A 60,754-nucleotide genomic window follows, 5' to 3' on the forward strand; every position below is an offset into this window, starting at 1 on the left:
GTGGTTTGAAGCTACAGTATCTGCCTGTGTGCACTTACAGTGTCTGCCTGTGTGGGCTACAGGCAGATACTGCTCTCTGTGGGAGCAAACAATGCTCCTGCAAAAACCCATGTGATTGACAGGCTGGACATCCTCACACCAGAAGGCTTTTAAGTTTAATGTTGGCCAGAGCACTGTGGTGACACAGTGGATCCAGCTACACTCCCAGGATATGAAGGACAATCACAAGGCCTTCATGGATGAGGCTGGGAACCAACCCTGCCCAAGATTTCGGTTGGGTACCAGGATCACTGCACTACCCCTGGCTTCCTGAGACCATGGTGCAAATAGCTGAACTCTTTACTGATCTCCAAGTCCCTGCTGCCTCTCTGGTTGCTCCCAGCTGCTTTTGGGAGTGAGAAGTGTCAAATTAGGGATCACTTGGATCTACCCCTTGACAAGCCCACTCTCCGGTCTCCACAGGTGATGGAGGTAGGGTGTATCATCAGCCATGCTCACTCTTACCCATCTCCTGCTCGGCTGGGTCTCCTACTGAGAGAACACCTGGTAACTGAAGTCATCAGTTTGGATTCTGAGATTGTATTTCCCTCTCATTCTCTGGTAACGCAAGATCAGGAGGGCTGTAGCCCCTACCACCACAGTAAATGCAGAGACCGCAATGATGATGATGTAACTAGTCCTCAGGCCTGGCTTTGTATATGCAGGTCCACCTGTGGGTGAAGTTAGGCACAGGGTAAGAGAGGTGCCCATGTCAGGGGAAGCCGTGTCTGTGGCTGGCACCCAGTCCAGCAACTGTGGAGCTGGTGGGAGCCAAAAGAGGCAGAGACATGGATCTGAGGTGCTCAGTCACCACTTCTGAGCAGTGCACTCTGAATTTGATCTGAGGCCCTTCAAGGCAAAGCCCTATGTGTACCTGTGAGCCAGCAAGGGAGGCAGAGGCCCTCATCCCATGAGAGCAGCTCAGCCAGCAAGTGTGCAATGAGATGCTTCTGCCCACAAACAGGGCTGTGAAGAACCTCTGGGTTCCTTCACAGACACAGATAGGTCTATATACCACCTCCATCACAGAGCAGGGCCCACCCCAGGCCAGAGAGCAGCCCAGAGTCCAGGAGAGCATAGGCCCCAAATAATGGAGAAAGAATATTCTCTAATTAGTGCTTATACACCATGTTCATGTCAGCGTTGCTTATAATAGGTGAATGTGGGCGTGGCCCCAACTCCTGTCAACGTGTAAATGAATGGGCCGACTGACTAAGCCACACAATGCAGTTCTTTTGTTTGTATGATTTTAGGTTTTTTTTTTTTTTTTTTGCCTGCTTAGTTGGCTTTTGAGATACAGTCTCACATTGTATCATGAGCGGGTCTGGAAGTCACTGTGTAGGCTCATTCTCAGCAATCCTCCTGCCTCAGTCTTCTATGTGGACTATGGGTATGAGCCCCACTATGTCCAGTTTATATAATGGAATATTATCAAGCCACAGAAGATTCCCATGATGTCACATGCCACCTAGGAGACAGTGTGTAAGGGATCACAAAGGACCATGGTTAGTGCGACCCATTCATAAGGATCCTCTAGAACAGTCAAACCAGAGATGGAGAGAAGACATAGTTCTGGGGCCTAGGGGAGAGGCTGGTGTGGGGCAGGGAGGAGGCTGTTAAAGAGTCCAGACTGTTTCAGGGTGTAGATGTTCATTCAGACCGCAGAGATGAAGAAGCCATTCTCTCTGATTACTGTGCCACATACCACCCAATAACTTTTCACTGGGGCTGCCTGATGTTGGATAAACTTGACCTCAATCTTTAGATATCTATGCCATCAGAGTTGGGAGAGATGTCTCAGAAAGGAAGAGCCCTTGCTGTGCAAACATGAGGACCTGACTTCAAATCGCCAGAACCTACATAAAGGCTACAGACCTGAATCCTAATCCTAGTGCCATGGGCAGGAAGATGGCTGGGTTTGGCTGCCCTTAGAGCACTAGGATAAGTGAGCCACTTCGCCTCAAGAGACTAATGTGGAGGGAGAGTGAAGGATCAGGATGCTAATGTCCTCCTCTGGGGTCTCACACAGACATACACCTCACATCGTAGGATAAAGATCCCAGTCACCAACCAGGCCCTGGCCTGTGCCTCCAGTGGCTGGGCCCATAAGTGCTTTGTGTATGACTGTGACACATTGTCAAGGGCATCTATAGCAGAGATCATGGGTGTACTGCAGCCATGCTCATCCTCCATCCCCTCCAGTATTCCTGAAAGGTCTGGCTAGGAAGCACCTGGGTAGTCTGCATGACTCAAATCCCATTTCCCTTCGCCATGTGACTTCCAGGCCCCATAGTGAACACCAAACTGTCTTCTAGGATGTAGCCCAAGGGGTGTTGCTGTTAGCCCAGTGGCCCCACACTGGTCCTGGATTTTCCTCTTATCCACACAGACAAAAAGCTTCAACCAGACAACTTTGTTAGGTTCAACCAGACAACTGTGAAACTTCCCAGGAGTGTGGGTCCTCATGCCTGGTCAGGCATCTTCCCAGGGACACAGAAGAGCTGGCACCAGAACACAGCAGCCCCCAGGGGCCTCTTCCCAGCACAGCTGAGTGACCTGCATTGAGGATGCTGAAGCAGAGGCAGGAGACTGGCCCTGTTGGCATCATGGAACAGAGAGTGACAGTGACTGTCTGCCCCTGTGTCCTGATGCTGTCTATCCAGTCTGGTCTCTATTACCACTGGCCTTGTCACTAACTCCGCAAGGCTCAGAGTGGGGCCTGCAGGCCAGGCTGGCTGTTCCCTGACTGGGCCCACAGTAGGTACGCCTGAAATGGAGAGCAAACTCTCAGAATTCCTGCACAACTGGGCACACAGTGGTCCTTGGCACAGGGCCTCTGTTCATGTGAAACTCGGAACATCATAGTATGACCTGTGTGGGTATGACTTGTGTGGGTCTTACAGACAGACCCCGTCTGTCCATGAAGCAGGAAGAAATTTTATAAGCGAGGGGACACTGGGCATATAGAAGACCTAACCACGGAGGAGAAAGTGAAGATGACCAGCAAGCCCCTGGCACACACATGACCAAACCATACTGGCCTTCCCACCTGGCACATGTGCAGTTCTCAAACAATAGAAACAAACACCTCCCACCACATGCATGGCCGCCACACAGCAGAAGCAAGCCCTCGCAACACACACATGACCCACATAGAGTGGATACTTGGAATTCCAGCTGTGGCATTTTGAAAGAAAATGACCCCCAAAGAAGGTGGCACTATTGGGAGGCGTGGCCTTGTTGGAGGAAGTGTGTCACCGTGGGGGTGGGCTTTGAAGTTACTTCTCCTCAAGCTTCACTTGGTGTGATAGACAGTCCTTCCTGTTGCCTGCAAGATACAGGACTCTCAACTTTTCTCCAGCACCACATCTGCCTGCACGCTGCCATGCTCCCTGCCACTTCTGTAAGCTGCCACCCCAATTAAAAGTTTTCTTTGTAAGAGTTGCCATGGTCATGGTGTCTCTTCACAGCCACTGAAATCCTATCTAAGACACCAGCTCAGATACTTTAGAAGCACCCTGGCATTTGCACATCCCCCAGCCACCTCACACTAACCATGTTTTTGCCCAGCAATGCAAAATAAGCGGGTTGAATAGTTGAGTAGTGAAGCAATGGCCACAGGAGACTCCCAAACTGGGTTAAAAGCAGGCAGCACATATTCAGGATGAAGGCTGCATTCCCCTATGATCATCAACACATGAAAATGTGTGGAAGTTTGTCCTCTATGTAATGTAGTGTAGTGTAAAAGATACATTAAAGCCCAAATCTAGAAGCTTCAGGACTCATCTGGAAACAGGGCCACAGTGGAGAGGCTGGGCACTCACACAGTAGGGCTAGTATTCTTAGAAGATGGCTGCAGTGAGAGGTAGCTAGGCTACATGTAGCAGGGTGGGGAACCCCCAAATGGACCACAACACGTGGGACCTGAAGAGGCTAGAAAAACGCTTGGCTGCAAATCTCAAAAGGAGCAGGGCCTGCCCACACCAGTATCTCAGGCCTCTGGTTCTCATAGCTGTGAGAGACTACAACTCTGTGGTCCTAAGTCACCCAGCCCATAGTGTTTTGTCACCACAGCTCAGGTTCCTTATGCAGATTTGGGCTGCAGTGGTGATGGCAGTAGAGGAGCCCTTTCCTCAAAGTTAGTCAGTCCAACCCTTTGACAAAGACAAGCAGAGATTTATGAGCAGCCTGACTCTGCCTCTGAGGCTCAGTCCACCACAGTCCAGCTCCAGCCATGTAAACACATACATTCTCATTGATCTCAAGGTGAGTCTCATGCTTCCCTGAAGGAGTGATGATGACAGTGAGGATAGAGCCTGAAGGAATGTATCTGCTGACCTCTCCTTGTCCCCGCAGGCTCCCACAGTGCTTCTGCTAACACCACTCATGAAACATAGCAGCCCTTACAGGTGCTGGTGCCATATGCTGAGAGTGGCTTTATGTCCAGTTGTTTGAGAATGAGGTGGGAATAAAAGCTACATGACAACAGGAAAGTGTGATGAGCAGGAGGACAATAGAGCTTTGGCCACGATAGAGCTTTGGCCACAGATCAGTCACACCCTTGGTGCAATGCTGCCGGCACTGGCCTAGTGTAGGTCTCTGCTTGTTACAAAAGACAACAACCAGTTACCCAGAAGCCTCCATGAGCCATGGTTTATCTGAAGTAGGAAATGACATCTGCATTTCAGAATGGAAAAATGAGGAATGAGAGATAGTGTGCCCAATATCCCAAAAGTATTACCATCAGCCAGATTTTAAATTTAGGGAGCCTCACACATTAGGGGCTCTCAAAGGACCTGTATTCCACATGAGCTACAACCCTGGGAGGTATCCAGAGCAATCTGCTAGAACTACACTCTTACAAAGGAAAACCAGAGTTCCTGACACATAGTGGATGCAGGAGGAGAGGGATGTCTGCCTATCTGTCTGTCTGTATGTATGTATGTATACATGTATGGTGAACAGATGGTAGATAGATTGATGAATAGATAATTAATGAGTGAATAGATAGATGAGTGTGTGGATGAATATATTAGTGAAGATTAAGTGCATGAATGAATGGCACATAGATGGACACACTGATGAATGATAAGGGGTGATGGCTGGATGGATCAATGGAAGATGGATGATGAACAGAGTGCATGGATGGATAGATGGTAATAGAGTCAATAACATCACAAAGACCATACAACTAACACATCAGTCTACTAACTCCAAATCCAGTGCCTCTCACACTCTATTGACATTTCCTCTGACATCTACAAATAAATGGAGAGGTTCCATTTCCATTCATGAGAGCACATGATACACATATACTCTTTCTTCTTGGGGCCCCAGGTTGACCAGTTATCTACAGCAATTTAAGAGCATAACAAGAGGAGAAAAGATATGGTTCTAGAAACTGAGGACCCCTCCCCCTCACCTAGGTCTCAGAACCCAGGACAGCAATCATTTGTGGAGACCCACCTGGGTCTAGAACAACCTGAGTTAGCGGGCTGGGGATGTGCCCCAGCAATTGTGCCTAAGGCATTGTTTTCCCAATGTTTGGGACACACAAGCCAGGACCTGCCTGCTGATTCTCTTGCTCTTGTACCTGAAACCCAGCTTCCACCCTGAGCCTGAATGCCAGGAGCTGTTACTCAGGAAAGTACAGAGAAGCACAAGACCATCAAGGTCAGGAGGGAAATCTAACAAAAGGAAAACCAGCCAGGATTAGGCTGGGCAATGAGAAAAGTTTAAAGACATTTCTGGTACAATGATACGATGTCAAAAAGGACAAGGAAGAAGGAAGTAGCCAGGGGTGGCACTAGATGGCCCTGGAGCAGTGTCCCTTTGAGTTGTCAGTGCTTTCTTCCACTCTCACTGGCCAGAACTGACCCACCACCCAACCCCACCCTGCTTAGCCACACTCAGCTGCCAAGGGGAGCTGTGGTTTTTACTCTAGACAATCATATGTCAGCTAAAGCCTGAAAATTCTCATACTAGAAAGAGAAAGAAATTGAGACGTCTACAAACTTCTTTCTTAGTCCCCAAATCACACAAATTCCCTAATTTTTTCCCAAATAATTAGATCATGTGGAGGGACAGAAACATGTTTGGAAAATCAAACATGATACATGAATATAATCGTCTGGTAGTCATTTATACTCAGGGGGGGACTGAAGTGTCTTTCATGTTCATCTTCTGAATTAAACAGCTTTTCCATGTGGTTGTGCAATTATACATGTGTGCAGACATGAATATACACATGTATGTGTATGCATGCACACACACACACACTGCAGCTGTCTATGCACAGCTTGGTCTTTCCTCTTTGTATCCACCTGACCTTTACTCAGGGTCAAAGACAGTCTCAGCTTCCCAGGATACAGGTCAGAGCATCCCACAAACTCAATGTTCTGGACCCCTAGGAAATGGAACTCTTTCCCCACAGTACAGCCACAGAAGTAGATCCCACCACTCAGGGTGGCCAAAAGGAACAAATCCTGTCTCATATGTGAAGATCTATCTTAACCCCACAAAAGCACATGAGAATCTTGAGGAATATTTTAGCCACTGCTGTGAATCCTTTAGAAAAATCTTTAAAGCCCCATATTTCAAACAGGCACTTTACACACTGGGTGGACAGGATTGTTTCTTTGCCTTTGAAGCCCAGAGGACTCACCTTCAGACCGATGCAGGGGCCCCCAGGACATCTGGTGCTCGGCTTCACTCCTTCTCCGCAAACGAAAGTCATTGCAGCTCTGTTTTTTGATAAGAGAAACTGCACAGTTGTCCCAGGTGCTTACAGAGCATGAACTCACTGTCTAGAGCATTCCTCATCTAACCCTGACTGACAATCTGGTCCTCTAGAACAGGGTATAGAGCCATTGGATGGTGAAATCTACATGGGGATGTGGGAGCAGGGGAGACTTAGCTGGATTCTGGTGGGGCATCACTTGTCTTGGTTGGGGTTTCTAGTGCTGTGACGCCACAGGCAAGAGCAGCTTATGGAGGACTTATCTGCTTTACATATCCTGGGCCACAGTCTAGTGAGGGAAGCCAAGAATGAGGGCAGAAGCAGAACAGAGACCATAAAGGAAAGCTGCCTAGGCTTGCTCCCCATGGCTTGCTCCCCATGGCTTGCTCCCCATGGCTTGCTCCCCATGGCTTGCTCGGCCTGCTTTCTTATACAGACCCAGGGGTGGCACCACTCACAGTGGGCTGGGTCCTCCCACATCAATCATTAATCAAGAAAATGACCTACAGAGCTGCATTCAAGCCATCTGATAGAGGCATTTTCTTTTCTACATAACTCTAGCTTTTGTCGAGTTGACAAAAACAAACCACCCGAAGCATGAGAGGCATGGAGTGGGGTACACATGGAGGAAAGAGGGAGAGAACAAGAGCCTCTAATCCCTCCCTAGGACCATGTCCCATCCACACAACCCAGAGTTCCTTTTGTGTCCTCCAAGGGTTCAAGCAGGCCTTCACTCCTCCAGATACCTTTGCCCTTCAAAATCACTGCATGGCTCTTAAGATGCAATATGCTCTCTGTATACCATTATCCACCCTGGTCTTCCGAGAAAATGCTGGCATCCTGACCCCAGTCTTCTAACTCTGATGGTCTTTGTTAGTATCCAGGCACACCTGGCCTGCCCCTGCAGACTGGGCAGATTGCATTACCTCTACGTGCATGCCTTGCCAGGACTCTGAACTGCTGAAGGTCCTGACAACTCTTCAGCTACATTGCTACAGCTACGCTCCCTTTCGAGGGTGTGGGCAAAAACCTGCCAACTCTTCCTCTTCCTTTTCCTCCCCCATCCATGTCTCTCTCTCTCTGTTTCTCTCCCCCCACGAGGCCACTCTGCTCCCTTCACCTCCCCTGCCCCGGAAACAAACTCTTCACATGAGATGTGTCTGCACGGCTGTCTGTCTCTCATCCACTGTGGTTTGGATCCAACCTGCTGCCAAGGTCCCTCACACACTGAATCCTAACAGTCTATTAGTAAAGGTTTCTATTGCTGTGATGAAATGCCATAGCCAAAAGCAGCTTGGGGAGGAAAGGGTTTGTTTGGCTTACATGTCCAGAGTCACAGTCCACTGAGGGAGGTCAAAGCAGGAACTTAAACAGAATAGGACCTGGAGGCAGGAGCTGATGCAGACACCATGGAACGTGCTGCTTACTGGCTTGTTCAGCTTGCTTTCTTATAGAACCCAGGACCACCAGCCCAGGGATAGTACTACCCACAAAGGCTGGGTCCTTCCCCCATCAATCACTAATTAAGAAAATGCCCTACAGGCTTGCCCACAGCCTGATCCCTCAGAGGCATTGTCTCAATTGAGTTTCCCTGCTCTCAAGTTACTCTAGCTAGTGTCAAATTTACACAAAACTAACCAGTTGACCTTGTTTGGAAAGCTGGTCAAGTTGAGATGAGCTCTAACCCTGGAAGTGAAGCATAACATGAAGAGAGATGTGAACACACAGACAAACTTGAGGGAAAGGCGGTGCCACAAGAAACTGGGCAAGGCCACCTGGGACCCAGCTCATGACCCAGCCTGCCAACATTGTGGGTTCTCCACATGCTCAGCAGTGTGTTTCGAACATTTTAATGGCCCAGTCATATCTTGTCTGGCAGCCTTGGGAACTAATAGAAAGGCCACCATAAAGGAACTCAAGGTCAGGGTGGGGCTCAGGCTGCAAAGACCTAAGAAGCAGCAGCAGCCTCTGCAGAGGGGATGTTGCTGTAACTGCTAGCCTTATACTTCTGAGGGCTCTAAAGCTCCAGGCATGCCCCTCAGTGTTATAGGGAGTCAATTGTACCTGCGAGAAGACTTACTATGTGAGAAAGTGGAATGACTGAATTATCTGGCACTGTGTCTCTTATCCACATTCCAAGTGACCACAGGCTTGTCACTTGGAAAATTCCATAGTCTGCATCTCCCTTAGAGATGGGTACAATAGCAATCATTGTCTCCCAAAGGAGGAACACACTTAGTCTGAGTGAATGAGAATGTAAATTATTCATAAGCTCTGTGTAAAGCTGAGCGCAAGGAAAGAGAAAGCTGCTAGAGACGCTGATAGCTGATGATGTTCTATTCATATTGCTAATAAGATATTAAACTACGGTAATGTTTTACACCTAGCTTCAACATCATCTGAGGGGAATACTGTCACAGTTGATTAGGGTGGGGTGGGATAACATGACTGCTTAGTTTTGCTGTCAACTTGGCACACCTGGGAAGAGAGAAGCTCAACTAAAGACTTGCCTTGATTGGACTGACCTGTGGGCACATGTGTGAGACAGGAAGCCCAGGCCCACTGTGGGAGGTGCCATTTCTAGGTCTGAGCAAGCCAGTAAGAAGCATCCTCTATCGTTTCAAGCTCCTGAGTTGGCTTATCTTGACGATGAGCTATATAACTAAAGCCCTACAAGCTAAAATAAATCTTTTCCTCCCTAAGTTGCTGTTGGTTAAAGATTTTTATCAAAGCAATAGAAAACAAACTAGAACAGAAAACTCAGGTGTAGCTGCAAGAGGTCTGAAGAGAAGGAGACAAGAGAGGGTAATGGTGTGTGTGGTGTGTGTATGTATGTATGTGTGTGTGTGCATATATGTGTTGTTTGTACATATGTATGTGTGTGCTGTGTATATATATGTATGTATGTGTATATGCATGTATATGTATAAATGTGTGTATTGTGTGTTGAATGTATGTATATGTTTCTCTGTAAGAGTGTATATATATGTATGTGTGTGGTATATGTATGTATGCATGTTTGTGTGTATATGTATATGTATACTCTGTGTGTGGTATATGTGTGTATGTGTATATGTATGCATGTACATATGTATGTGGTATGTATATGTGGGGTGTGTGTGTGTGTGTGTGTGTGTGTGTTATGTAAGCAGAAAATTGGTCCATAGGAGGAAGGAGGGATGGAGATAAATAAGAGCAAAGTATAACTATGAATACATATGAAAATGTCACAATGTAACTCATTTCTAACCAAAACGTTAATAACAAAAACCCTGGAACAACGTGTTTGGCCTGAGGCAACACTCCCCACCCCTGTCCTGCATTCCTCTCTCTCTCTCTCTCTCTCTCTCTCTCTCTCTCTCTCTCTCTCTCTCTCTCTCTCTCTCTCCCTCTCTCTCTCTGTCTCTGCTGCATACTTCTGAGCCTTGTCCCCATGTTCTTCTGCACAGAGCAAGCCCTTCTACCATGCAGGGAAGTACAGCAACCCCCCTGCTCCCCACCCCAGAAGCAGAGGAAGGAGCCAGCACTTACTATCCTGCACGTGTTCCTGGGGTTCTCCACGCACACTCGCAGCCTGCAGTGCAGGTAGACGATGGAATTGTTGACGAAAGAGAAGATTCTCAGCTTGAACTGGGCCTTGCTGGAGTTGCCATTCTGGATTACACTGGTGTAGGTGTTGGGAACTGGGCAGCTGAGGGAGGGAACATGGCGCCTTAGGTGGGCTGCTACTCCCCTGGCTGCTACTCAGGCATGATTTTTGTGAACATCTATCTGCCCCTCCAGGTCCCCTGTAGTCCCCATGGAAGTCTCAGGAGCTGCTGCCTCACCTAGCCCCAAACCCAGGCCACAGCAGCATTTGCCTGGAAACTCCAAGGGGTTCAAAGTGAGCAACAGGGCGGGGCAAGATGATGTGGACTCTACCTGTTGTTGATGAAGCCAAAGGTGACAGGGTCCCTGGCATTGCTGGAGGGCGTGGCCCAGCACTCAGTGAGCACCACCTTAAGGCTGCTCTTCTGCCTGTGGAGCCCCACCTCAATTTTGATCTCATCACTGGCAGACACGCTGTAATTCTGAGGTATGGGAGAGTCTCCGATGAACAACTGCATTTCGGTGACAAAGTTTCCAGTGCCATGGAGGTCTTCAATGATGGTGTAGACCCTGTGGGGGAGGGGCTAGCTGATGCTTGCTTTATGGAGTCCTCTCTTCCATTTCCTCCCCACATAAAGTGATTCTGGGGAGGCAAAGAAGCCAAGCAAGAGCCCAGGTGAGGAGAGGCGATGCTTGCACAGCTGATGCAAGCAAGAAGCCGGACTCCTCTCTGTGTGGGCAGTTGCCCTGGAGAGAGGGTAGCCATGGCGGAGGCTGTGGTCTGAGGAGCTGCAGGCTGCTCTCTAGAAGCTGTCCCGCCTAGCTGATTGACCTCGGGGAAGGTATTTGGTTCCCTCTATTTATCCCATGAAGGACCAGGACAGGAATCGGGGAAGCTAGCAGTTAGCACAAGTTCCATCCGATTGTGTATGCAGACTCAAGAAAGCCCTGGAAGGATTGACAACCCAGAGATTCTTTAAGCGAAGGTGCTAGAGGGAGCCCACGCTGTGTGGAGGCAAGGCAGCCTCCCACTCACCCCCACTGTGGGGTGTAACCTGAGGAGGTCAGAAGGTCATTGCGGAAGGCACAGTGGATGGGACTGAGGATCTGCAGGTGGTGGATGACACCCTCTGGGGACAGGTCGTTCTTCAGTGTGGTCGTCACCACCGTGCTGGTCATGTTCTGAGCATAAACAGATGGGATGTAAGTGATCTCCTGGGTCTCAGTGTGCCCCAGCCCCAACTACAGCTATATTCCAGGTACTGGAGGGTTGTCCCCAGAAGTGTCCCCTGATGTCACCTGCTAGAGATTTTCATGTCAGGCATCAGTTCCTACCTCTAGCCCCCATCCTACCAACCAAAAGGAGCCCAGCCTACTAATAGTGTATATGCCATCATATGTGTGCAGCTGTGTCATTGATCCAACCTGTGTCTTACCATGTCATACCATATCTAATTGATGACATTCCTTTTTCTCTCAGCATTCCCAAACCCAGCTGGACTGAACTGTTAGGTTAGATATTTGGCTCAGAAAACAGAGGTGACCCTAACCCTCTATCTGCTGGCTCCTGCATCCTGTCCTTGCAAAGAGGTGTTGATACACTGGGAACAGCCTGGCATGCAGGGGAAACGAGCAGATGGTACAGCTGCTGGTTTTGCTGTTGGTATCCTAGCGGATGATCTTCTGACAAGGCAGCTCATGAGGAGCTGGAGATGCGCTGGGCCCCTCACAGTGGCTGCTAATCTGTGGGTAACTGGGAGGCCTTAGGAAGCGGAGCCTAGATGGAGTAAGTTAAGTCATGGCAGGGACAACTTTGAAGGAGCACTTGGATGTTAGCACATGTTGGTGTGCGAGCTCTCTCTCTCCTTTTCCGTTTTCTCTCCTCTCCCATCCTCATCTTCCTTCCCTTCTCTCCCCCCCTCATCCTCTCTTTGTCCCTCCCCTCACCCCTCATCTCTTTCTTCCCCCTTTCCTTCCCCATATCTTTCTCTCTTCTTGCCCTCTCTCCCCCTTTCTTTCCCCTCCCCCTTTTCTACCCGTCCATGAAGTGTGAAGCTTTGCTCCATCATGCTCTCCGGCCCAAAGCAGTGGAGCCAACCAAGCATGGGCTGAAACCTGAGTGTGAGCCAAAGTACACCTTTCCCTCCCTTGACTTAGCTCAGATATTTTGTCACAGTGACAGAGATCTGCCTAACCCACATGAATATTCATACATATACATACATGTGTATTCACACACATAAACATGCACGTTCATGCAAACAGGTATTCCCACGTGACTCCTTGGTTTTCCCACCTTTCCTATCTTCCCTTCTCATCTTGCATGGGCAGAGAGCACTCTTTAAACCTGGACACCAGCCAACTTCAGGCCTTTTGCACCAGAAGAATTCTGCAACGTGGGGCTTGCTTCTACTTCACGATTCCAGTGTGCCAACTGTGACAACATGGGCCTGTCTGACTTCCTCTTCCGGGTTCTCTCATTTAGAAGTGCCCTACCAGGTGCAAACCCTGCCCACACTACGGTCCCTCCAGGTGGCTCACAGCCACATGCACTCACGCTCTGCACGAGGGTCCCGCACTCGGCCCAGCCAGCCACCAGGAACACATGTGTGCTGTTGCTCTTGCTCACGTTGCAGGAGGGCTCCCCCAGGTACAGGGAGGCCTCTGGTATGGCCTCCTGCTGCAGAAACTGCTTCTGGATGGTGATGACCACCGTCTCAATCTCACAGGACACCCCAACCGCGTCTATCAGGTTCAGCCGCAGGGGTGGGTTCTGGGGCACATTGCTGGCATCCCACACAGGGGCACCTCTAGTTCCTACTGGGGTAGGAAGCCATTGTGGGCCTGGGGTCTGCACTACATTGCTGGAAGAAACTCCTGCAGGTTCCAAGGAAACAAAGGCTCAGGGTGAGTTTGTTTGTAACGTGGAGGCACAGGGTTCTGCCCTACTGTTCACTCACACAGGTGGCTGTCTCCTGCCACTGGACATATATGAAACAGGGAGAGCCAGGCATATACACATACCCTAGATGCACATGAGAGTACGTGCATGCACAAACACACATGCACATATGCACACACACACACACACACGTGCACATGCATGCATGCACACATGCACATATGGAAAACTTGCCCTTGTCATAAACAATGTGCTGACTTCATTTGGACAAAGGGCCCTTTCTTAAGAATAAGTGTTCCTTAAGAGAGGAGATGATAAGATAGCATTCCAGAAAAGGCTATATGGCTTACCATCACAGGACCTTCCAGAATATCTCACAGGTGAGTCAGGCCCTTCCCCATCACAGCTACATGTGAAAGACCCAAAGGTGTTTCTGCACATCCCAGGCTCACAGTCGTCCTCCCTCATCTCACACTCGTTGTAATCTGAAAAGCATGGAGAAGATGGCAGGAACCATGACAGCCCTGTGAGCGGCTCTGGGGTGGACAGTGCCATTGACCGCATGCACACACAGTCCTGGGACAGGGCATCTCAGGACGCAGGGTGGAAACACATCCAGAGAGCAGACCACTTGAATGTGGCAAGCTCAGGACAGTCCAGGAGACTCTTCGGTGTGGGTGGGAGCTGCCATGGGAGTGGGGAGCCAGGCCAATCTGGAAGGATACTGCTGAGACAGAAAAGGGGTTCCCACAGAGTTGCACCCCTCCAGCCAACTGCTAGTCAGGGTATGCACAGAACTGGAAACCTGAGCAGCAAAGCACTGAGCCCAGTGGGCCCTGCTACATCCCCTCCTCTGTACCTTCCATCTTCCTGCCCATTTACTCTGTCAGCCCTGCAGAACGGGGATAGGAACCAAACACAGAGCAAGGAGCACAGACCAAGGGGCTGCAGAGCCACAGGTTTCCTTCCAGTCTTTACAAAGCAGACTCCAGGCCAAGGCTATGGCTCAGTGGTAGCACATATACTTAACATGCACACACACACACACACACACACACACACACACACACACACACACACACGTACATACATACATGTGCCTGCTCAGCACATATACAAGCATGTAGACATACTTGCACATGACACCCCATTGTAACTCAGCATATGGCTTTCCAGCATCTTCCATCTCAACAAGCCCTGTTCATGGGTGACAATGGCCTACAGTGTGGATAGAACTTGGCATACTTTTTGCCCCTAGCTATTGGTTATTTTCAATTACTTTGCTTTTGAAAGTGCTCTGATGACAGCTCTCTTTGCATTAACTATTGTCTGAACTATGGTCCCTTCCTCAGGGGACAAAGTCCCAGAAACAACTGCCAAGCCAAAGAGAAAGAGATGCTGTAGATAGACTACTGACACCTCATCATCGCCTTGGCTCCCAAAAAGGATGAGAAAAGTCTACCCACCAGCCCTCTCCATAGTTCCTGCCCACTATGCTTTGTCAAGGTCCATGATAGTATCAGAGAGAATCTGGGAGTTGCTTTGTTTTTAACTTAGTTTTTATTAATAGTATTTTTTTTTCCTTTTGCAAGGACAAAGGGAGCCATGTCCTTGGTGATCATGTGTCAAAGACACACTTCTTTTGGGTTTTCCCTGCTACACATACTTTGCACACTGACATATCAGGCTTGGTATTCATCAGCTCTGTGTGAACTCGCTCTGCATGCGGTCTGTTAATTCTTCACTAGCTTATTAGAGGTTTTCTTTTATCGTTTCTACAAGAGCGGCTTTATTCTGTTTGTCAGGAAGATTGGTCTCTTTAGGTAATTCACATCTTACAGTCCTTTCCTCTGAAACCCTGACTTTGCTTGGGGAATTCTTCTCACTTCTCACCTTCAAATTAAAAAAGACATTCAACTTTAACGTCTGCATTAAAAAAAAAAAAAGCAAAGCAAAGCATAAAACCATTTAGGGCTAGGCACAGTGGCTCACTTTGGAGGCAGAGGCAGGCAGATCTCTATGAATGTGAGGCCAGCCTGGTCTACATAGTGAGTTCCAGGATAGCCAAGGCTATACAGCGAGGCCCCCACCAAATAAAAGATCTATCCATGAGCCAAGGAGGGAAGAGTCCAAATTTCTGCCTTCTCCCTGCTTTCTTCACTGGTACTTTTGCTAGTGTCTCCATGGAAACTTCCTGGACAGTCTGGCTGCCCAGAAGGACCCATTTGTCCTCAGCCCATCAAAGCACAAGTGACAGGGGAGGGACATCTCTGAGTCTTTTGAAGGCCCAACCCTTCCATTTCTAACAATACTCATGGTAGCAATAAGAAGACAAGGAAGCCCCCATTCATTTCTTGCTTCAGACAGCTCCTGGGAAACCCCACGAGGAGGCCCAGAGCACATCTTCCTAACCAAGAGTCACAGCTGACTTCATGCTGCCTCTGCTTTCAGAACTGGGGGCAGGTCAGCCCAGCCCCTGCATACCTTGTATAAAGGTTTGGCCTTTGACCACCTCCAGCACTGATGTGTTCTGTAGGGCCGTGAGAAAGGCGGCAGACACCTCCCTGACGTCAAGGTCTGCCATTATTAGCAAGTTAAACTCCACCACGACGCTGCCATTTCTGATGTTGATAATGTCCACCCGGATCCTGCCCGAGTCCATATGCTGACGCATCGTGGCTGGTATGGAGTCCCGCACCTTTGAGAAACAGGCTTCGTGAGGAGAGCTGCCTGCTGAGGTCACAGGCCATTTGTCCTGGTACTCTGCCTGGCACCAGGACAGGTTTGTAGCAAGAAGATTCAAGCCCCAGATCAGTTCTTGATCCTTTAAGTCCAGGGCAAATGCCTGCAGGCATTGATGATGCTGAGAGAAGTCCACACCCCACCCCACCCCTACCCTTGCCAACCCCTACCTGCAGCAGACAGCTGTAGAGAGCTATCTTTCCATTGAACAGGAGCAGTGCTAGCAGAACCCCACCCTCACAGGCCTGTGACACAAAAGCCCCCAACGGCAGTTAACAGTTGGCTGCTCTCAGATCAGGGGTAGGGGCAGCAGTGAGTGGTCCTAAGGAAGACCAGCTACTCATTAATTTTTCTAGAACGTTCCTTTGCCTCTAATGCTTCAGAACATTCCCCCTCCCTACATCTTCTCCACCTATTCACAGGCCACTTCTGAATGAACTTCTCCAGGAGCCCTAACAGGACACACACTTTCTGCCTCTGAAGGATTTGCTCTTGTCCTCTGTCCTTTGGAGCAGAGTCACGTGTCACAGACTACATCATTCCGAGCTAGCCCAACATAGTTAAAGATGCATGCTCATATAATGAGCCTCACCGGTCCATGTGATCCAAATTACCCCTGGAAAGGGCATTTCCAAGGATTGTCAGAGAAACCCATGAAGGGCTGGCAGTATCCAAAGGTATGAGCTCCTCACCCCACTTCCCCTCCCCTAGGCCACCCAAGGCAGAGAGATCTATCATAACCCACCACAGGCTGAGTACCACCAATCCCCCCAGCTGCCGTTTGTGGCTCAGTCAGACAGCTGCTGTGCTTATAGACTCATGCTTCTTACCCCCATCCCAATTCCCTTAGGCAGATCTGCCACAGCACTGAGTCACTATTACCATTTCAAAGTGGTCTCCAGGCAAAGCTCAGACCCTTCTAGGAAACAATAAGCCATTAGCCCACCACCTCCAAAGCTGGTCTTGCTAGCTTACTATGTATAGGGCTACACAATTATTTTCTATTGGGAGACACTGGATAAATAAAGCAACTATATCCAAAAAAGGGGGGGGCAAGGAGGAAATGGTTTTAAAAGGATAGACTGATCTAGAAACTTGGGGTGGAGCTTCTGTACTTGGTCACCAGAGTGGGGGAAGGGCTCAACATCTGTTGCTTGATGTCACATAAAACCATCATTTGCCAAAGAGGAGAGATGTGCCACATAACTCAGACCATGAAGGACTCTAGTCCAGGCACTGGGAGAGTTGGGAATTGCAGAATATGGAAGGCAGGGCTTCAGATTCTATGCAGCAAACAGGTCCACTTTAATGGAAAGAAAGTCCATGGACTGGTCCATGGTCCCAAGGCTGTTTGGTCCAATGTAATGGTGAGTAGCATCCATTGGCTTCAAGACATACCAGCCTGTTATCACAACTACCACTAGGTGGCAACGTCCAACCCTTAACTCAGTAAATAAGATCAAGATTATGGTAAAAGCATTCTCCATCTTTAAAAAGTGATGTAACCTAGGGCTGGGGCTTTAGCTGGGTGAGTAGAGTGTTGCCTTGCCTATGTGAAGCCTGAGTTTCATCCCAAGTACCACATAATCCAGGCCTGGAGGTGCACATCGGGATCCCAGCACTCAGGAGGCAGAAGCAGGAGGACCAGGAATTCACCATTGTCCTCAGTTACATACAGAGTCTCAGGCCAACCTGGGACACATGAGACCCTGTCTGAGTAATAACTAATATCATAGCACCAAAACATGCCGAGATTGCTACCCATACTACTCTGTAACAATAAACGTTCCCCAAGACCACTGGAGGGACAGTAGGGAAGACACACACAGGATCAGAGAGCATCTTTGTTCTGAACAAAGAGCAGAAAGATCACGGCTATCCAACAATGAGTGAATGGACAAATGAAACAATGGAGCAGTATCCACCCATCAAAGGAATGGGGTGCAGATGCACATGGCAATGTGGATGGACCTGGATCACTTTAACTGAGTGACAGAAGCAACATGTCACTTAATCTTGTCCATGTTCACGAGCACCCAGTTGGCAGGTCCAAAGAAGCAATGTAGCTACCAGGGGCTGGGTCGGGGCAGAGGGAGAATAACTTGGAGTACAGAGTTTCCACACGGAGGGTATTTGAAATGGAGCTCAGTTTTTAAATTAGTCGTGTGTGTATGTGTGTGTGTGTGTGTGTGTGTGTGTGTGTGTTGCACACATATTACTGAACCTAGGGCCTGGTGCAGTCTAGGAAAACATTGCAACACCCTTAGCTTTCTACTTTTTAAATTTTGAAGCAGGGTCTCACTAAGTCATCCAGACTGGCCTTGAGCTCCATCTGTAGCCTATACAAGCTTTGTACTTACAATCCCCCTGCCTCACTTCCTGAGTTGCCAGGATTATAAGTCTGCACCACCAAAGTCCTGCTTAAGCACTTTGTTTGATAAATATTGTTAGAGTCTTCTGCTCCATGGGGAGTGTAAGGCAAGATGAAGCAAGGCACCTGGGGAAGGTTTGGATTCTGTCTCCAGCCAGGCTTCTACCACACAGTTCAGGACGCTCAAGCCTGCTGGACTCAAACCTGCTGCTCAGCTTCCTTCGGAAACAGGAGTCCACAAGACCCAGGAGTGTTATTGGAAGCAAAGCAACCCCACACACACATCCTCCCCCACCCCACCCACCAGGACTGTCCCAACTTACCGTCCTGAAGAATAACTGTACAAACTCTCGGTGCTCACTGCTGCTGGCATTTCGGAAAGATTCTGAATACCGGATGTTTGCTATCCGGACTTCACCAGTAAGTTTCTGGGCCACTGAAGGATATAGCATGCATTAGGCCACAGACTGTCATTTTAATGTCCCTGTTGACTACATGAGTAGCAAGACTGACCTGACTCCAAAGAATGAATAGCAACTGCTGCCCACAGACATGAACCACCAGGCTCCAAAGGGAGTGAGACAGCATGCAGCAGGCCTCCCTTGAGGCTTCACTGCAAGTCATGCCGCTGACTAGCAAACCAGGACAGTTTGAGAGGGAACAGGCACCAAGAGACCATCAGGGCAACAATGGGAACCACTGTACCTGGACATCACAGCCTCCGCTCAGAGGGATCCCATGCTCAGAGGGATCTTGATCAGGCAGCTCCTTTCCTTCCCCATGGAAGGAAAGGAGCTGTGGTCTAAGAATGACATTCTTCCCCTGATGACTTCAAGCCCACCTCCCCAGATAATTTCACTCAGTCCTAAGACAAACCATAATGCCATCCCATTATACATTCCTGATAAGCCTCAAACTCCATGTCCTTGAGAGACATTGTGCCCAGAGGCCAGAACCATGGCCAGTGGCACTTGCAATCTGATGTAAGAGGCACAGGGTAGGCAGGAGCAAACACAGGGCTTGTCTTAAGGTGCAGGGCCACACATCCATATACAACCCCTTCCTTCCAGAGTGAGGGAGACCTTCAGAGGTCGCCTGGCTTGACTCAGACTCAGGGATTTATATGCTGGATCATCCAAACACCACCAAACTCCTTCTCCTGCTGGCCATGAGCTATTCTTACTGCACCCCAATTAGTCATCCTAGGCAATACCCAAGGAATGTACCCCCAACTTGGGAGACACCTCTCCCCCTGCGATGTAAAGACACTCTAGAGCATCACACACATAGGAAGTCACGTACTGGGAACAGATGTCAGAAGTAATGAGGAGGAAAGGGGGGACTTCTATCTGACGATGTCGCTGTGGGGAGGACTGTCTCCCATGTAATGGGGTCCCTGTGCCATTATTCCATTCTGCCACCATCCCCTCACAAGGTGAGCCAGGTGAGATGGGAATGGTCACCCAGCAGCCCCCAGGCAGGCCTTTCTCTGCTCAGCCTTTCCTACTTGTCTGTTTGTCCCCTTGTGTGTAATTGGTGACACAGGTTCCCAGAGATCCTTACCTGTCCTCACTCTCAGCTGTGTTCTGGCACCTTCTTTCCCACACATCTTGGCCACAATCTCTACCAGATGCAAGGCTCCGGGCTCCAGGCCTGACAATGTCACATTACTGTCCTGGGTCTCCATAGTTATGGCGGGTCCCCGAGGAGGGACCAAAGTGAGGTAGAAGGTAGGGGAGAAGCTGACGTCTGTTGACCACTCCAGGGAGAAGCCAGTACTGGTCACATTGGAGACCGTGACCTTTCCAATGGGTCCAGGGACTGGGAAGTGGAACATAAACGCTAACATGAAAATCGATCTGAATACCATGAGGGACAGGAAAAGAGCTTCCCAAAGTCCAATACTTAACAACGGAGGGGAGGTGATACCAGCCAAGGATGCAGATTGTGGTGACCCCTCACAGAAATAGTGCCCCTGTGTGCAGGACCTTGTAGGGCCCTTAGGTTGACTTCTTAGCAGAAGCCATGCACCTTAGACAAGAGAAATTGGTCCCTGGGTGTTTTCTTCCAAAGGGTGGTTCAGACTCAACCCTAGGGGCCTACAAACCACTCCTCCTCTGCTGGTTTCAGGCAGTTCCTCCACAAGGTGGTCAACCCTAACCCTATGCTGATGTCCCAGACAGCAGTCATTGGCATTGCCGGCTCGAGTCCCGCTCAGAGACAAGTCCCTGGCTCCTGTGGGGCAATCCTGGCTTGTGTGGGTTGGCACAGAGGGAACAGTGGAGGAATTCACCCTTGACAGTGGCTCAGTCTGGGAAAAATCCACAGTGGAACCAGCTCTGAACGCTGGTTAAACAGGGCTGTCAGCTAGGCCTCTTTGAGCCCCAGCCCATTTGCTGGTTGGAAGGGTCACTCATTCCCATGTGTCCCTAAGACTTGGTGACAAGCTAAACCCTTTGTATATGGTGTGGATCAGCTGGGGGTTCAACCACAGCTGTGAGGTGGAGACAGCTGATGTGCAGGCATGTGGGTATAAAGGGTAGAAGGACAGACTTCCAGAGTGCATGACTACTGGAAGTCCTGTGTGGTTGGGGTGCGGAACTGAGGGTTCCACAGGGTCAGCAGGAAAGCTGGGGTTTGGGAAGCTGAGATGGTGTAACACCAGTGAGGGCTGAGGATGCAGTGCTACTGGGGATTATGGGACTGTTGGGGTGTCCAACCTGCAAGGGATGACCCCAGTGCCAGATGGGACACATACCCCCTCTAGTCTCTTCCCTCCCCTGGCCATGTTATGCCCCAGCTGCTAAAAGCCAAGGGACCTTAGGAAGCAAGTGGGAGGAGAGGGAGATTGTCCCTCTCTAACTAGACCAGGCACCTGCTGTAGAGGGCCACACTGTTCTGTGCCTGGGTCCACATACATCGGAGATGAGAAGGGACACTATATTTCTGGCAAGCCTGACATCAGCCCTGATGTCAGCCTCAGGAAACAGGCTGAGGTTTCCACTGGGGTCCAAGTCCCCTGATGACTCACCACAGACCGGGGGCTCTGGAGCCGCAGGGGTTGAGGCCGATGGCAGGCCTGGGAAGGAGGAGGGTTGAGGATCTTCATTCTGCTGTCTTGTAGAGTTTGGAGGAGGTGTCTTCCAAATGGGACTGGGGTGCCATACAACATAGCCCGTGGGTGAAGCAGCCACGAAGGGTGGGTCTGTGGTGAAGTTTTCCTGTGGCTCTACAGTGGCCTGCAGTGGGACATCTGTGGTCTTCTGAGGGGAACCATGGGTTGGCTCTGGAGCCCTGGGAAAGGACCTTGTCACCCCGCTGGAACTTCCATGGCTCGTTCCCAGGCTCGGGACTACGGTGGACACCTCCACACCTTGCCCTGTGCTATTCCTATCCTGCCTGGCTGTGCTGCTACTGCCTCTCTTAGATGGAGGCCCCGGGGTCCAGGCTTGGCTTCTTGTTGGGGTGCTCCTCGGGTGCCTGGGACTTGGTGACAAGGTGAGGGTCTCCGGGCCAAAGGCTGTTATTTCCAGGCTGACAGCTGGGGCTGTGACCTTTGTTGTTACAGACAGTCCACCTCCTGTGGGGGTCACCATGTCACCTGCAGAATACACCCACTGTCAGATGCCAAAAACAGCTAGCAAGGCCATCAGAGTCCCCACAGCAAGAGCTTTCCCCAGAGAAAGACAGTGCATTGCAAAAGATGGCCTGCTTGGGAAGCCTGGAGAAATGACTTAGCAGGGAAGAGCACTTACTCCTCTTCCAGGCGACACAAGTTCAGTTCTCAGATCCAACAGGCACCTCACAATGCCCTGTAACTCCACCTCTAGGGAATCTGACGCCCTCTTTTGGCCTCTTCAGCAACTGCACTAGTGCACACCCACCCACACAGGCAAGCATGCAGACATATAATTAAAAGTAAACTTTAAAAAATGCTATAATCCCAGCCCTGGGGAAGCAGAGGCAGGAGGATTCCTAGGGCTCAGTCTAATCTTATCTGTGAGTTTCAGATCCCCGTGAGAGACCCTGTAGTAGTGCACACACCTTTAATCCTAGGACAAGGTGTGTGGTTCCTGATCGACATTCAAGATCAACGTTCAGCCTCCACAAGTACATTCACTTTCATGTGTAACTAACCACCCCTATACACATGCACACATGAGAGAGTCAGAGACAGACAAAGATAGAGAAGTAGAGGAAGAGGAGGAGAAAAAGGAGAATACATCCTCTGCCCCAGCATGCTCCCAATGCAGACATGACTAATCAGACAAAGTATGTGATACCTGTAAGGGCAGACATGACTAATCAGACACAGCATTGGAGATCTGCAAGTAGCTGCGCCCTGATTCTTAGCTCAGTCCCACCCCTGAGGACATTTCAAGACTTCCTTGGACCTGGGGTACTCTGCCTGCATGGACTCTTTCACCCCTTCATAAAAATCTACCCCGATTATATTTTACAGCTACCGTGGGATAAAGGGAACCCACACTGCATTTGCTCTTAGGTACATTTACCATCACACTAATTTCTCTGGAAAAGAAAACAAACAAAACAAAAACAGAAACACTAGTGTGGCCCTTAGTACTATGGCTGGCAAAGCAGGTCTCGGAGCACTGCTGGGGACACACACCCTCGCAGACCCGGCCAGCCCGGGAAGGGTTGGCATCCCTGGCTGTGAGGCACTGGCACGTGTAGGAGCCCTCCAGGTTGATGCAGCGGGCGGCTGGGTGGCAGTCATGCTCTGAGCTATGTGTGCACTCATCCCAGTCTGTAGGGAGAAGAGGCAGAGTCTGTGAGTAAAGGGTCAGACTGGTTAGAAAACAAATGGATGGACACTAGACGGAAGACCTCCCGCCCTTCCTTTAGAGAACTGTTGGGCACTGACGAACCTCCCAAGGCCCAAGTCTGTTAACACTCTGAAAATTCACTCTTTGGCAGGATGAATTAATACCAAGGCTAATGAAGCAGATCCACAGATGAGCTGCTGGCTGACAGACACTGTAGTACTGTGCCTGGACCACCAGACATGGGGATTCCCATCTTTCCCGGCCCCTGCACACCCCCATGGACCCCTAGTCTCCTTTCTCTCTGTGCTGGACCAGCGATTGCAAAAGACAACATGCAGAGGGAATGAGTCCTCTCCAGGGGGGAGATTCTGGCCCTGGCCCTCAGTTTTTCTCATAGAAGAGCCCAGGAGACAGTTTACACTTTTATTTTATTAGCCTTTCAGGTAAAGGGAAGATTGGCTCAAACTGTGGCTGCAGGGGTATTTGTGAGCTGGAAGTAAGCCCTGCTGCCCGCTGAGAAGAGGCGTACCTTGCACTAGCGTCCCCTGCTGGTCAACCTGGAACACAGCGCTTGCAGACAGCTGCTGGAGCATGGGCCTTAGTGTGGAGACACCCACTGGAAACTCAGGATCTTGTAGGGTGAGTCTAAGAGTCACCACCAGGCTCCCTGCCTGCAGGGACACGATCTGCAGCCTCAGCTTCCCTCGTCTGTACATGTCAAAAATGACTCGCGGGAAGGACTTTTCCACCTAACCAGGAGACACACAAGCAGCTAAGCCGGTTAGCAGTCATGCCTTCCCAGCCATGGGGCCCACCCAGCTCTCCCTGGAACAGCCAAGGGAAACCCGCAGGCCCTGGGTATATATGGACAGCCCACCCAACTGCCCTGGAAGTAAGTGTGCAGGGAATGTGTGCCTGTGGGCGAAATGCAGACTGTCATCTTGACTGATGCACTGACTGACAAGAAGGGGCAACCAATAAACAGTACCCGGGGCTGTGTCCTCCTTCATGCGGAGACGCCAGCCTCTCCCACACTGGGATTAGCTATTTTTTTTTTTTTGAGGGTGAACCAGAAACAAAACAAAACAACAACAAAACAAAAAATCTAGCTCCCTAAGAACCTTCAAGAGCTGCTCCTGGAGACTAGACAAGAGGATCACTTCAAATTAAAGGTCAGCCTGAGATATACAGTGAATGCTCAGCCAGCTTAGGATACAGGGTGAGACCCTGTCTTCCACAAACAAAACAAAAAAGAACTGGCTTCCCTAGAGGTGGATATCAAGGGCACACCCACCACCACCAGCAGCAGTCTGGTCACCCTGCAAATAAAAGACCCAAGATCCTTTGATTCTAGACTCTTTCCAGGGGGGTTGGTATGCAGAGTAGCCTGGGGACCTCAGGAGATAGCTCTCTCCAGAACAAAAGATAGCCCCTACTACAACTCAACAGTGAATGAACAGAACCTTCCCTTCTGGAACACAATTTAGGGTCTAAAAGATCTGTTCCCAAAGACAGGGTTGCTCAGCTCAGGCATGTCCCCTTCATGAACACAGATCTTTCATGGGCATCATGCTGGTACTTTGGGGGAAGGGGCAAGATGGGGAACCAGCCTTACATGATTCTCAGGCCACCTGCTGTGCTATAATAGGCACTCTATTGCTGACCCAGGAACCTCATGTCTTCTGCCAGCATCTGCAAAGCTCTGTCAAGCTAGCCTATGATTTTCCAAAGGGATAAAATCCCAGACCCTGGACAGCTGGAAAAATCAGCTTTCTCCCCAGCCCAGAACCTGTTAGATGGCAAATACTGGCTCTGCATCAGGTTTTGTCAGTGCCTCCCACAGGGGGCAGCAGATGCTAAGATTAGTGTCAGAGCCTACCCTCAGGAAGCTACTATGAAGCCACATGGGGTAACAACATCCCAAGGAAAGGTCTTACACAGCAAGTCCAGCCATATGATCAAGGTACTTATTTGACCAAGGATTGCTGTCCCATGAGGGTCTGTGGTTGGCAGGTGTGACCCTCCTCAGACCGTTACAAGACTATGACTTTGCTCAACTGCAGGGGGAACCAGGTTGTGCATGTGTGTACATGCATGTGCGTGGATGTGCACATGTGAGTGCATACGTGTGTGTGTGTGTGTGTGTGTGTGCCTCTGTACACATTTGTGCACCCTAGTGCCAAGGACTTGAGGGCAGGCCAGTGGCTTGCTCTCCTGCTACCTCATGAAACAGCTGTTGAGAAAAGTTCCAGAATTCCTCGCTGTTGCAGTTGAGAAGCTGCTCTGTCAGGTTATGGTTCATGATCCGTATTGTGACTTGAAAAACCCGGGCATCTGAGACAGAAGTGACACAGATTAGCCAAGCCCTGAAAAGGGAAGTCACATGCTGGGGCTAAGGTATACCTAGGTGGTAGAATGCTTGCCTAGCATGCACACAACCTGGTTCAATCGTCACCACCATGCACACAAAAACATCAGTCATGCTTTTCTGTTCACATTTTCCTTAAAGCCTCTTATTCAATTGGTACACAAAATAAATCGAGACATCAGTTTTAAACAGAGACGATCAAACCGGAGAAATTGGTACAACAGTAATGTTGACACCTGTGCTGGAGTGAAAAGCTCAATCAGTATCAGGTGCCCTCTGTCATCTGGAACAGGGACACTGAATTGCAGAGTCCATACTTGTACAACCTGAAACCCAGCTTCTACAAGTGGTTCCACCAGGGGTGGAGAGCCTGGGCTCACAGGCCAGGATCAACCCAACAGATCACATGTGCATGTCACACTGAAGCCACCAAAGTGTTGTCAAGGCTGTAGGGAGGCTGTTATCCCCTGGGAGGCATTCCTCCCAGGAGATACCCGGAACCAGGCTTATCCTGTGATAAGCCTGAATCACTGTTAGAAGGAGCAGCTTCTGCAGTACCCCAGCCTGTAGCTATCGTCTGTGCTAGGGGAGGGACTCAATCTAAGAACTCAAGGTCTCAGAGCCACTTCCTCTTCACACCACAGCCACAGAACTAAGGGAGCCATCCCATCGCCATGCCCAGTCTGGTGAGGTCTGTATATTACCATTACCAGGCAGACCCAGGTGAGCCATCTGTAAAAACTGGATGACCACATCAGCTGCCACCCAGTGCCAGAGGTCTAAGCATATGCATGTGTCCTGTAGATTTGGAAGACTCTGTTCCTACTGGCACCGGTGGATGCTATGAGCCACAGGAAATAGGATGTGTTCCCACCTCATCTAGACAACACTGAGCTACGAAGCCCTGATGGCAGGAGGCTATTTAGACAGTCCTGTATGAGTCTGTGTGACTAAATGCCTGTGGTGTGCCATCTGTGAGCACATCCCCTATCTGACAATATCAGACTACTAACAGGCAGGTCTCCACGGGGCCTGTGAGTCAACAAGCAAGGAACCCATGTAAGCACCATGCAGCATCCAGTCCAGTGTGAGCCATTCAGAGAGTCAGAGAACACACACAGCAGGGGGCAGTTATACCCCACACTCTGGATGCAGGAAGACTCATGTGGCATGCTGGTCCCCAGAACCTTGGGACAGAAAGACCCACTCAAAGAAGCATGGCTTTCAGACTCATGCCTTACCTGTCTTGACAACCAGTGAGGCAGAGACATTAGCCCCACACCCCTGGTAGCTGACCCTCACTCCATACAGGATGCCGGCCTCCAACCCAGGCACAGCCAGAGTCCAGCTCCCTGTCCAGATGCTTCTGAGAAGTTCTTGGCCTTTGTACACTTGAACGTGGAAAGTGTGGTTCTGAGAGGAATTCAGGCTCCAGGATAGGTAAAAGCTGCTGCTGGTGACAGCAAGTGCCATGAAGTCTCGGATTGGAGGGCAATCTAGGGAGAAATGCACCTGGGCCTCAGACAGGAAGCAGCCCAGCGGTGTCAGTCCCATCTGCTTACCCATCAAGGAGACCAATGTGCACAGAAACACTGGCTCATCTTCCAATAATTAACTTAGTTCAGAAGTTAAGGTGGAGGGCTAGGAAGATGGCTCAGTAGATGAACTGATCGTCTCAAAAGTATGGGGACCAGGTCCCCAGAACTCATGCAAATGCCTGTAATTTCAGCATTTTCTGTGTGCTTTGAAGTCTCAGCTATAGGTCAAATGTGTTCCTAGTTGCTCATTTGATGATTGTTTGGGCTGGGTTTTGTCAGCTTGTTCCAAGTTGGAGTCGTCTGCCCAGAGGGACCTTAGCTGGGAAAAGGCCTCTGTCAGATTGTCCTATGGGCAACTGTACGGGTATTCTCTCAATTACTGTTTGATGTGGGAGGGCAGTGCCATGCCAGGCAGAGTGGCCTTGGTTGGACTAAGAAAGCAGGCTGAGCAAGCCATGGGGAGCAAGCCAGTAAGCAGTGTTCTTCCATGGACTCTGCTTCCATTCCTGTCCCAACTTCCCTTCATTATGGACTATGAGCTGTATGCTAAAACACACCCTCTCCTCCCCAGGTTGCTTTTGGTCATAATGTTTATCACAGCAACCGAAACCTAGGACAATGATTTTTTTTCCTCAGTGGCAGGCCAGGCATGTACTGGCCAAGCAGCAGCTGCAGCCCAGGCCTAACTATGGTTCTCACCCCCCAGCTCCAGTCACTGGAACCCTGAAGCGGAAAGTTCCACTGCAGACTTCTAGTCACTGCACAGCTCAATGGTCTGTGCTTGGTAGCAGATGGTCATGAAAGAGAGAGGGAGGGAGGGAAGGAGGGAGTAATGGAAGGAAGAAGGGAGGGAGGAAGGGAGGGAGGACTGTACTCATCTCTCAGAAACTTGCTGAAACCTTGGCTGTGCTGTTTCTGTTGTCGAGACTCTCAAGGCCAGACATTGCTGAGTCCACAGCCATGGAAGACAGCAATGCAGCAATAGGTCAATAGGTCAATAGGAGAGTGGGGTCTGGGAGCTCACCCGGAAGCCAGCAAGCAGCATACAGCCTCCTGGGCTGTGAAAGGTTAAATTTCCATGATTGACGTCATGTTGTCTGTGATGCTTTGTTACAGCAGCTACAGGATGGTTATACATTCTCAGGTTTGTTCAGTGAGCTTCTGGGAAGCCTTCCCACATGGGACAGAGAAATGTGAGGGGTCGTGTGTGGTTAAACAGACAACTCCAGCATCCCAAGGCCAACCTGCCTCTGTAGGGCCTCCCGGAGGTGTTTTAAAAATTAAAACTATTCCTTCCACCCCACCCTCTCTTTCCCTGAGACTTGGTTTCATCCTCTATCAACCAGGATGCCCTTCTCTGGTCACTCTGAGGCTTAACTTGGCCCTAAGAAACAAGGGACCTCTGTCCTCCAACTTAGAAGACAACACCGCCACCGTGAGAGCACTATGGCCACCTGAAAGGGACTCGGAAGATCTGGCCTGATGACTGTCCTTCCTGGAAGGTCATTAGACCCTGAGATTCGAGCCACACCCTCCTCCAGTCCTGCCCCCAGCTGCATGTGGTCCCAACAGGTGCTAGAGAGTAGGAGGCTAACTAAACAAAGGATTACATCTAAGCGGGTATCAGGGAGGCATCATCCACGCTGGTATGAGACTTGTCATTGATGTGGCTATTTGGGAGCAACCCATGCTACTGTAGGTAAACCATGCTAGGCTTGGATGGAACCATCTGTCTGGTCTCTTGTTGGAGTCTTCTCTCCGGTGGCAGATACCTGTTCATACAGCAAAGGGCGACAGAGACCCTGATCCTCTGAAGTCTGGGCCAAAGATCTTGCTCTATGGCTCTTCTCATCCTATGGCTGGGTGGTCCTTTTGGAGATGTTCATCAGTGTCACCAGGGCTGTGAGCCTGGGCTCTTGTTCCTTCCAGGCAACCCCGAACCATCTCCTCTGATCAAAAGGAATTGTGGGACACCAGTCTTTGTGAGAGCTGTCAAACTTGTCCCCTTTTTCTTGAATCCAGCAGCTGGGGCCCCAAGTCTTGTGCAGTGGGAAGCATGGTTGACAAATTCAAAGACTCTTGAGTATTGAAATCAAACTCCAATTGAAACCACAAGCATTGCCTTGGGGAACAAGACCTTTCAGTCCAGGCCAGCTGTGCTCACCTCTGCAGCTGGTACCCCTGTTCTACCAGACCACAAATCTAGGTGACAGCTAAGAGGCTGGCAGGTGTCAGTTGAGCATGAAGATGGAATGGGAAGGAAGGATGCAGGTCTTCCCTGAAGAGGGATGCATTCCTGGAATTGCAAGGGCAAATCATGCACAATTTCGTTCAGCTGCTGTCTTGTGTGAAAATCCAGCTGCCCCAAGAACCATCTGTTGGGTGACTATTTCCACAAGAAATGTATCTGAAATTTGTGATGTATTTTCCAGCAACTCGTGTAGCTGAGCCGGCCCAGCAGATTGCTCATTTGTATTAGCTTCTAAATTTAAAATGCATGTGCTGCTTGTAGCAATATGCAGCCAAAATTGGCTCTGACTCTCCAGTTTGGAAACACACACATGTGCCTGTTCCACCCTTGGAGAAGTGTGACTACAGATGGGCAGCCTTCCCTGGTCATGTTCCCCATCCATTCTCAACCTTTAATCTGAAAGGCTACTAGAGGCTTGCTGTGACTAAGGGCAGAGCCCAATTTATCTGGCAGCAAAACTAACTGCAGAGAGAGCCTAGCATCTTACAAAAACCTTTGACCAGAGTCAATGTATCTGTGCCATAGCCTGCCTTCCCACTGCAGGGGACAGGGTTCTTAGTCTCAGTCCACAGACCAGAAAATCTCTTACACAGGGTCACACACCAAGCTCCCTGGAATGATGGTGTGTGAGGTAGTCTTACAATTCTGTAGACCCTCGAGGTCATATGCTCCCCAGGGAGAGGAGGGCTTTGTAGGCAGAATTGGTGGAGCAGATGTCTGTCTTCATTTTCAATGCAAGGTCCTTATATTACAGACATGTACAATGTGGCCTTGCTATGTCTGGCATTTTCTCAAGAGATCCATAACTTGTGAGCCTTGGGGCATGCTCCACTACCTGTCTATTACTAGAGTTGAGTGGCATGACCTGTCACCTTCAAGGGAAAAAGGGACATAAGGCTGTTTTAGCTAAGCTCATGCACACAAAAATCCATGGATTTCCTCCCCGGAGCAGGGAGGTGGTGGTATGGGGTCTTGATCTAGATTTATAATCTTTCCCCACCTGACACCAGGATGGACCTGAGATAAGAATTTCATGCCTGGACTTGAGAGACCTGGGGAGAAACACCAGGAGAGAAGGTGACCACCACCAGAGGCCACAAGAAACCAGGAGATAGATAACACGACACATCGCACCTGGAAAAGTTAGGGGCTGGGTGTACCCAGAATCCAGCCTAAATATCTTTGGGAAGTGACACGGTGCTTCCATTGTGCAGGGAGCATCAGGGGAACCATATGTAAGGGGCAGAGTCAGAGCTGCCTTCACTTTGGTTATGAAGTCCACACTGTTGTCTATGTGTATATACACTGGGACCGTTCTCTGACTCTTAAGCCCCACTAGGCACTAATGGCAGCTGGGGCCAATGCGCAGGGGGGGGTCTCCACTCAAAAGTTGAGTGTCCAACACAGGTACCCACAGATGTTCCAGGGAAGTAGTCACAAAGTCCAGCCCATAGGATGGCATGAGGTCTCTGTCTATGTCTCTAATCTGTTCCCACTCAGCACCAGGATGCACCTGAGATAATGGACCTTCTGGGCTAAGAGGCCAGAATGTCTGTAATGACAAAGGGCAAAAGCAGAGGCCCCAGAGCTGTCAAAGATGAGAGGTGACCACACCTGAAATATAAGTAAGACTTTAAGGAGTAATGATAATGAAGAGAACATCACATTTCAGAGACTGGATCTAAGGAGAAGTTACCTTGGCTACAGAGGGACAATGACAGGATTACTTTAGGTATTAGCATCTCTTGTCTCTTAGAGATACACTGTAGTGTATAACTATGACAGAATAAGACCATGAAGGTTCGATGTTTATGGGAGGTAGGAGGAAAGGCAGGCTGGCCCAGCAGGGGTGGGAATGCTGTTGTTAATCACACACTCGTGTGTGTGTGTGTGTGTGTGTGTGTCTGTGTGTGTGTGTGTGTGCATTTTCAAAGCCCCCCCATAGCCTCCTAGCCCCCACCCAACCTTGTCTTTATGTCACCCACACAAAGCCAGAAATTAACCCAGATCTTCCCTTTGGAAGACATTCTTTGAGTCTCTTTCTCTCTTCAGCACCTTACAAAATTAGTAACTGTCCTATTCATGTGCCAGCCATGACCGCTCTTCAGGGAGTATCTGAGAGCAGGGTTCTGATCTGGCCATGGCATTTCCAATACAGGCTGTGCATTAGCCAGACAGCTGCCATATTAAAGAATGAATGCAAGAGTTACCAGCTAGAAGAGCAGCCATGGTTGCAGGGACACAGTAGCCATTCTACATCAGGGAGCAGAGGAAACAGGAGGTTGTACAAGCCAGTTTATGTTTAGGCAACACGGCACTGGAGGATCTCCAGGCCCAGATGCCTAATGCTGAACATCTGGGGTGGGGAGCATGAATCTTCACAACATGGCCGATACAGATACACAGTCGGGGAATACAACTATTCCTGGGAGAATGACACTTTTGTGTGATTGTACATAAATATCGTCTTGAGATCAGAGTTTTGTGCCTTCACCAGCCTGTCTATGTGTGTCTGCCTGTAGGCCTGTGCACTGGCCTGTCTTTGTGCCTGTATCCACCTATATGTGGCTTATGTGTGCCTAAATGCCTGCCCCTGTCTTCCTGTCCAGTGGCCAGAGCATCAATTAATAAAGTATGTCTTATCTGCTCAAATTCTCTTCAACCTCCCAGCCTGAAACCCTCCTCTACTTCAGGCTTGGGGGCCTAGACCTCCCACCCTCATAGGAGGCCAACAGGGGTAGCTGAGGTCTGTGGACCATCTACCCTAGGCCTCTGTCACTGTCATGCCATAGGAGGAGTCCAGCATTACCTTCTTCTGTGTGGTGCAGCTGCTGGGTAGGGACGCACTGGTAGGAGCCCTCTGTGTTCAGACAGTGCTCTCCATCAGAGCAGGCATGGAGCTCACTGTACAAGCACTCGTCCACATCTGTGGAAAGGGGCACAGGTGAGAGAACATTGCAGCTACTCCCTCATTCTCCATGGTGCGCTGGGGCTGGCCCGACTCTGCGTCAGAGCATGATGGGCCCAAGAATAACCCAAGAGATCCAGAAGTTTCCCGAGCTAAGAAGAATCTGAAACATCGCCAACATTTCCAGCTGACCAGACCCTCACTCTTGAGTCTGTCATCCTCCCATCCAAGGCCCCAGGACACCTGCCTCTCATAAAGCCACTCTTCCTACAATGAGGAGAGCAAAGCTAGGTCACCTCATAGCTAGGTATGTTTAAGCACAAACAGGAAAGCTGATGGTCACTCACAAAGAACCGACCTCGTCTCCTGGGGGAAAATGAGTGTGTGATTATTAGATATACATCTCCATGCATCTTCTACTTTCTATGCATGCAATTTAGGGAGATAACTAAATGCACCATGATCACATCTAATGACAGCCTCCAATCTAGAACCAAACCTCATTAATGCAGATCTCCACAAACCACTCAGTGAAAGCCCACCTAGAACAGGTTCTGGCTAAGCATGTTCACTGGCCTCCAGGAGTGGGCCTGTGACCAGTGGCGGAGGGACACTTTCAGAAGGACAAAATGACAAGATGAGTTCTTCGGCCACGGGCTCCACCCCCTAACGTGACGGACACCAGGGACAAGGCTGCCCAGGAGCCTAGCTGCACCTGTCCCCAACTTCAGCAGGAGGAGGTTGTCAGTTCCCAGCCCTTTGCTCATACACTAGTGACTGCTACATGCCAACAACAGGCCTCTGGAAACTGAGACAGACTATCCAATGTTTTAAAAAACCTTTGCCAATCCCTGACATAGTTGTTTGTGTGTTTGTTTTTGTTTCGTTTGTGCCATGGATATCAGAATTTCTTTCTGAAACAAGGCCACATTTAGATTTTGAGTTTTTCATGTGTGGTTTGCAGTATGGTGTACCATGGGCAGGTGATGGGCTTGCTAGGGAAGAGAATAGAAGAAACATTTCGTGTGTGTGTGTGTGTGTGTGTGTGTGTGTGTGTGTGTGTGTGTGTGCGCGAGTGTGCGTGCGCGCGCGTGCGCGTGTGTATGTCTGTCTGTCTGTTTGTCTGTGTAGGGGGATGGAGCACTGTGTTGGGGGCGGGTATGAATGGAGAAAAATAAATTCCCCAAATCCACACATGGGAACTTGAGTTTAAACTTGGTTTGTGTCAGAATGAGCAGAAGGTGAGCAAAACACACCCATGCTCAGCAGACAATACACCAGGACCAGATCTCCCACACCTGAGCTTAGCCTGCTTTAACAGTGCATTTACAACCAGGTTGCACAGTCAGCTTGGCAGTGTCCCCACAGAGCAGGCCCACCTTGCACCTGGATGCTGATCACTTCATAGACTCGATTCACCATGTCATCCAACATGGCAGAGACATTGGCCACCATCAAGAGCCGTGGAAGGCCCAGCAGCAGCCATGACTCCGTGGTGAATGTGTCCCTGCCACCAGTTGAGTTCAGGTAGTGCACAGCTGGATTCAGAGGCTGCAAGGCACTGGTGACCTGGGAAGCAGAAACAGAGGATAGATGGTATAAGGGCACCCTGTGTAGGGGGAAGGATCCAGAAACACGAGAAACTGACACAAATTGTACACAGGTATACACACACACACACACATCCATACACACCACTCTCCTGAACAATAAAGAACTGTTATAGGGTTGTAACTCAGTTGGCAGAGTGTTGGCCTAGCATGCAGGAAGCCCAGGACCACACAAACTAGACACCTGTAATTCTAGCACTAGGAGAACCAAGTTCAAGGTCATCCTTGGCTACCTAGTGAGTTCAAGGCTAGCCTGGGCTACATGAGGTTGTCAAAAGAGATGAGGGAGAAGAGCAGGAGGGGCAGAGCAGGGGGAGGCAGGCTGCTGCACTATCTTTCCTGTCTGTGACCTCCACAGAAAACCAGAGTGGCCTGGGATTCTACAACCCCCACTGCTGCTGATAGATCTGTCCCCACCCAAACTCAGATGTGAAGCCCTGACCCCCAACCCCAGACATGGCCTCTGTTGGACATAGGTGTGACTGGCTAAGCTGAGGGTGGACCTTGATGTTGTCCTTATCAAAAGAGGGAAATCTGAGCTGGGTGTCATGGCACGTGCCTATATACTAGCCACTTGAGACATGAAGGCAGCAACTCACCAAAACCCTGGAGTCTGAGAGCCATAGTAACATAGTGAGACCCCCATCTCCATCAATTAGAAGGAGAAACATGGGCACACAGCTGAACACACTCAGAGAAAGGACAACATAAAGAGGACCAGGGGACAGATGGCCACACAAGCCAAGAGGAAGGGCTTTGGGCCTTTGGGGGCTTTTGGCCTCTAGAAGGAACACACTGCTGATACCCTGACACAGACTTCCCAGCCCACAGGGCTATAGAGAACCCTTTCTGCTAAGCTATCTATGGTTAGTGACTCCTTGCTGGGGCATCCCTAGGTGCCTACAAAGCTGTGGCCTCAGGACCCAAGTCCCTTCCCCTATAGGAACTACACCTAATGGCAGGAGCAGGGGAATCTAGAGTTAAGAAGCAGACACTAGAATGGGAGGCCTCCTGTTGTCCTGTCTGATTATTGTTTTAGATTGACCGTTCTTTTTGCTTATCTCGTAGGATTCTTGCCATTTAGCCTGTATCTCAGCATCTCAACCCCAGGGAAAGCAGGCAAGTTGGCACTGCACATTCTGACTGGTGTCTCCAAAGCAGGTTTGTAAACAGACCTGCCTCTGTGGGAGCCGAGACCTGGAGCCCTTCCCAGGAGACCAACTGCAACTAACTCAGGAGGCAAGCCAAGACCCACCTACCCCCACTGGAACCCTTTAGTTGGGAGCCCAGGAGCCAGCACCTGCTGCAGCCAGGAGCCTGCCTGGGCAAGCTGGCTCCCTCAGGAGGGAGGCAACTGCAGGGCTAGAGAAACAATGGATGCCAGTGACACCGTCTCAGGACCAAGTGTGTCAGGGACCGCTGCAAACAAAGTCCTTACAGGCCAGGCCATGCTTGCTAATTCTGTTCACCTGGTAGGATCTAGTCACCCAGGGGTCAAGCCTCGGGGTGTCTGTGAGCAAGTTTCTCAGCTAGACTAGCTAAGGTAGGAAGGCCCACTCTGAATCTGCCATGGACGGCACCCTCCAACTGTGAGCCCAAAGAAACCTTGAGTTGCTCTGTCAGCCTCTCAGTCACAGATAGTGTTTAAACCCCAGCTGCCGCCTCACACAGAGTTATGACTGTATTGAATGAATGAGTATCTGCGGCTTAGAGAGGTGAAATAATTTATCCAAGCTCACTCGGCAGGTGCCAGGCTGGGGTTTGTATCCTGGTGGCTTGGCTGCAGAGCTATGTTCCTAGTGGTCAGTTGGCCAGCCCCTTAACAAACTAAGAGCAAACAGGGATCCCTCCAGTAGAGGACATTAGGGAGCTCGGGGCAGAAGACCTCTAGGGCAGCATCACTTCTTAGTGTCTAGGGCAAGGTAAGCATGCCCCATCTGTTCTGTCTGCCTGGCTGGTTGGTGTAGTGACTAAGGAGGGATCTCATTCTCATTTTTGTACCCATGGGGCATTATCTGTGGGGCCTAGGGGAGCAGAATGGAAATCACCACCCCTTGCTGGTGAGCCAGCAGCAGGTGGGCCCTCCTTGTGCACAGGCTCCTATCCATAGTTGGCTATAAAAGCAGGCTGCAGTTTGGGAGCACAGCGTGGGGGGGAGGATGGATTGCCCTGCTATCCTAGCATTCCTAAGTCTGGGACAATGCTGGCATCAGAGAGATCCTGACAGGAAGTAGCTAAGTAGGCGTGGGTGCAACACAGGGACCTCTAAAGAGGGTGGCTTTGACTCCAGAGGACAGTCAACACTGACTGGAGATGCATTTGGTTTTCACACTGGGGGATGCTCCTGACCCAAACAGGACAGCCCATGATTCCACAAAATAAGAATGAGGACTTCAGGGTTTGGAGACTGAGGGGCTAAGGTCATACTGACAAGGACACCTTTTTTATCTTCTCAACCATCTCAAGAAGAAGGGTTCCCCATCCTATATACCAGGTTTGGCTTCAGATACACATGCCAGAACTCACGAAATCACATCCTGATTTCGTGCAACCATTCCACTGTGTGTCTCTCGGGCTTTGTTTGTTTTTCTGAGATAGTCTCAAGCAGCCTAGGGTGATCTTGAACTTGCTACATGGTTGTGGGTGGCCTTGAACTCCTGATTTTCCTGTCTGCATGCCCCATGGGTTGGGGTTACAGGTGAAGTTGATTTATGCTAGCTAAGAATTCAAGTTTGTCTCAGAGTCAATCAATCATTCGGGACGCTGTGGGATGTCACCCCATCCTATCTGCCCAGGAAGAAGTATGACTTCATGACGGTTACACTCACCAGAGAGTACAGCAGGCGTGTGTGGTTCCGGAAGCCAGGGTCCTCTCGTCCAAGGTCCTCAAAGCCCATCTTCACCAGCACAGTAACATTGTACCAGCTCACCAGGATTCTCTGTGTACCTAGAAGGCAGACACCAGTGAGCTATAATCCTGGGGACAGGGCAGGGCCACAAGAAGCCACGGGTGGTGAGCAGGCCTGGAAGGCAGACTACCTTTCCCCATGAAATGCCTGCAGGGAGCTTCCAGTGGCTTGCCCTCACTGCTCTTTTTCCTGTTGCTGCAAAGACCACTGGCTCCCACCAGTGAAGAGTCAAAGGCCTCCCTTGAAGAGAGACCCTTGGGACACAGTTGAGTCTATAGCCTTCGTTACAATGTAATCTAATATCACTCCAGTCTGCCTTTGTTTTCTTATACTGATAGCAAATAACATGGCATGTAATAGTCTATGTAATACACGCTGTCACAGGTAGTGCATATAGCACTCATTTATAGTCTATTTAGTTACCCTCAGCAATGGTAAATGCGGGTTCCAAGACTTCCAGGGGTCATCAAAGTCTACAGATGTTCAAGTCCTCTACATAAATGAACAAGCCTGATAGAGAGATGGCTCAGTGGTTAAGAGCTCTGGCTGCTCTTCTAGAGGACCTGGGTTTGGTTTCCAGCATTCACATGGCTGCTCACAACCATCTGTAACTCCAGTACTAGGGGATTCAACGCCCTCTTCTGGCCTTTGTGGGTACCATACATGCACAAACTACTCATAGACACAAAAAACTAAACAAATACAATCGTAAAAATACTTAAAGTGGACATGTGCTTGCATATAAGCAAATTCCCTCCCAGACATTCTAACCATCTCTAGATCATCTAGGGAATGTGATTTTTTATTAATGTCCTTATAGGTCTAGTACCAATGTCTACTTGTACAGGACACTTCGGCAACAAAACATTTTTTCAGACATTTTAAATAATTTGGATACAGAACCCTTGGCTATGGAGGGCCAGTTGCAAATCAAGAGTATAATTGACATATAGAAGAATTATAATATATTAATCCTTGAAATTATATATGCTAACTTTATGACTATATGCTAATAGGACAATACAATATATGTGGTGTGTGTGCATGTATATATTTGTTTTCTGTATTTCTTTAGCTATTAACTTTGATCCAACTTTGCCCATAGTTACAGCCTGTGGGAAGAGAGGACTTTCTTGAAGAGTGGACACCTGTGCCAGATCACCAGCAGCTGCCCTGGGCTGTGAGATGTGTGCAGAACAACCTGGCCTGCGTTTCTTCAGGAGACACAGCTCCAACAAACCCATTTGCAGTTGCTGAGCCTTGCCCAGCCTGACAAAGGTCCATGACTCTGCCCACCACCCTGCCTTCCCACTCATTTAACTCTCTGGAGGCTCTAGGACCAGCCATGGGGACCCCTGCCCTAGTCCCAGCTACAGACTCCCCAGGGAACTGTGGCTGCTAAGACCCCTGCACCTTCCCCTAGTCAATGTCTTCCTGAGACCCTGCTCGATGCAGCCCTACCTGTGGGTGCAGGGGACACACAACGGCTGCCCCCTGACCAAGAGCAGCACTTCTGAAGTCCAGAGCAGTCGATGTCCAGGCTGCACGATGGGCTAGATGACTCTGGCTCTGCTGTGGGGCAGACCCCGGGTCTTGATGAAAACTCCTGGGACCGGTTCACAGCTGGCAGAATGATCCAAGTTAACCATATTAGCACTAAAAGCAGGCACAGCAGGCAGAGTGTTTTGCTAGCAGGAGAACTGGGCTCAGTCCCCAACACCTGTTAAAGCAGGATGTGGTGGCACATGCCTGCAATCCCAGTGCTCAAGGGAATCAGAAGTTCAAGGTCACCCTCAACTGCATAGCAAGCCAAAAGTCACACTGGGATGCATGGGACTCTGCCTCAAATTCAGCAACTGGGGTTGGAGAGGTGGTTCAACTGTCCAGAGTCCTTGCTGCTTTTTGCAGAAGACCAAGGTTCAGTTCCTGGCACCCTCATGGTGGCTCACAGTCACCTGTAACTCCAGCTCCAGGGAATCTGACATTCTCTTCTGGCTTCCATAGGCAACCCACTTGTGTGGCATATTCACACAGACACAGAAATAACAACAGACACAAAAAACAACTACAGAAACACATGAAGGCAGCACCCTGGATGAGCTGAGAGGGCTGCACACACCCGTACTTGATTCTATGTTCAGTTTCAGAGGCTCCCCGTGTCCTGGTCAGGAGTTTCTTCGGTGGGGCAGAGACCCCCCTGGTTGGCGTTATTGGAGGCTTGGTTACACTGGCCCTGCCATCATTGTCCTTATTTCCTATCAAGGTGGGTTAGGGGAGGTCCCAAGAATTCCTGGCCCTTCAAGCCTAATGAGTCACTTTGCAGGGCCTTCCACCCTCTTCTAGGACCAGTGCTGCTTCAGCTCCTAACAGCTTACTCGGGAAAGTGACACCCATACACACTCACACCCCCTCACTCATACTCTCTCACACACCACACACACACACACACACACACACACACACACACACACACACACTCATGTTTACTGAGTACTTACTAAAAGCCAGACAACCTGCTCTGTGCCTGGGCCACAACCATGGCTATGCCCCACCTCCAGGAAATGAATTCCAAAGGAAACAGGCTAGCAAACCCTTAGAAGGTGAGCAGGGGTCAGAGCCTCAAGTGTTGGGAGGGGCCAGGTGGGCTCAGAGAAAGCTGCCCTTTGGAAAGGATTACGCCAGAGTCAAGGGACACTCCTAATGGCCCTGTAGGTCTCAGCTCTGAGGTATGGCCTGCTGGTCAAGGACCTCGGGGAGCTGGCACACCACCATGGGTGGAGTGGAGACAGAAGGGTTACCACCCATGCCCTTCCTGTGAGAATAGCCTGGAGGCTTGGGTTTGGGATGACAGAGACATTTTTGATGTCTCCAAGCTTTCAGCTACATTGACAGCTCCGTTCCCCCTCCCTTGTGCTCCTTGGGCTATTGTGAGCACTGGAGTGGCTGGACTCCCCAAAACTGGCTTCCCAGCAGGAATCAATGCCACGACCTCAGCATTTGCTCCTTTCCTTTGCTGTCTTGCTCCCTGGGGACAACTAGCAGAGTGACTCTTGTTGTAGTGGCTTCTGATATCTGGGGAGTAATCTGTGGGTATGGTGAAGGAAGGGACAGGACACTGTGGGGACAGCAGCCTTGGAAAGGTCCAGTCCAGTCTTGCATGTCATCTGACAAGGGGTCAACTGAAGTCAGCTGGCCAACCTGTAGCTATACAGGAACATTCACACTCATTCTGTGTGAATGAAGCATTAACGAAGCTTCAGGCAGAAATGGGGTCAACCAGGAATGCAGTGAGGACAATGAGTCAAGAAGCCAGACAGCCAGAACCATGTGCAGGACACCAAGTCCCAGTGACAAGAACCTGTGGAGTGTCACAGTGGGGTTTCCGGGAAAATTGCTTTTGGATCTCTTAGAAAGGCTGCCACTATTTGAGAGTCCATAGGATCCACAGGGAACTGGCCAGGGTTCCAGGGAGTGTGCACTCTTCAAGTGTAGAAAGCACAAGCGGTGAAACTGGAACCCAAGGGACATGCTCTGGGGACACACTCTGTTGGGGGACAGTGGAACATTCTGGCCAGAGGCAGAACCCAGAGACACTCACAAACAGCACAGCAGACTGTCCAGGACAGCCAAGAAGGAACAGCTGTCTTGGATGAGCAAAAGTCTCATTCCCCAGGAAAAGGGGACTGAGATGTGAGCATAAGGGCAGAGGCCAGTGGAGAGAGGAGCAGAAGGAAAATGCCATCTCCAGGAAGGCTGAAGACTTGGCAGCATATATGCCCAGCATCTGGCAATAGGCACATGCCTCCCTGGGTTTCATTCAAACCTGTTATGTGCCTACTCAGACACATTCAAAGGTTCACATACCTACCAGCATTCCACAGAGTGTCCAAGGGAGCTTTTCCAGGACCCTCAAGGGTCAGGAACACTAGACGATGCTAACCAAGATACCTATGGTGGTTTGAGTGCGAATGGTCCCCATAGGTTCAGATCTTTGAATACTTGGGCCCCAGTTGGTGAAACTGGGAAGAATTAGGAGGTGTGGCCTTGAAGAAGGTATATTGCAGGTTGTACCACTTCTGAGATTTCAAAAGCCCACACCATTCCCAGTTATGCTGTCTCTGCCATGTGCTTGTGGATCAAGAAGTAAGCTCGCAGCTACTGCTCCAGCAATGCCTGCCTGCCTTCTTCCCTGCTCCCCATCATGATGGTCACAACTGGGCATGTATGCTAAGTGTTTGAAACAGCAAGCCCCAAATAAATACTTTCTTTTGTAAGTGTCCTTGGTCATGGCGTCTGATCCCAGCAACAGAAAAGTAACTAAGACAGTACCCCATGAGGGTGGAGAAAGGTTAGTGGGGCCCTGGAGGGGTAGAAAGGCAGCCTGGAGATGCTACAGTCTCAGGGATAATCCTCTTGGGTCTCCCAGGCTCTATGGAACTTTCTGTAGTTAATGAAGAGAATTGTGGCCACATTTCTGTTGGGAACAAGTCCCAAGGCAGGTGCTCAGCCAAAGCAATCTTAGAACACAAGGTAGCATGGACCCTGCTCAGGAATCCAGAGCCTTGCATCTTGCTGTTGGGCACATATGGCTGAAGGTCATGATTAGTGACTGTCATTTCCAAGCTATGGGCTTGTCCTTCTTTTCCTCAGCATTTGGTGGCTATACAATGTGTCCGGGTCCCAGAGAAAGGATTGAGCTGAGTCAAGTTATGAGAGGCTGGAGTCCAAGGAAAGGATGAGGAGACCCTGTGCAGCCTACATGTGAAGAGTGGAACATTTGCCCATCTGACATTGTTAACACCAAGGACCTCGGGCCAAGCAGACAAGACAAGGGAAAGGCAACAGCGGGCCGGCAAAGTCCAAATTCAGCCCCAGGTTTGACATCAGCCCCACTCCAAGCTCCTGGGCTGCAAAGCATACCCTAGTGAGAACAGATGTTGACAGTGGAGGACATGATCTGCAGGATGTAGGCACATTTTCTATAGACCTAAGACAATTCTAAAGCACCCCCAAAAAAAAACACACAAAACAACAACAACAGCAAAAAGATTTGCTGAAATAAAGGAGAAAATAGAGGTGACCCCATAAAAACTGGCTCCAGGCTGGAGAGATGGATAACATGCTTACCATACAAGTGCCAGGGCCTGAGACAAAGTCCCAGGACCCAGGTTAAAAACAGCCTTGTGTAGTGAGACACACTTATGATCCCAGCACTTGGGAGTCACAGACAGCTAGATCCCTGGCTCACTGGCCTGTCAGCATGGCAGTGAGAGACCCTGGCTCAATAAAAGATGGATAGTACTCAAGTGTGACCACTGAGGTTGTTGTTTGGCTACACACACACACACACACACACACACACACACACACACACACACACAGAGGGGGGGAGGGAGAAAGAGAGGAAGGCAGGGGTAGGAAAAGAGAAACAGGCTCTAACAATGGTTGCCCAACAGCAGTGTTCTGGAACCCAAGTTCTTCCCCTCAACCTGTCTGCTGCAGGGAATTCCCCTTCCCAATTGGGGCTGGTAACTAACCCTATGTCCTAAAGAAAAAGCCAGTCAACTTGATAGAAAGTAAAAAATCTCTCCTTTCTCAACTCTTTCTACAGACGTCTCAAAAATGACGAATAAAGCATGCTTACTTAGGGACAAGATGGCCCATAACCTATTGTTGACTCTGATACTGGTGCATCCTGGAATCCTTTTCCAAAAGGAAACCACAGATCCTGGTTTCTCCTGAATGATGGTCTCTAAGAGGGGAGAGAAGCAGTGAAGCTTCTGAGGGTGACAGAGGAGCCTCTGTTTCCATGATTACAGATGTCCTCCGTGTCCTGAAATGCCTTCTCTGCTACCCTCACTGGGACTACTAGCCTCAAATTTCAGACTCTCTTATAGCAGGCTGTACTGAGTGAACAGAAAAATGTCCTCAATGGGGGACAGGAAGGAAGACCTCACACTTTTTTTTGAATATTGTCGAAGTTTGCACGCTATTAATAACCTAGAACAACACGTTTTTTGTTCTGAGTTAACGAGTTAACCCATGCCCCATCCCTAATCTAGACTAATCTAGACAAATACACACAAGGTTGATACAGGGACATCCTTTGGTGGATTGACACTGTCTCTAGGACAACACTATACTACAGGTGTGGACCAACAATTTTCCCCATGCCTCTGAAGTCCCTTAAGAAAGAAAACAGTGTGTACACCCAAATGTCTACAGAATGAAGGAGGGATGGCAGAACGGTGGAGGAGGGAGGCACTAACACCTGCATCTCAGGGACAAGCCTGACTGCCTGGCAGAGGACAAGGCCACTCAGGACAACTGGCTTGCCTTTCACCCATCCTTATAAAGTTTGCTGGATGGGGTGATAGGGAGGCAGCTCTTAGGGCTGTAACCACCCTCCATCCCAGATCTCTGGCTTTCTGAATACAATACAATGTAAAACTTCTACTCCCGTCTTCCTTCTTCCTGCCTTTGTGGTGACAGACCCAACTGTCCCCGTTATCATGTCACTGGGGTCACACAGCCCAGGGCCGAGCCCCAGTTTGACCTCAGTTGCATTGCCTGCCAGGCCACTGTTGTCTACCACACTGTGTTCCTGCCGGCAGACATGGGAGGCCCTATCCATAGCCACCCGGGAAGACCTGTTAGGAGATCATGGTCAATGCCATGTCTTCCCCTCTTCCAATCTCTCTGGACTTCTTTCTAGCCACCTATCACACCATTTCAGTGGGCCTTCTAAGATCTAAGGGACAACGCACTGTTCTACCCTGTAGGACCACTCACTCCCATGCATCCCATAACTACCATCCCACCTGCCCTGCCCCTGCCACAGCATCCCTTGGCTCTGCTGTCTCCCAGAGCAAGGGCTTCACCAGAGTGGACCTCTCTTCCTTCCCTGGCGGCCCTAACTAGGGTTCTAACTGGGGTCAACTTACCCATGATCTCCCCAACTAAAGACAGTAACAATTTAAAGGTGGGATTCAAATTCCACAACAGACATTTCCCCAGGAACAGTTTGGTGATGGGGAGAGGATGAGGCAGGGAAATGGTAGGGAGGGACCCCAGAGTCACTCAGTGTTTAGTACAGCAGTGAGGTGGGTTGGGGCTGCTGTGGCTGGCACAGGAAGGGGGCAGGGAAGAGGGAGCTGAGAATCAGCCTTTGCAACTGCCTCCTCCCTGACCTTTGGCTGTGTGGACCTTCATAACCCCAGCTAGGAGACAATATGGCTAGCACTGGCAAATGAGAGTGGACCACGCCACACCCAGCCATCCACTGCCAGACTCCACCAGAGCAACCACTATCTGAGTCACAGGGTCAGGGCCTTTTCAGGTCCACAATGACACCTATTGGAAGCCAGTGCCGAACCTAGGAGCTAGAGTCACATCAAGAGTGCTGTAGTTGGTAGTTGGTGCCCGTGAGCCTTGGAGTGGGAACAGAGAATGTGGGAAGGGAGCAGGTATCAGGGTAGGGACTTAGACCAGCACCTGACAGGATAGCCTCTCAGTGTCCCTGTAGGGAGACAGCCGGAATGTGGAATGGCTGCTGGTCCTGACCTGTTCCTACTGGAGATGGCGTTACCCTTTAACTCCTTCATTAGCAGGCCCTGGCCCTTGGAATTGAACAGTGGGAAGTCTCATGACTTCCACACTAGAGGGGGGGTGTTAAATAGTAAGCACTGAAGGGTTCAGCAAATTGAGCCAAGATGGCCTTCCATTTGTTTCCACTCTGCAGACTGCATGCAAACTCTGATCCAGGGAAGAGTCAGGGGGAGGAGGGAAGGGCTGGGTGGGAGGGTCCACACATAGCCTTAACTTGCTAGAGTAGTACCAGGCTATAGGGATAGGTCATGTCAGATCCCCTTTGGGGTACTCAAAGTAGCGCCTCTTGCATGCTGGGACAGCAACTCTCACATCTCAGGGTGGCTTTGGTTGACATGTTATCTATTTTGAGCCAGAGACAGGGCCTTCTGACTGCACAAAAGCCCATTCTAATAGACACTGATTCAGAACAAGTAAGCACTACCTAAACACACACACACACACACACACACACACACACACACACACACACACACACCTTTTCTAGAAGAGGTACTCAGTGCACCCCTTGCAAGTTAGGAGCTGCACCCCCCCACCATCCCCATCTCCAGCTGTGACATGGGTCATGGGCAGCCAGCCTGTACATCCTACAAGCCTGCACCTGGGCAGGGAGGCTACAGGGCCCCTCTGGATAGTGAGGCTGAACACCCAGCCTCTCCATTTCATTCCAGTGGAGTCTAGATTAGGATTTCAGCTGAGACAAAAGTTTCACAGTAGCCTTGGGAAAGGGGAGGCCTCCACTGTTGGAGAGGTTGGGTCTCAAATGCCACCGTGATAGAACCATTCAATATTATAAAAGGCACAGACGCTCATGCCAGGCTCAGATCAGTTTGGCCACCAGCTCTGAGGCCGCTGAACAGTACAATGCATCCAGAAGCCCTCGATGTACAGTGAGGTCTTAGGGCCACAGAGGCTCTCCAGCTGGGGTGTCACTCCAGCACATGTTACGTGTTAATTGATAACTCCTATACTTTACTTGAGTTATGAAATCAGAACACAATGTGGTGGTGGTGGTGGGGTCTGTGAAAGTATTCTAGAAGCTCCTGGGGTACCATAAAGACTGAACGGCAATGTTTGAGAAAGATATAGTATCAGGAGACCACTCAGACCTACACATACAATCCCAGTAATTCCTCCCTCCAGGGGGAAGCAGCTCAGGGGCCCCACACCCGGCCCCATCGCCCTGAACTCACACAGAACACAGTAGAAGCCAAGCTGCTCAAAGCCCTCACAGCAGTCGGTCACATTCCTGGACTCAGGGACCTCCACTGCCAGGTACTGGGTCCGGTACACGGTCTTGGGACATTTCTTCCATGGGATCCATCCTCCACAGTGCACGTAGGCTGTGTGGGAGGTCTGCACCGCCTGCAGCTTCTGCACATTTCGTGTCACTGGGTAGCTGCACAGCTGGTAGCTCAGCAGTGAGAGGCCATTTTCTATGAAGGAGACCATTGAGGATGTGTTAGCAAGCCAAGGAGGGAAAAGTACCAGGCCAGACTGCTGTGACGTATACAAGAGGCCACCCTCAGCAACAGCAAGCAGACCAAAGTCTCTACTGTTGGATGGGCCTTAGAACCAGCCTACCAGTCCCAGCCCTGGCCATTGTATTTCAAATACCAGAAACATTCCTCTGTTTACATAAATGCAAAGCCATCACAGTCAATCTGTGTGCTAAGAACCCTCCTGTTTAAAGCCAGGAGCCACCCAGGCTGGATTTGAGTGTAATGTTAGACTCAAGTGACAGCCCGATCAAGAACTTAGAGTTGGAGTCAAATCTGGAGACCAAGTAGCTATTGCCACTCTGCTTTTGGTCCCACATGCTACAGACACCCCTTCTTACTGAGTTTGGCCACATGGCCCATAGACAGGCAAGAGTCACCCAACAATTGTGTACTGTGGGCCAGTGGATGGCAATGACAGCTTTTTAAAGAATGAAATATGAATAATCAAACATTTAAAGCATATGTATGTGTACGTGGTAGGCACCTCAGCCTTTCTGTTACCAACACCACTGTAGGAGGGCACAACTGTCCTTGCTAATGGTCCAACCTCACTTAGCTGGTACTCTCAGGCCTGGCCTGGGCCTCCCTCTCTGAGCCCAGTGTTAGTGATGAGATAGTATTCTCTCTCATCATTAACAACATGGCTTCTCAGACTTGCATACCCATGACATTTTCCAGCCCCTCACCTCTTTATAATGGGCTGTACCCCATGAAACCTCTGTCACTTTAATGTCACAGAAACACTAGGGATCAAGGTGTGTCCTTCCAAAATACAGAAGAATCCCAGAGCCCAGGGTCTTAGAGAGTGGCCTTGTCGTGTGGGCCATGGTAAGACTGCTGCTTTGAAAAAAGGGAAAGTAGGACAGTGCTTATGCATGTGTGCGCGTGCATGAAGACACACACACACACACACACACACACAGAGGGAGAGAGAAACAGGAGGAAAAGTTCAGGGCGATTGTTCTATAAGCTATGCAGTGCCAAAGATTCCTAAACATATCAAAACCACAGACTTGGAATGCACAAAGTTCCCATGGCCCCAGAGGGAGACAGGCCAATACTTGGCATCAGACCCAGATCCTGAAAAGTTTGGAGAAGCCAACTGCCACTAAAGCATTTTTGCCTCAGAGTCCTGAGACTTTTGTGTGACTTCATAACTGCAGTTTTGCTAGTTATAAAAGGTAATGTAAATATCTGTGTTTTCAATAGTCTTAGGCAAACCCTGGAGAAGGTCATTTGCCCTAATAGGGTTGCAACCCACGTTTTGAGAATTACTGCTCTAGAGTAAGTGAGGTTCCCAGCTCAGACCTCCTTATCCTCACATTACTCCACAAATGCCCACATTTGTCACCAGGGCCCCCATTACTCCCCAGGGTATACCTTGGCAATCCCTCTGGTAAAGGCATGCAATACTTAATTCCCTTCCTCAGAGGCTTCCTCCATGCCAGGATGGAGCAGACCCCAAGAATATGTTATATTTCTCAGGGTTCTAGCTCTGTTAGTCATAAAATAATCTCTATGTCTTACAGTTGTAGGGTTAGGTAGTCCAGTAAATAATACTTTACATATAGGGATGAGCCAGTACAGACTCCATAACTCTCCTGGTGAAGAACAAGCAAGCAGGCAGCCCCAAGGAAGGCTGTGCCCTGTCCTGTATATGAGATCTCACAAAGTTCCCAATGTTCCACTCTTTCTGTGACTAAACTTTGCGGTTCATACACACAGCATGAAGCAAAAATCCAAAATAAAGTCAACTCCTCCTCTAGACAGAAAACAGCATGGACCCGGCATGAAAATGGAGGCGACTTCAGAAACAGAATGAGTCTCTGAATTCCCAACCAAGTCCAAGTCAGACAGATTTAAAGAGAGAGAGAGAAACAAAAAGACTCAACAAGGTTTAAGTGTGGGGTTTCAGGAATGCAGGGATTGGCTTTGTTGGTTTGCGTTTTGGGAGTTCTGGGGATAGAAGCCAGGGTTCACACATGCTGGGTACGATGAGCTGTATCTCAACCCACAAGGTGTTTTTAACAACTTTGTGAGCCACATACTTCCTAACACTTGGGCCAGCACCCTCCCTGCACCCCTCACTCTAATTCTGTACCTGAGAACATGCACTGCCCTATTGCCCTTCCCTGATCAGTAAGCAAGACCTTCATGCTGGGTACCTAGGAGCTCACTGTCCACATCAATTTCTCCAGAAATGTAACTGCTTCAGGCCCAAAATCCATGTCTCAACCTCACAGACCCTGGGCATCGGAGGCATGCTCCCACTGGGGAAGCCCTCTTTCTGAGAGCATTCCCTGTGCTCCATGGTAGCCTATTGCAATCGGTACAGACAATGCGGCAAGCCAGGACAGGATGCCTCCCTCAGAGAAGATGATTGTGGCCTGCCAGGGTCCCAGAAGGCACTGTCCTCTTGAGACCCACTCTTAGAAGCCCCTTCTCCAGACTCACCCCAAGATCCCTTACCTGTGAATCCACTGGCCTGGCCCAGGTCCACAGTGCAGGCCAAAGCCAGCAGGGCCAGCCTCAGGGCCCTGGACATCCTCGTGTAGTGACAGTGGTGGTGCAGACACGGCTTGGGACCTCTACTTCAGTGACCCGAGTCCTAAGCCAGGCTCAGATGATCCTGAGCTGCCCCAGCCCAAAGAAAGAACCCTTGTGTCCCCGTGCTGCTGCCGGTAGCAGTGACTTCAGAGCGCTCACCGGGAGCTGTCCCTTATGCCTGTTCATTAACGCCAGCCACTGCCATGGCTGTTTCCCTGGGGGTACCTGCATGTCAGAGCCTATTCTTGTTCTGAGCAGATGGCATCTTTTCGGAAAGGTGAGCGGCTAACAACCTCAGCCACATCACTGGGTCTCATCTTGTTTGTACGTAGAAAATGCATTTCAGATCCTAATCTGACTCCCCACATCAAACACCAAGTATTCCCTTACCTTGCTGCTCCCAGCTGGCAGGAGAAGACAGGAGGCCCACATCAAAGTGTCACATCAGCTCCAGAGAAGAACCTTCATACCACTCAACAATAGAGCTCAGAGGCCACAGCCACCTTCATCAGCTCTGCACTGTCCTCCCTAACCGGGGACTAGAGATGCTGTGCCCAAAGAGACATTCTCTATAAAATGAACAGCTGGAGGTGAGTGGCCAAGTCAGTGACTGGGGCGCATCCACACATATGTCATCATGTCACTCAGAGGGTGAAGTGTTCACCCAGGAACATTTTAGCACTAGCGAAAGAGCAAAACTCAGCTGGGAGAGTCTCCCCCCCAACCCCCCCCCCCCCCGCACAAAGACAAAGATGCCACTGTGAGGGTATATGGGGACAAACACATCCGGGAATGAAAGCAGGGAGAACTGTTCTGAGGGTTGGTAGAAATCCTGATGGTGCTGTTTGTATTCATTAGTTGTCGTGTTCTGCAGGAGATGGACATTTAAAGTTTCTGTCTGATCTGGAGACATGGCTCAGTTGGTAGAGCACTCGCCTAGGATGCACAAGCACCCGGGTTCAATCCCCAGTACAGTATAAGCCATGTTGGCAGTCTATGTCTGTTACCCCAGGATTTATGAGATCCAGGAGAGAGGGTCAGCAGTTCTAGTCATTTTGTGCAACATAGGGTATATGAGGCTAGCCTGGGCTAAATGAAAACCTATCAGAGGGGCACATAAACACAAATATACACATGTACACACACATAAATATACAAATGTACACATAAACATGCACATATACACTACATATATAAATATACTTGTACACTCAAATATACACATGTACACACACACACACATATATCCTGGGTTCTCTGTGACCATGAGTGATGATCCATAGGAAGCAAGAAGGTACTTTGGTTCAACATGACTAAGGAGCTGGTGTTGGTTCAAACTTTGGAAGTCTGTGAATGGTTTATTTTAGGCATATTTAAGCACAGCACAATTTGGTGAAAACTTTCCTAGTGATAAATCAATTCTATGTCCACAGTAAAACTTAGATAAATCTCCTTAAAAAACAAAGTAAGCTAAATAGAGATCAGATATGACTACAATTGGAACTCTTTGTAAAATACGTGTGATACGTTCCATAAAGGTGGGTTCTATAGATAGACTGAGAAAAACAAGATTATGCTATGTGTGTGGAGAGGGAGGATCTGGTGTGGTCTTAGCCACACATAGAGTTCAAAGGTCACCAGGTTATTAATCCCATCTGTTCCTAGACTTCTGGGTGGGTAACTGGTTATTTATCCCTTCTTTGAAGGAACAACCTTGTGTGTTTAACATCCCAGGTCCCCTTAGGGCTTATCTGTGAGGACAAGAATCTCCATGCCTCCTGCATCACCCCCATTTTTATTTTTTAAAGAGAAAATTGTGGCTGTAATAGAGGCCAATGTAGAATGCATTGCCTGAATGGCTAGTCTAACTAATATAGGCAAGCATAACATAATTATAAGAGTAGCAAACAAGGGACCAAGGGAAGGCGAAAGCCATGTTAACCATGATGGACATTCGAAGGTCACTTGAGAGATTTTGTTTATCTCTTTACACAAGTCATTAATTTGACCATAGATCGTGTGAGAAAGCCTGATACTTTAAAGAATCACATGGCAGAAAATTGTTGACCACCAAGATTATGCTTGAGCAACAATCTGTAGTAGCTCTGTTTGTAAAACTGTAGTTCTCAATTCACCCATCTTTTGGTTGATTTCTGCTCTGTTTGCTCTAATACTAGTAGTTTTGCTAACCATGCAGGCCATCTTTGAGACCTCTCTTTGTAATTCAGTAATCATTCTTGGGACTGGCAATTTTTTAAAAAGCATAAAACAATCTTTAGAATACCAAAAGCTAATAGTCTCCTATTAAAGACATGCCTTTTATCCCCTCAGACAAAAGGAATTTGGATTCTGTGTTAGGAAGCTAAGAATTAACATGCAATATAGTCGGTAAACATAACAGCATCATTTTGGGGTGGGTAGTATTGTATCCTTGTTGTATCACCATTACCAGCTTGTTCTTTCTCTTGGGATGTCTCCTTTTGACAGGTTTATTGTCTATCTTCAGGTGCTACATTTGCCCAGTGGTCTCTGGGATGCTGTCCTGGTTGGATTCATTAGATCGGGAACCATCTCAGACTTATTAATTTTCTGCAAAGACAGAAGAGTATCTTTACCGTGGTGTTAGACAAACATCTTTCCCTTCCCATTAACTAGTTTCTAGATCTTTCCATGTAATGTATACTTTAGACTGTGTCTCCTTTAGGTTAAAATGTTTTGGGGAGGCAAAATAAGCATTATCCTTTACAGTGAAAGAAAATACGGTTAGCACAACTAAATGTGTCCACTCATATATATTGTACACTGCATATATACTTTTAAATACTGTATATGCTAATAATAAATACTGTGTACACATCATATACACAATACATGTAAATAATAACAAATACTGTATATACTAATTATTAGATATTGTACATATGTTTTAAAGTTGCCATTTAAGTATTTTATAGTGTCATTCCACAATTGTTTGATACTGTGTTGTAGGAGATTCCAGTAATATGATTAATATTCCATACATTGCAAAATTCCTAGGCAGGAGAAGATGTATAATAAATGATTAATGGAATCTGAGGTTGTTTCACCCTTGTGAGTAGAAGCAACAATCACATTAGAAAAAGTATCAACAATTACATAAACATATTTTTAATGTCCAAATTCCAAGGTACGAGTTAAAATCTAAGGCCAAACGGCTTAGATTTTAACCTTCGAGGACTAATTCTGCCAGTAGAGGGCAGTGATGTAAAAGAAGAATAAGAAGTTGATACTTTTTTTTTTTTTTTTTTTTTTTTTTAAAGCAGCCTGAAAAGGAAGTATTAGGAACAAGGAGGAGGCCTGTGCATCGGCTTGAGCATTAGCAGATGTTAGGGGACCTGGAAAATGAGAATCAGCAGGCATGTGGGTTATGAAGAAAGGTTGTCATTGTCGTGTAGATAGATGTCTGAAGGGTGAGAAATAATTGTGACTAACAGTAGTGGGCTCAGGTTTAAGTTTTGCAGTTTCTAAAAGAGAAACAGTTTGATCACACTATGCAGAGTCAGTTAGAATGTTCAATGGTTGGGAAACATCCAATAAAAGCGGATTGGTTGCAGCGAGTTCAGACTGTTGAGCTGTGCCACCAAGGGCGAGTATGATCTTTTTTGTTGAAGGTGGAATTGGTGTGTAAGACATAAGCTCCTTGTCCTTTGGAAGGGCCATCTGTGAAAGCATTAAAAGCCACCTCTATCTAGGACTTTTAGAAGTAATTTTGGTAATACCCATGGGGTATCTTTAAAAATTCTCGAAAGGAGATCTTTAGGGTAAGGATTACCTATACATGGAGAGTAACATGCTAATGCTACTGCCAAGGATTATCAGTTCGGAACAAATAACCATCCTGCCTTTTATTCAGTGGCACACTGACTTCTGTAGGCTCTTTCCCAGTACATTGTTTAAGAAGTGTCCCTCCCATTATTATCAACTCTATAGTATCTTTTATATAGGAGTTAGAGACCATTGCAGATAATTGTGACATAATTAATTTCTGTAATACCATTACCTTGTTGGTATGCAATTCCTGTTGGTGATGAGGAAGGGAGGGTAAATAATTGATAAGGGAGTAAGGGACTAATCCTATGAGCTTCAGCTTTAGTAGCAACAGATGTTGCAATTCTTACAGAGTTTATCCTAGAGTCTCCAAAAGCAACTTAAAAGGCAGAGCCAAATCCCTAATAGTGATAGGTGGATAAAGACAGTCCAAAGTGATACAGCCCCTAAATTTTTGTAAGTAATTGAAGGCACATTGTTTGGGAAATTTTAAGTGGAGAGGATGATGGTGAATTTGAGATTTGGTGAAAACTTCCCTGGTGATAATTAACTCAGTCCCACACATAATCTCCTTGAGATACAAAGTAAGCTAAATAAAGATTGAACATGACTGCATTGAAATTCTTTGTAAAGTACACATGACATGTTCCATAAATATTGGTTCTATAGATTGACTTAAAAAAAAAAAAAGCTTACCATAAAGGTTTGGGGAGGGTCCATCCAGCGTTTTGTTTTGGAGCCAGAATCTCATTATGTAGCCCAGGTTACACAGGAAGGAAGGGATGGATGGAGCGAGGGAAGAGAGAAAATTTCTTATCACTTCATAAATTCCAGCCAGCCAGTCCTTTATTTCCATGGGCCACATGCTTACTGTTTGCATTTCCTCGGGCCCCCTCTCATGCCTTTACCTCCTTCTAAGTGGAGAAAAACTCAGAGATGCAGTGTATACACAAAGCACACTGATCTCATATGCATAGTTCAGTGTAGGTTTACACATTTATACACCTTCCTTCCTATTTGTAATTGGAAGTTGTAAGCATGTCTAAATACCAATGGCTGGTGAGAAGATCAGTTAAAAAGTGAGCTAGAACTAGGTATGTGTGATGGTAATCCCAGTTCTTAGGAGACTAAGCAAAACTGGAGTAGCTGGGATTGCAGGTTCTTATTTTCCATGGGGTAATCTGAAGGATCACACACAGCCAGATCAACGAGCAGCTGGAGATGCAGGTACTCTTTTGATTCTACGTAACCAAGGTGTGTTGAACAACAGACCTCACACCATCTTTCTGGACTGCCCATGACTAAGTTTGGCTATGTATGGCTCCTCTACCCGGCCCAACTTTGCTACAGTGGGTCATAATCCCATATGAGCCATATGAATTCGGGAACATCTCTGAATGAAATTAGTGCTATGAACTTGCCTCTTAGAACTACCTTCATTGTATCCCATAAGTTTGGATATGCTGTATTTTCATTTTCATCATTTTCATTCAATTCTAGAAAATTCTTAATTTCTTCCTTGACCCATTTTTTTTTTTTTTGTTGTTCCAAAGTGAATTGTTCAATTTCCATGAGTTTGTATGCTCTTTGTTGTTTCCGTTATTGATATACAACTTTAACCCATGGTGTCAGATAGGATACAGGGTTGTTAGCAGGCTTTCTTGGACTGCTAGCCCCCTCCCCCGCCCCAAATCATGACAGAGAGACTTAGTATCAGTTATGAATGCTCAGCCTTATGCTTGTCCCACTAGCTCTTATAAATTAATTTAACCCATTTCTCTTCATCTACATTTTGCCTTGGGCTTTTTACCTTTCTTTTGTTCTATATGTCCTACTCTGTGTCTGCCTGGCTGGTGGTCTGCCTGGCTGGCTGGTTCTGACCATCTCCTCTCAAGCCTAGATTCCTCCTCCTACTTATTTTCTCTGCCTGCCAGCTCTGCCTATCCCTCTACTGCCTAGCTACTGGCTCGTCAGATTTTTATTATTAGATCAATCAGGTGCCTTAGGTAGGCAGAATGCTACCAACACATCTTTATATTGTTAAACAAATGCAGCATAAACAAATGTGACACATCTTTTCATAATTAAAGTAATATTCTGCAACTCAGGTTATTTCAGTTTTCTTGTATCTGTTGAGACTTGCTTTATTTATGTCCAACTATGTGGTCAATTTTGGAGAAAGTTCCATGAGGTGTGGAGAAGAAGGTATATTCTCTTGAGGTTGAGTGACATGTTCTGTAAATATCTGTTCTATGATATCAGTTAACTCCAACATTTCTCTGTTTAGTTTTTGTCTGGATGGCCTGCCCATTGTTGAGAGTGGAGTATCGAAGCCAGCCACTATCACTGTGTGAGGGTCAATATGTGACTTAAGTTGCAATAATGTTGCTTTTATGAACTTGAATGCCTTGTGTATGCTAAGAATTGCAATATCCTCTTGATGGATTTTTCCTTTGATGAGTGTGCAGCGTCCTTCTCTGTCCATTTGAATTAGGTTTGAAGTCTTTTTTTGTCAGATATTAAAAGGGCTACACAGGCTTGTTTCTTAGGTCCATTTGCTTGGAATGACTTTTTCAATCCTTTTGCCCTGAGATGATGTCTATCCTTGATGTTATGATGCCTTTCTTGGATTCAGCAGAAAAATGCATCTGTTTTCACATCCATTCTGTTAGTTTGTGTCTTTTTATTAGCGAATGAGACCATTGATGTTGAGAGTTGTCAGTGAGCAGTGTTTGTTGATTCCTGTTATTGTGTTGTAGTATGGGTTTCCTCCTATTTGGTTTACGATCTGATATTTATTCTTTGTGTTTTTGTGGCTGTGGTTGGAACCTTCAGGCTGAAGTTTTCCTTCCAGCATCTTTTGTGGGGCTATATTTGTAGAAAGATACTGCCTGAATTTAGTTTTGTCATGTAATGTCTCCCCCCCCCCATCTATTATGATTGTAAGTTTTGCTGAGTACAGTAATCTGGGCTGGCATCTGTGTTCTCTTTAGAGTTTATGTAACACCTATCCAGGCTCTTTCAGCTTCTAGAGTCTCTATTGAAAAAATCGGCTGTTATTCTAATAGGTCTGTCTTAATATGTTATTTGGTATTTTTCCCATATAGTATTTGTTCTTTGTTCTGGGTGTTATTTTGATCTTTATGTGCAATGGGGAATTTCTTTTTGTGGTTCAGTCTATTTGGTGTTCTGTATGCTATTTGTATCTTGATTGGCACCTCCTTCTTAGGATTAGGAACATTTTCTTCTATGATTTTGTTAAAAATATTTTCTGTGCCTTTGACCTTGGTTTCTTCTCCTTCTTGCTATTATTCATATATTTGGTCTTTTCATAGCATCCCAGATTTCCTGGATGTTTTGTGTCTGAGTTTTTTTTATATATATTTTCTTTGATGTAGGTAGCTATTTCTCCTACTGTGTTGGCAATACCTGAGATTTTTCTCTTCCATTTCTTGTTTTATGTTGCTGAGGCTCCTGCTCATACAGACTATTTTGAACCCCCTGTCTTGTGCTTCAGCTATATTGCATTCCTCGGGGCCTACTGTAGTAGGGTTGCTGTGCTCTAGTGGAGACATATTTTCCTGGCTGTTATTGGTTCTGTTTTTATGCTGGCGTCTAGGCGTCTGAGTTTGGAATGACTCTAGGCGCTGATATCTAGCCTTGTCTTTGTTGGATGGGTGTTCCATTCCTTGGTGTCCGTTGCCCCCCCTCATTCTTAGGAGAGTGTGGTGGCTGTGGGCTGCCTGGTAGGGAGTGCTTGTGAGATCTTGCCAGGTGTGACACCCAAGTGTCCGGAGCACAGGTGCCAGCCATCACCCCTGGTTTTCTGTTTTGACTCTGTCTTTTTTCTTTAAAAAGATATGGATCTTTTGACTGTATGCCTATGTATGTACCACATGCATGCCTGTTGGATCTCCTGGAACTCAAATTATGAATAGTTATGAGCCACAATGCCAGTGCTGGGAATCAAACCCTACTCTGCTGGAATAGCAGCAAGTGCTTTTCACTGCTGAGCCACCTCACAAGCCCACTCTCTCCTTTTCCTATTTCATGTATTTTTGTCCTATGTACATATTTCCTAGTCAGGGTTTCTATTGCTATGAAGAGACACCATGACCACAGCAACTCTTATAAAGACAACATTTAATTGGGGCTGGCTTACAGTTTCAGAGGTTTAGTCCATTACTGTCATGGCAGGAAGCATGGCAGTGTGCAGGCAGACATGGTGCTGGAGGAGGTTCAAAAAGAGATCTTGATATTCAGGTAGCAGGAAGAGACTGTGAGCCACTAGGCCTGGTTTGAGACCTCAAAGCCCATAAAGCCCATTCCCAAGCGACACACTTTCTCCAGCAAGACCACACCTACTCCAACAAGGCCACACCTCCTAATAGTGCCACTCATTATGTACTTGGGGGGGGGGCGTTTTCTTTCAAACCACCATAACATCCAATAGATCTTCCAAGTCCTCTCAATTTTACTTTTAAAATATTGTTCTGGGTTTTTTGTTTTGTTTTGTTTTGCCTTTAGACAGGGAGGTTCTAGGCTGGCCTGCAATGCATAGTGAGGTCCTTAACAATAAGGTACAAATTGAAGTATTTTTGTGGTTTCTAAGGTGTCTTATTTACTGTTCAAATTTACAATTAACCCTATCTGCTTCCTGTCAATCATCCCATCAGCAAAGCAGAATAATTATACTTGAGACGTACCATGGAACTAAGGAAACTCTTGAAATCACACTGCTTACCCACACTTCTTTATTTAAGAAAGTATTTTCCAAAGCAATGTGCCTGTTACCATTCTTTTAATTTTTTAAAATTACAATTATTTATCATATGGGTATGTGTGGGGGAACATGCATGCCACCTCATGCATGTGGAGGTCAGAGGACAACTTTGGGAGTCAGTTCTCTCTGCCATGTGAGACCCAGGATCAAACTCTGGTCATCTGGCTTGGAGGCAAGCACTTTTACCTGCGGAGCTGTCTCACTAGTCCCGAGTAGTGCTTCTTAATGTGGTCTTCCCCAGGGCCAGAGAAATGGCCCAGGCTGCAGACAACAGCATGGGGGGCATGGCAATATTGGGGAAGTTTCTTAAATAGGATCCCTTTTCTCAACAAGGAAACTCATTTGAGTGACAAAAAAAGGTTGAGGGGAGACCCACCTAACCATGACATTAGAGTTGATGCTAATTTGCTTTCTGTTGAATATTTAACATGCTATTTGCATAGCTGTCTTAGCAAAATCAATCCCCATGTTTTATTATTTGAGGATTAAAAAAAAAAGTTTGCCTCCTAGGAGCCAAAAGTCGAGTCAGCCCTGTAGATTAGAATCAATTCAGCAGATGGAAAATAAAGCTTTGAAACATATTCTGCCTTCTCCGAGCACGTCGCAGGCATTAGTGATAATGGGAGCCCTGCCTGTGCATGGAGGGGCTGCATCTGCCAGATTCCCAACCAGCCCCAACCAACCCCTCCTCGGGTTATGCAGCCCTGTGACCTTCATGGTGGAGGAGAGTGGAACCTGGCTCCAGCATCTCCTCACCTTGGGCTGGAATGCATAGGACAAACACAGGCACACAAAGTGTTCTTTCCCTTGGATTGCTGAAACACAGCCAGCTCAGGCATGAATGGAAACTGACTGTTTGTCCTTTGGAGCACTGTGCCATCTAGTGGTCTGGTTTGTTAGAGCTCTCCAAAATTCAGGGAGCACTAGAGAGGGAAAGATGAAATTGAGGGCCAACATTTAGTTTCATTCAATCACTTCCTGTGCCCATCAGTACATTTCAAACAAAGAGATGAATCTGAAAAAATTTGAGACAAGCCATTAGGAATGCCATGACTGCTCTCTCAGTATGGTCAATCCTGTAAGCACCCCTATGCTCAGATATATTTCATCTCTTTGTTTTTGCAGATTTTATTTTTTTCATTATTTGTGCACATGTATGTGCATGCGCGCGCGCGTGTGTGTGTGTGTGTGTGTGTGAGAGAGAGTTGTGTGTATGTCACATGCATGCGGGTTCTAAAAGTGGGCATCAGATACCCTAGAACTGAAGTTAGAGAGTGTCGTGAGCCACTGATGGGTCCTGGGAACTGAACTCCAGTCCTCTCCAAGAGAAGTTCACATTTTTAACCACTGAACCATCTCTCCACGAGGGAGATGCTAGGCACACTGTATAGCACACCCTGATTCCTCTTGCTAAGGGTGACACCTTTGCTGTTTCATTTCTTCAATATAGATGCCAGGTCACATGAGGACTTGTACTTGGCACATCTTGAATGACCATTTATGCTTTCACCTGGCTTGCCCAGAGACCTATCTTCACTGGTGGTCTAGTGCTGTGGCCCCCCCAGCAAACCTTCTCGCAAGCCTCTCTCCTCGCTTCTGTAGATCAAAGTCAGGAGGAATTGTCAGGATCTTTCCTGCCCACGGAGTGTCCCAGAATCCCATTAATGTTGCCTTGAGCACTGGGGTAATTGCAATCATGCTTGCTTTCCAGAAAGTCGCTTGAAAGAGAAGGCAGTGTAAGTGATTCGTAAAGTTCAGTGATTTAGCTGTTCAAAGACTGAAGTGGAGTAGAAGGGCCTTTGAGATTTCAACCCTGAAGGCGTTCCCAGGAGCTGGCCAGAGTGCTGAAGCCAGCCGCCATCGACAACTACCATGTAAGCACACTGGCTGTATAGCTCCGACAAAGCCACCACTTATACCCTATAGGCCAGCAATAGTAGTCCCAGGACAGAGTCAGGGTTAGTCAGAGAGTTCTCAGCAGTGCCAGGCTTAGACTTACGGTGTGAGGCATGTAAACAGCTAGTGGAATTTCAGAGTACATAACATCAGATAGTTCCCAGACCTAGGGGAGCTATATTTAGCTTAAGCAAGTTTGGAAGGAGCTCAGAGGGAGTGTGGAGCCATTCAAACAAACATTAGTAGTACAGGAATTTGGGGGAAAGGCAGAGTTCTTCAGTATCAGGAATTTGGGAAGAAAATCCTGCATTAAGAATCTTGGAATGTGGGGTGTGGAGAACCTGGGAATTCAGAGTTCCAGAGAGGGAAAGAACTCACAAAAGCTCCTACTGAGTTATCTGGGCTCTATTTCAGCAACTGTCCCCTGGAAAATTTATTTCAGATTAAATCTGTCTTTCCTTTCAGTTGTGTGTAATTAATGATTCTCAAAAGTTCCCAGTTTATCTCATGCTTATCTTTCCACTGTTCCCAGAGGAGAAAGAAGAAAGAGGTGCCCAATGGGAAGTGTGCCCTGGTTCTCAGGGAGCGGAGGACCCTGGGCCCACTTCTCCCACTGGACCCCTCTGTTGTCATTGAGGGGGCGGCTGGGTGGCATGGCTCCTTTCTCTAGCCTGAGGACCGGCTTCCCAATTAACATAGACACAACACTTGATTGGAGCTGAAGGAGAAATTTTCTGCTTGGCATGTTTTATGACCCATTATTATCTCCCATACACGCCCCACACCTCTGCGAGGGGAACAGGAGACTGTGTCTGGTGAAAGCATTGGGGAGGACCCCCCACTTTACACAGAGATCAGTCTCATGAGAGAGTCCATTTGAAGCCACCCCCACCCCAAGCTCAAAGGCGGTCGGCACTACTAGGATTCTTCCCAGCTCTGGAACCTTCCTTGGCCTCCATGCACTCATTGCCTGCTTCCCCAGGAAGGCAGTCCTTAGGTTTGGATCTCTGCACTATCCCCTGGAAGCTTTCTCATGGTGGCTGCAGGCAGGAGTAATAGATTGTCACCCATCCTGCTCATTATGTGTGGGACATAATATCTGGAAGTGGGACAGACATTACTTACCAACAATGGTGGGGGGGATAAGGTCAATAACTTCCCCCACTCCTCTCAAACAAAACAATGGCCATGATTTAGTGCTTCCATTGTGTGGGAGAAATCAGAACTATATGTTTGTATAGACACAGCAGCCACCACAATAAAGGAAAAAGGATAATTCATATGTATGTATGTATGTATGTATGTATGTATGTTCAAAATGACAGGGTTTCAAGGTGGGGTAGGGCGGGGCAGGGGAGAGCCTGCCACCATGGTAATGTCAGAAGCTACTGGTTTCAGAGGATGTATCCCTATTCCCTAGGGAGAGCGGAGGCTGAGAGCAAGGTGACTTAAAGGGCCCCATGAGAAGAGGCCACTGGCAACAGCGACCTCTGAGCATCTCCTTGGTTCTTATCCCTGACACCACTCACAGCCACTTCCAGAGAGAACTGCGAATGTAGCTCCAAGAAAGCCTGCCCCCCAAGGGAAAACAGGACAGTGAGACGGATGGGTGGACAAGGGAATGCCAGCAACCCAGACCACGGAGAAAGCCTCTCTTTTTCACAAGGAGGCAACCCTAGCAGGCACAAGTACAGTCGCTCACCTTTGCCAAGCTCCGTGCTGCTGGCTGAGGTTAGAATAGCAGGTCTCTTGTGCAACCTGCTCCTCTCACAAGCCCCAACCCCACTAATCAACAATTGCCCTTGAGTAGGAGTCCGGGGTTGATTTGCTGTTCTGTCCGAGGGAACCCCAAGGGCCTT

General features: G+C 48.3%; 1 protein-coding gene across 1 annotated transcript; it reads right to left on the reverse strand.

Annotated features, from left to right (window-relative positions):
* Positions 1-509: 509 nt before the first annotated feature.
* Umodl1 (uromodulin like 1) lies at positions 510-48,407 on the reverse strand. Its single transcript, XM_051186560.1, has 21 exons — positions 48,332-48,407; positions 45,554-45,796; positions 38,214-38,375; positions 36,672-36,790; positions 33,613-33,802; positions 32,135-32,251; positions 26,778-27,032; positions 25,390-25,502; positions 23,698-23,917; positions 23,012-23,149; positions 21,413-21,982; positions 19,945-20,202; positions 18,705-18,817; positions 15,753-15,966; positions 13,619-13,753; positions 12,924-13,243; positions 11,403-11,548; positions 10,700-10,936; positions 10,310-10,469; positions 6,704-6,782; positions 510-710 (listed from the first exon to the last, which is right to left on the reverse strand). Exons 1-21 carry the CDS (start codon positions 48,405-48,407, stop codon positions 529-531), a joined length of 4,047 nt encoding a protein of 1,348 aa, XP_051042517.1. The 3' UTR covers positions 510-528.
* Between the last annotated feature and the right edge of the window lie 12,347 nt (positions 48,408-60,754).

Source organism: Phodopus roborovskii, unplaced genomic scaffold, assembly GCF_943737965.1.
Source record: "Phodopus roborovskii unplaced genomic scaffold, PHOROB, whole genome shotgun sequence".
NCBI classification, from domain to species: domain Eukaryota; kingdom Metazoa; phylum Chordata; class Mammalia; order Rodentia; family Cricetidae; genus Phodopus; species Phodopus roborovskii.

Coding starts and splice junctions, on each gene's coding strand:
- Umodl1 (XM_051186560.1), bottom strand. CDS start 48,407: ATGTCCAGGGCCCTGAGGCTGGCCCTGCTGGCTTTGGCCTGCACTGTG. Junction 45,797..48,331: donor CCAGGCCAGTGGATTCACAG/GTAAGGGATCTT, acceptor TCTCCTTCATAG/AAAATGGCCTCTCACTGCTG. Junction 23,150..23,697: donor GCAGGGGACGCTAGTGCAAG/GTACGCCTCTTC, acceptor TTCTCCCTACAG/ACTGGGATGAGTGCACACAT.